The following is a 72089-nucleotide window of genomic DNA, read 5'->3' on the forward strand; positions in this document are numbered from 1 at the left end:
ACCAGTTAGACTAATCAAAAGAATCTACTACATGAAGCCTTTCAGACGAAGTATACAAAAGTCCCTGAGCCTAATGTTTTACATAGGAGAAAAAAATGGATCTGTCCTCCAGTTAAACTTCATGTTCTCTGCAGATATGTTTTTGTCTTCAGTGTAAATATAATATTGTAGACATAAATGAAACCTTGTTTCAGGAAAATTGTAAAGTGCACATTGAAGGAAATAGTATACAAATACTTTGTATTCTTCTTGTCATCATTTACTCAGAATGAGTTTTCGAACCCTATATTCTTATCTAATATAATAGTTTCAGTTAACCTACCAGTTGCCAGAACAGTATTATAAATACCTTTTTAACAAATGCAACGTTTATACATTTGCTTATTTGATGTATTTCACTGTTTTTAGTTTCTTCAAAACTGTTGATTAACTGTGAAAGCGGACCGGTTAGGGTTGCCACCTTTCGTTGTGGTAAAAACCAGACCAAGATCATACCCCTAGCACCTCCCATAACCCACTCACCCCCCTTTCTACCCACTTTATAATGTCATTGTCACATCAGATAAGGAGGAACACCTTCTTTAACCTGTTTCAGATACCTAGTAAATCCGTAGATTTAATAAACTCTGGTAATTTGTTTCTTTTTTTAAACAGAATACCGGAGTTTCTCCAGTGTTTCCTGGACTACCAGACAGTCCGTTTGATTTCCCGATAGTCCGGGGGAAAAAAAAAACAGATAAGTGATAACGGTAGGAGCACTACGTATTTATTGGTTGAAACGGGTGGGGCAGTGGGTAGAGTTTTTGTCAAGTTTCTGCCTCTTCCAAATATGGCTGTGATTCAGTTTCATTCCTGTGCGTTTGTTTTACTACTGCATAGTGCACTTCAGAAACTGAACTGAAAAAAAAAAAACTTCACTGTTAGGCTTGTGTGTGTTCAGATGCAAATAAATGAATAGCCAGAAGATTCCAGCAGTATCAAACATTTGTATGCAGTTGTTCATTGTGAAAATAAAAGCTAGGTATATAGCAAGCATCGATTTGTAACCAGTTTAACTCACTAATTAAGCATATTTATAATTTAAAAAAAGTAAATTGTAAGAATTATTACTGCAGGATTGCTTTATCTGTATTGAAAAGCCAGGACAGACTACAGTCTGTGATGAAATGATTAGAACAGTTAAATGTCCCATATGGTACGAGATTGCATTTGTGAGGTGCATCCATTAAAGGGAAGCCCAGCCGTAAAAGAGAACAACTTGCATGCTTTGTTCTTTTTTTTTTGCTGCCTGAACTAAACAGTTCTGTTTGCTTTGCAGTACTAAGTAATTTTAAGTATTGTTTTTTTTTCTCAGCAGTTTATTTAAATAGTAACATTTAGACTAGTTAGTACAGTTTTTCCTGTTTCTTTTAAAGGTAAATGATGTCCCCAAGAAAGTCTCCAGCAAGCAGTTTTGTGGCTGTTGAATCTCCCTATATGTACACCTTTCTATTGCCTTTTTTGTTTGGGAATGAGCTCTATTTTAAAAAATAGTTAGATATAATAGAAAGCTAAGCATCTTATGCCATGCATTGAACACAGAGGTAGTGTGATGCTGTCTCTGTCAACTGTAGTTTCTCATTCTGGTGCTACTTCTAAAGGTTCAGAAAAATATTCTAAACATCGAGACATATGGGTCTCTAAAATGAACATGAGCTTGCAAATGTTCAAACTATGAGGACACTGAATATTGTGCACAGCATGCTAGAGATAACCCTAGTCCTATTTGTCTAGGTGGCACCTTTCCTTTTTTTCTGATGTTGAAGTCAAAGGTTCATTCACCCTATTTCCATGGTGAAGCCCCTCTGAAGTACCTTGCTTTCCCCACTAATATTTTGGAAATGATATAGTGGTAGAAATATGGTTTGTGGGCAATCTTTGATGGCTGAATAGCTTAAATTCCAGAAGTTCCAAGATGAATAAATCTCTTATGTTAGAAAGAGAATCATTACTCATGATATTAGTCCACAGATGCCCGAGTCAGAGGTTGAATTTGCAGTTTTGACTACAAACACCGATGATAATTCATCTGCTTCTTCCAGTCACTTTTTCCTGCTGTTAATGGTAAGGACATGCAGTAGTCAAACATCATTTGGGCAGATAGTAAGAACCTACTTGTTCTAAAAGGGAGAAAACATCTGATTCCTGGATATCAGATATGCAGTCCACCAGATCTCAGAGGCCCCCGTGTTTATAAATTGCACAAAGGTAGTGCATGAATATTTTGATGTACAGAAGATAGCACTGAACCCAAACTGTTTACCTTTCCATAGATTTTGATAAGAGAAAGTGGGAACCTCCACCTCCACCACCAGATTCTGAGGGTAAGGAGGACTATTTTGAATTAGCTTACTCAGATCTGCTGTTTTTCTCTGTGGATTATGTCCCCATCCACCCACCCCTCCCCAAGGATGTCTCTTTGGAGACATCATTAAATTAATAAAAGAATGTCTTAAGTGGATGGCCAGAAAATTTTTATCTTCTACCATGGATCATCAGTCACCTGAAACTGTATTTGCATAAGCCTGTGGTAGTAGCACCATTCAGTTCATAAGGATGTACTAGTGATGCCAGAAACTTCTCTCTTCCCATCCCTCTATGCAGAATGAGCTACTCAGGTGAGGTCCAGCTTAGGCAGGTCTTTTACAGAGTGCAAGGTAGACTAGACTATGACCTTTGACGTTTATGACCTGGATTTAGGCGCACGCATAGGCATCTGAAACAACAGGGACAAGAAAAGACGCATCAGTTTATGCTCACGATTTCAGGTTATAGCATGTTGTCTTCATTCTTGTTATGGAGAGTACCACAGTTACTTAATACATCAGCAAACAAGGGGGCACTCATTTTTCTGCTGTGTGCAGGCTAGCAATGATGGCCATGCCTACTACATCTTTTTTAGCTCAGAATACTGTGAAGAAAAAAAAAATGCCAGCACAGATCTGCACCCAGTCCTCAAGAGTTGTTTCAGTTCAGATTTCTTCCACAAACTCACATTGCTCCGGGACATACAGGAGACCCTCCTGTTTGCCTCTGCATAAAACCACCATATTCCAAACTTCTGCTCTAGACATCCCAGCAAGACAGCCATAGCTGTGGGAGTATTTTCTTTTCCCGTGGAGGAAATGTTTTCTCTGTCTTTCTTCCTTCCTTTACATGTTAATACCATAAATGCTTAGTTTTTGCATGACAGAGCCAGTCCTGATCCAGGTGCCTTGCATGACAGAGCCAGTCCTGATCCAGGTGCCCCCATGTGACCAAGATAGTATTGTTTTCCTGCTTAAGGAACTGGGCAGAGGTGTTTTGATCTTCTCTTCTCTTCTTACACAAGTCTTTCAACAGCAATGATTTCTAGTAAACACATACCTAGAACATCTAAACCTTGCAGTGTGAAGACAGAACCTTGATATGTCACATTGAGAATTCTTTTCACATTTGTCAGTAAACGTTATAGGGAGGGAGTGAGAGAGAGGCTACGTGTGTGTGTGTGTGTGTGTGTGTGTGTGTGTGTGTGTGTGTGTGTGTGTGTGTGTGTGTGTGTGTGTGTGTGCGCACTCTGTCTTTGTCATTTTCCTCATAACAATGCAATCTATTATTCTTTGACCATTTCTGTCCGTCTTTGATCCCCAGCTACATACTCACTCCCTCTGTCATGTTTCATTTCAGTAGGTAGTGAAAGTAATGTTAATAATACCCAATTAGTGCTAAATTAACAGTGGCTTTAGTGACTGGATTTGCTGGACCATGCTGCCCTTATTACTAATTAGAAATAGTTCGAAGTAATAGTAATAACCTGCAAGCATAGCTTAGCTCTGCCCTGTTTTATGAAAACTTGAGACTTTAAATGCTGGCCTCCAGATAGAAGGTAGTGAATATTCTGTAATTTTCAAGATATCAGATTGCTGTCATTTTCCTTGTGAAAGTTCTTTAATAAAGTTTAGGTATAAGTTGTCACTGGATTGTATGTTGTAAAAAGATTATCCTCCTATTTTCTCAGGTTTATCTATAAAAAATCCAGTTTTTAGCATTTAAGTGGTCTATAACACGTTTTGATACATGTTGTAATTTTTATCTTTCACATTTGTTTGTAAAAAATGAAACCTTGTGAACCACTAGTTAGGACACAGAAATAACCCAGAGTACAAGTCCTATCAGAAGCCATTCCCTTGCTGTGTATTTTCAGGTGAAGTCACTTTATGTATTTTAGCCTTTATGCATAGAGAACAAGTGAGAGTTTAAATTTATATGTGATGAGCCCAAGTTGTCCTGTTGTTGATAAATGTCTTACTTAAGAAAACAACTTGTTACAGTGTAGTTGACATTGTCTTCTCATATTTTAAGGTTTTATAGTAAATAGACTTGTTTAACAGAAATGTGTTTATATATATATATATATATATATATATATATATATATATATATATATATATACAAACACTATAATTGGGTGAAGATATTATTAGAAGCATAGGTTATGTATTCTTTTAACATGCCAGAAGTGTTTCTGTTTTTGAACTCTGAACTTAAATAAAGCTGTTTTTGAAGATTGGTGTGTTTCGTAATTTGCTTTTAATAGTATATCAGTTATTATGAAGTTGCATAGCAAGGCTGTCTGGGTAAAGAATGTGAAATCCATGCTGTCTTCCATGAACCTTCTCTCCCTCCTTCCTTAATAATTATGTATGATGCATTGTTTTTGGCAGGGCTATTTTCAGATGTTCTTCATTTGATTACTGCTGCAGAAACCTTTGCTATATGGGTTATATCCAGCACAAGCTACAACAGCTGGCTAGCTTCCAGAGCTTTCAGGTCACCTTCCATATGCCCAAATAAGTATTCAGCTTGAGCTGAGATGACTTGGTCAGGTCTGGGCATCAAGCCTTCAGACCTGTACTGATACTGAAGAAGAGAGCCCCTCTGTGGGCTTTCAGGAATTGATGGTTGGCTAACATAGTTGCATTGCTGGGCAAATAATTTCCCTTCAGGTAAAAAAAAATGCAGTTTACTTTTTATGACAGAAAGCATTGATGTGATGTTGTTGTATCTCGCCTTCATTCTGTACTGGTTGGGTTCAGAACCGATACTCTGTTTCAACTCGGCTGTTTGCAAAAGCTCGATGTCTTCAACTAGCTCGTGGCTTACACCCTATCCCATGATGCCCTAGGAATTCCCCAGATCCCGTTTGCTGCTAAAGAGATCGGGTGCTTCACAATGGCTCTGGCTAAGTGATTTTCTTCAATCGTTATTTTTTCGGGTTCCTATTATATAATCGAAGACTCACTCCGAATGCATCTTGATCGAACTTGAAAGCACGAAACAGCAAGTTAGCGAAATGGCATATACGCGATTTCTTTCCCTGGGAAAGAAATTGCTTGGCCGCCTCCATTACTTTGCCATTTTTGTCATTGTAGTGCGATCCTGGAGTTGGTATATTTAAGTACGGGGTGTGGGGGGCAAAACCCCCTACTTTATGTAATGTTTTGAAGTTTTTATTTTTATTTATTTATTTATTTTCACTGCTCTGAGTGTTTGGTATTGTAAGCTTTCGCGCACATGGGGTCGAAGTCAGTGTTTGCTTTTTTTTAAGTGTTCGCTGATTTAGTATAGACTCATTTTTTCTTACTAAATTTAATAGTCTTGTCCTCTTTTGGGATTAAAATAGTAGCTTAGTTTAGTTTATTTACTTAACTCTCTTAAAGTTTTTTGACTGTGTTCATTACCTTGCTGTGTTACTATGGCCTTCATTAATCTCAAGGCCTATTTTTCCTTCCTGGCTTTCTCGGTGTGTGTTTTAAATAATTGTTCTTTAGGCTCGTTGTTTTGAGCTGTTATATTTTGAGTGTTGATAGTTAGTTAACCTTAGATTTTTAAACTTACAGTATTTTTTCTAGCACGATTTATGCAAAGTGCTCTTTTCTGTATGCATTAGTTAATTACTGTTAAGCAAATTGCTATTGACTAACTTTATTTGGAGATTTGACCTATCACCTAAGCTTTTAAGTTAGACTGTGTGTATTTATATTCCTTCCTGTAAATCTTGTTTAAAAAAAAAAACTGTTTGTTTTCTGGTGTTTCCTTCACCCACCAAGCTAGCTCGTTTTAGTTAGGGAGCTCCTTAGCCAGTCTGAGTTGGAGGGCTTTTCCCTCAGAGTGTTTTCATATTTACATAGTAGGTGTGATGTTAAGTTGTTTTTGATATTAACATGTCTAAACAGATAAAAGATACTAAACCATCGGGGTTTAAAAAGTGTTCAAAGTGCACTCAGAAAATGTTGATAACTGATATACTGTCTGTGTGTGTGTACTGCCTTGGAGCAGTACACTTACAAGAGTTTTGTTCCATTTGCCATTCATTTAGTTCTGGGGTTCTTCTTGAAAGGAAGAATAAGTTGATAATTAAGGGGTTATTGAAGACTTCCTTTTCAGAGGCCTTAGGAGAAGGTCAGAGACCTCCAAAACAGACCCCTTTCCCCTTCTTTTAAATCTGAGAAATTGAGTAAAAGATCCTCATCTACTTCATTGGATCACTCTGAACCATCTAAAAAATTGCCAAAAATTTCCTCATTGAACCCAAAATCTGTTGGGCCCAAGAAACCATCCACCTTGGCTCCTTCTATATCAGAATCATTGCTTCAAGCTCGGAGACAGTACCCTGAACTGGAGCCGGTTTCTCCGACATTAAGATCACCAATCTTGCAAGCTTCAAGATCTCCTGCTCCCTCCTCTCGATCCTCCAGGAGCCTTTCTGATGATGATGTAGCTCGTGTAGTGGGGAGACTTTTGAGGACACTGGCGCCAACCCAGAGGGTGTTGGAACCGACTAGACCTGCCCTTTCACCATTGATTCCTCCTCTGACCTGACTCGGGGCCTTGGAGCTGGAATGCATGGAGCTGATCATGGTGGAACCGCCGGAGCCGAGACCTGTTCCAGGATTTTCTGCCCCGACTACCACTCTGACTTCCTCAATGCCGTCTGAGCTTGAGGAGTCTAGGAGCCGACTGGGGAGTACAGTCGGATCGGACATTTGTTGGATCCAAACTTGCCTCTCAGGGTGAGCTCAGATCCTACATTGGCCTTGGAGCCGGGGATTGCTTCTGGTTCTTCGGAGCCAGGAGCTTCCTCAGATCATGGTCCGGGGGCCTTCAAGGTGATGAGGAGAGCAGTGTGACCACAGGCAGCTCCACTCTCAGATCCAGTCATTCCTTCCCCAAAAGTACTGGTGTCCATCTCAGCACAACTGCATCCACACAGACACAGAGACCCATGGCCTCAGGACGCCCCATTGGGTGAACCCCTGTCTTCCGAGACCTCTGTAGAATACCCTTTTGAAGGGGGCCCTCGCAAGAGATTATGCAAGAGGAAGCATCTGGACTCCCCAGAAGAGTCCATCACATCTGACACAGACCTCGATGAGTCAGAAGGGTCCCCATGTTCGCCCTCTGAGGATGTGTCCTTTGCAGACATCCTAGAAATACTTAAGCAGAGAGGTGGCTGGAAGCCCATCATCCCTTCTGAAAAGGAGTCTGTCTACCTGAAGGCCTTTGGGTCTTGCCCTTCCACCACTTTGGTGTTTCCACCTTTCGATGAACTTATGGACCTAGTTTGTCGAAAGGTATGGGAGACTTCAGTCTCAGTGGAGCCTTTCCCTTGCAGGCCAAATAAATTCGTTACATCCCCCGAGGATAAAACTTTCCTTATAAAAGGTATCCCAGTAGAGGCTATGGTGGTGGTGGTGGCCACCAAGAAGGAACTGTCGGAGATGTCTCTTCTGTTCATCCTTCGAACAGAGAGTTTTGTACGATGGATAGATACAGAAAGCACACTTTCTCTTCAGCGACCTTTGCATTCAGATCCCTGAATTATCTCACACATTTTACCAGGTTACAGTGAGATCTCCTGAAGGAGCTAGGAGATGCTGTCCAAGGTTCAGTAGCTGTGGGGGTATCAGATAAAGTTTCCTCCCAGTTCTCCACCTTAAATTCAGTGGTAAACTCCTCCATGTGACTCATTTTCTTTGCAGCTGATGGAGCGAGTAGGGCAGCGGGTTTAGGAATTTCCCCAAGGAGGCATTCCTGGATGTGCTTGTGTAACTTTGTGAAGCATTTTAAGTCTTCTTTTGTTAACACCACCTTTGATGGCTCATCCTTATTCGGGCCTAAAGTCAAAGACACGCTAACCAGATGTGAACAGGAAGGAAAAACTCTCTCTGCGTAGGAGTCTGTTTTTCCCTACCTTCTAGACCTTGTCCAAAAGGTTAAAAGGGAGGAAAAATGTGGTTTAAAAAATCCCAGAGTGTTTTTCAAGACACACAAGGTGATTCTTCCCCCAGGGGCAGAGGGGGAAGCAATAATGGAAGATGCCAGACACACAGCAGTGGGGGTCCGCAAAACCAGGCGACAGGGAAGCCTTCCTTGGCAAGACCTTTTAGCTCTCCTGAAAGGAGACCCACCTATCCATCTCTGGAGGTAGTCAGGGGTCGCTTATCTTTGTACCCAGAAGCCTGGCCAAAAATCACAAAAGATAAATGGGTACAAAGCATCGTAACCAGAGGTTACTCCATACCCTTTTCCTTTCCCGCTCCACACATCAGAAGTATTCCAGACAATTCCACCCAGTCACAGGAAACAGGCAACACTAGAAATACAGAGGTTGCTAGAAAAAGAGTCATCCAAATATTCCCCGCAGATCAGATAGAATCCGGAACTTACTCAAGGTTCTTTTTAGTTCCAAAGAAAACAGGGGACTGGCGATCCATCTTGGATCTCAGCAAGTTGAATAAAGCAGTAAAAAAGTCAAAGCTCTGGATGATAACACTGCAGTCAAGTCTCCTTTTTCTAGGAAAAGACGATTGGATGTGCTCTATAGACCTCCAGGATACGTACTACCACGTAAAAATGGACAAGCGATCCATGAGTCATTTGCACTTTGAACTGGGAGCCAGTTACTACCAGTTTCGAGCTCTGCCCTTTGGTCTCACTACAGCCCCCAGAGTGTTCAAATGTATGGCAGTAGTTACGGCTCACCTGAGACATTTAGGATTCTGAGCGTTTCTGTACCTAGATGACTGGCTCTTAACTACCACAACCATGCATCTACTAGTAAAAGCAAGAGACACCACACTAAAACTCTGGTTCCATTTAGGGAATCACAATAAACTATGAAAAATATGCCGTATTGCCATCTCAGCATATCATTTTTATAGGAGCAGATAGACACCACAAAAGTGATGGTAAAGCTTCCCCCAGAAAGAGTTCACATCCTTTGACATCAGGTCTTAATCCTTCTGTTCAAGAAGAAGGTTCAAAACAAGAACAGCTCTAAAAGTGCTAGGTAGCATGGCAGCAGCAGTAAATGTAATCTCATTACCGTGACTACATATGAGAATTTTTCATTGGCTGCTATTCACTCAGTGTTCCATGCAGAAACTACCCATGTCCCACTAATCTTGCAGGAAAGACCTTTGTTGGTGGCTTCACTCCACTCAAGTGACTTTATGTCAACCCTTTGTTCTTCCACAGCCTTACTTTAGGTCAACCCTTTGTTCTTCCACAGCCTCACAGCCGCAGTGACAACGGACGCTTCCCAGATAGGGTGGGGGTGGGCATTATCAGGGAAGGATGGTCCAAGGCACTTGGCAGGATCACAAGGCCCACTTGCATATCAGTGTCCTAGAGATGAGAGCGGTGCTTCTAACATTGCAGGCATTCCAAGATTCTCTTATAGGTTCATAGGTTCATAGATTAGTGCTAAGCTAACTGCCCTTGCGAGCCATTTTAAGCCTAGCCAATTATCCCTTGTGAGACTCAAACCCTGCACCTTGTGTCATGTGGTATATAAACAATCAAGGGGGAACCAGATCTTCCCTCTTTTCTATGAGGCCCTGAGAGTATGACAGTGGGTGACCTCCTCCCAACGCTTTTTGGTAGCAATGCACATTCTGGGGAGATCCAACATGATAACAGACAAACTCAGCAGGGCAATTCTGATGCCCCACGAGTGGTCCCTAAAACAAGACATAGCGGAAATGATTTTCAGAAAATGGGGCCAGCCTTGCTGCGACCTTTTCGCCACATCCATGAATGCCAAATGCAGCAGCTAGCTTGCCCTAATCCCCCCTTCGGGGGAATCTCCAAGGGATGCACTTGTACACGATTGGCCCTCGTGTCTTCTCTACACCTTTCCTCCCATCCCATTTGATACCCAAAGTTCTTCAGAAAGCCAGCTTATTGGGAAGGACCGTAATACTCATCATCCCTTACTGCCCTTGTCAAATCTGGTTTCTCTTCCTGTGGCCTTATCTTCAGGAGGATCCTTGAATTCTGGATACAGTTTTGGATCTTCTCACCCATCCATCGGGAATGCTCCATCCATCATTTCAAACCCTCAAGGTGACAGCCTGGCTGCTCTGATTCCAAACATATCCAGGCTACCTGACCTTTCACCTTCAGTGCAACATATCCTGATTTCTTCTCATAAAGCTTCTACGAGAAAATTATATGTCAGCAAATGGAAAAAAATTCCCTCCTGGGCCTTGGAAAATCATATTGACCCTTTCTATCCACCTATATCTTCTATACTGGAGTTCTTAGCAAAGCTATTTCATGGCGGGGCACCTGCAGGTACTATTCGAGTTCAATTAGCAGCAATCGCTAATTTGCATTTAGGAGATTTGGGGCCGAACATTATGTCCCACAGACTTTGCAAAGCCTTCTTGAGAAGTACCATTCTGTTAAGACTGCCCATTAAACCACCTCTGCCCCCATGAAACCTGAATTTTGTATTATCCCATATGATTCTTCCCCCCTTTGAATCTGCATCATCCTGTGAATTAAAGTTCTTAACCTGGAAGACAATTTTCTTAGTAGCTATCACTTCAGCTAGGAGAGTTTCAGGGTTACAAGCATTGTCTATCAAACCCCCATATATGCTGTTCCACAAGGACAGAGTCACTTCGTACAAATCAGTCTTTTTTACCAAACGTATGATCAGAATCAAACTTAAACCAATCCATAGACTTGTCATTTTTCCCAAAGTATGGCAATAAGGCAGAATATATGTTACACCAACTAGATGTACATAGGCAATTATGTTTCTACTTGCACAGAACAAAGGACTTTAGAAATACTGATCAATTATTTGTGTCCTTCTCAGACTGCAAAAAAGGTGCCCCAGTTACTAAGACCACTCTCTCCAGATGATTGTCAGATTGCATTGCATTCACCTACAAATCCCAAAACAAACAACTTCCCGACAAAGTAAGAGGTCATTCTACCAGAGCTATTTCTACCTCTTCTGCCTTTCAGGCTAAACTGCCAATTAATACCATTTGTGCTGCAGCAACATGGGCAGACCTCATACCTTTATTACTCATTACAGGTTGATTTGGCCTCCAGAGACAGGGCCTCTTTTGGGTCCACTGTTCTGAAGAATATTTTTCCCTTGAGCCACCCAAGAAAGATGGTGTTAGGGATGCTGTCTCAGCCAGTACAGAATGAAGGCGACATAGGACAACATCACATAAAGAAGTTATGTACTCACCATAACACTCCATGTGTGTTGTCCATCTCACCTTCATTCGTACATCCCACCCTCCTTCCCCCAGCCTGTGACTCCTGGAGGACCAAGAGGATTTATTTGGCGTCTAATATTCTATGACCCCCTTCTTGGCTTGTAAAGTAGAAAATGTTTATGTCATATATTAGTATACCAGCAAACAAGTTCTGGGTAATTCTCTAGGGCATCATGGGATAGGGTGTAAACCACGAGCTAGTTGAAGGTCTCGCGCTTTTGTAAATGGCTGAGTCAAAACCAAGGATCAGTTCCAAAGCCAGCCAGTACAGAATGAACGTGAGATGGACAACACACATGGAACATTATGGTGAGTACATAACTTTTTTTTTGTGTAAAACTAGCTACATTTTAGCTAGGATAATGTATTTAATGTATGTTATATACTCTTAAATGGGAGTGTTACTTTTTTGCTTTTGTGCTAAAAATTTGTCAACTTTAAACTATTTTTTTCTGTGGTGAAAGTAGAGTTATTTTCCTTTTGGGGTTTGGGGTAAATGTTTAAAGTGCTTTTCACTGTGCAGTAGGGGAAATGTAACTTAACCTGTTTTAACAACAAATACTGCAAGGTTGCCCTTGGAATCGGGTACCTGTATTGGCTTAACCATGGAACAACCTGCAGTTTCCTTGGTTCTACCTCCTTCCAGGTACAAAAAAATAAAAAATAAATAAAAGATTGTTAATCAGGTTTTGCCACCAATGTGGCTGATTAAAATACCTCAGTTGCAGATGGCTGGCTCTGCTGTGACCAAAGCTGATTCCCTTGGTCCTGCAGGTGTCGTCCCAGCATTCACCATGGGCCAAGGTTTGCATATCCCTGGGCCTATTGGAGTACCCTTGTCAGACAAGGAAGAGCCACTCTTCTTAATGTCCTTCAATTTCACTGTTGCAGTATTCTTCATAGTAAGGATCCCTGCCAAGGGCAGCCTGAGATCTGGCCAGTATACCAAAGGCTTTAAGTTACTCCGTACATCATATGTATGCTCCCCATGTATAGCGTAGGGCATAAGGGTGATGTTCAGATGTACCATTCTCAGAACTTCTTTGCAGCCAGTCCAAATGCCATCTTTGGATTGTCAGTCTGAATGCTCGAGTCATTGCTGGTTCACCAAGCTATTTCAGATAAGTGCATCATTGTGGTTTTTGCTCTTATCTTTTTTCTTTTTGATTGCTTGCTTGTGGAGTTTCATGTCATCCAGAAAGGGTAAATTCCAGTGCGGAAATCAGATTCCCCATAAAGACCATCACGAGCAGTGCTTGTTTTGTTTATGTGATTCCCATGACTATGTGTCCTTTTCCATTTGTCAGGCTTTCATCGTAAAGACACTCCATAGTCAGCTTTCTTTTTTGACCCTGTATTTAGAGAATCAACATCTTAAGCTTTTAGTGAAAGACACTATGTGAAAACTTCCCACTCTGAGGGTCAGCCATCCGTGAAGAAGGCCAAGAAGTGTAGGTCTAATTCTTTTGCTGTACTATCTAGGCCATGCAACAATCACTGTAAAAGAAATGAAATTGTGTAATGTACATGATTGGACATCATACCTATCAAAAATATGTACATAGTGTGTATAAGTAACAGCTAAATTGCCATCAAAGTTGAAGTAAAAGTATGGGTACAAAAGGCCTTTAAGTGAAGAAGGAAACAGCATCTGAGTCTCCCAAGGTAGTACATTAATGAATTAACTATTTACTGTAGAGAAACATATACTTCATGAGTTTCTTTCTAAATACAAGATGTAGTTATTTTGTATCTCAAAATTTAAGTGTGGATGTTTGTTCATAGGTTGTTACTGGAATAATGACCACTAGGGCCCTTACAAGCATAGCTGTGCACCCCAAACCATTTGGGTCACAAGTATCATAGGCATCTATGGGGAGGTTAGTAGGGAGGTAACTAAGGATTTGTAAAGGGATGTTAGGATAATACTTTTGTTATTGACACCATCTGTCCATAAGGAATATGGGTGTTAGACTGGGGATAAATTATGAATGTTAAGTTGTCAATCTCGCCTTCATTCTTGCTTGATGGGTTCGGAGCCGATCCTCGGCTCCAACTCGGCACTTGCTAAGCTCGAGAGTCACTTTTACCAGTTCGAGGCAGCCCCATATCCCATGATGCAAGGCGGTAAGTACCCAGATCTCGTTTGCCGCTTCGCTGATGAGGTCCTCCTTTTACCAGCTCCTGGTAAGTGAATTGTTACTTTACTATTTTAGCCCCTTTTTACAAAAAACCTTAAAATTATTAGTTTTAACTTAGTTTTAATCCCTTTCTGACAGAAAATTTCCCTGTCTCCTCATAACTTTTAGTCAGACTTTCACCCTTCCCTTCCCCCCCCTGTTAGGGTGTGTGTGTGTGTCTGTTATTGATACCTTTTGGTATATTTAACTTAATTACTTGGACTGGTGTGTGTGTGTTTGTGTTATCACCATGTCTAAGAAAAGGGTCTCAGGCTTTAAGAAGTGTGACTCGTGCTGTCAGAAGATGTCTCTGACAGACGGTCACACTTCTTGCCTTTACTGCCTGGGGCCTCTTCACCTGCAGGACTCCTGTGCTATTTGTCACTCTTTCAGCCAGAGAGTCCTGCAGGAAAGAAGGAATAAGTTAATTTTGAGGGGCCTTCTTAAGCCAGAGGGCTCTCCGGCTAAGTCGGCTCCATCTAAGACTTCAAAGTCTTCCAAGGCCCAGGCTTCTGTGTCCAAGTCTGTGGCCTCGCCCGACTCTTTCAGAGTCGAGATCGGCCCGGCTGGAGCCGACTCTGGTTTATTAAACCTCCGGCACCGATGGCTATCGGTGCCGATTCTGGTTCGACCACTTCGGTATCGGCTCTGATCGGTTCCGACCACCATGTGGCTCAGGCATCGGTGTCGGCTCCGATCGGCTCCGACACCGTTACTTTTGTGGCTGTATCGGCTCCGCTGGAGCCGATGCATCGGCTACCTGTCGGCCCGATAAGTTGTCGGTTCCGCAGTTTCAGTGGTTTCATCGGCTCCGATGGTTCTTCGAGGAAGAGGTCTAGGTCCCTTCCTTGGAGCCGATACTTTCGGCTCCTCTCCTCTCGGAACAGAGCCATCGGAGCCGATCTTCAAGGTCATCCAGGCTTTCTGACCATGATTTAGAGAGAGTGGTCAGTAGATTACTTAAGTCACAGGCATTGGCCCAAATGCTACATAGTCCGTCTCAGCAGACGACTATTAGTCCACACCTCATTGTAGTTCCTCCTTCGACTCTACCCCAGAGTTTGGAGTTGGAGTCTTCAGGAATGGTTACTGCTACGGCTGAGAGACAGATACCCCCTTCTGTTCCTTCAGCCTCTACTCTTATCTCCTCTTCGAGACCTTCCTTAGAGGGATTCGGTGGCCGGGCTTCCCTGGTCTCCTCCGAGGGGGTGAGTGGCATCAGACCCTTGTCCGACCCCGCTCTTCCCCTTGGAGCCTCGGCCTTGGTGAGCTCGGCTCCGACATCTGCCTCGGAGCCTTCCCTTTCGGTGGGCCCTGGAGTTCCTAGTTCTTCGGAGCGGGTTCTCGGACCTCCCTGGGAGGAGCCGAGGTGATGAAGAGTGTGCTGGCCACTGGTCTCAGCCAGCAGTCTGTTCCCTTAGCTCCTCCCTCTATAGTGCCTGTTGACATCTCTGCCACTTCTCTTGCTACAGGACCCAGAGATCCTCCGCCTCAGGTTTCCCCACTGGGAATATCCCCTCTTCCGAGGATTCTCCTGATTTGTCGGGAGATCCCCATGGAAGAGGACCTGTAAGAGGAAACACGAGACTCCCGAGTCTATCACTTCAGATACTGACTTAGATGAGTCAGAGGGATCCCCAAGATCCCTCTGAGGATGTCTCCTTCTCAGACATCCCAGAACTCCTTAGACAGAGGGAAACTGGCCCACCAATAATCCCTCTGAGGATGAGTCAGTATACCTGGAGGCGTTTGGATCTCGGCCCTCCACCTCCTGGGTGTCTCCGCCTTCGATCCCCTTATGCAAGTTATTGCCCGAAGGCGGGCTGCTCCTGACTCTGTAGAGCCAGTCCCTAGGAGGCCTTCAAAATTTATTACTGCCCGTGGACAAGCAATTCCTCACAAAAGGTGTCCCGCTGATGCCATGGTGGTGGCGGCTGCCACCAAGAAGGAACTTGCAGATCCTTCCGCACCTGTCCATCCTCCTAATAAGGACTCTAGGACCATGGATAGGTATGGTAAGCGGATGTTCTCTTCAGCGACCTTTGCTATGCTCGCTGAACTATTATGTCACTTCACCAGACTCCAAAGGGATATCCTTAAGGAGCTAGGTGAAGTTGTGCAGGATCCTACAGCTGCAGGGGCTCAGGAAAAAAATTGCTTCGCAGCTAGGAACCCTTAACTCCATTGCAAACTCCTCCATGCGGCTTATATCATATGCTGCTGATGGAGAGTAGGGCTGCAGGTACAGGTGTGGCTCTTAGACGCCAAGCCTGGATGCGACTATGTAATTTTGCAGATCCCTTTAAGGCGTCCTTCACAAACTCTCCCTTTGATGGGTCAGCTTTGTTTGGCCCTCAAGTGAAGGAAACGTTGACCAGGTGTGAGCAGGACGGCAAAACTCTTTCTGCAGGAGTCCGTTTTCCACCCCTTCTAGACCTTACCCCAAAGGACAGAAGGGTGGCAAAATGTGGTTCCAAATCCCAAGGAGTCACGCGATTCACGTGGTCAGTTTACCCCTAGAGGCAGAGGGGTAACAACAAGACGCCGCTCTAGAGGCAGAGGGGTCCACAAAACCAGGGAAACAGAGAGTCTCTCTCTGACAAGCCCTTTCAGCATCCCTGAGATGTTGCCCGGCTGTCCCTCCTTGGAGGCAGTCGGGGGAAGACTATCGCTGTACCCAGAAGCCTGGCGTTCCCTCACTCAAGACAGATGGGTACAGTCGATCATATCCGAGGGTTACATGATTCCTTTCGAGGAAAGTCCTTTTTATCCCTCAAATTCCCTTCCAGATGTACCCACCCGGTCTAAGGGAAATTGCAGAGTTAGAAGTCTTAAAACTACTGCAAAAAAGAGCCATTCAGCCAGTTACAACAGACCATTCAGAGCCGGAATCTACTCAAGGTTCTTTTGGTCCCCAAAAGATGGGAGACTGGAGACCAATATTGGATCTCAGCAGACTCAACAAGTCTGTGAGGAAGACAAGATTCCGAATGGTCACTCTTCAGTCAGTTCTGCCCTTCTTACAGAAGGACAACTGGATGTGCTCAATAGATCTTCAGGATGCGTACTATCACATAAAGATTCACAGACGCTCCAGGAGATTTCTCCGCCGGCTGGGGTCCAGTCATTTCCAGTTCAGAGCCCTGCCCTTTGGTCTCACTACAGCCCCCAGAGTGTTCACCAAGTGCATGGCAGTGGTCACGGCTCACCTGAGACGTCAAGGATTCCAGGTGTTTCCGTATCTCGACGACTGGCTTCTTTCAGCCACCACCAGGCATCAGCTTGTTCAAGCCAGGGATTACACAATAAATCTTTGTACTCATTTGGGCATCTCAATCAACTTCGAAAAGTCATCCTTATCGCCTTGCCAGTCTATTACTTTCATAGGCGCAAACTTAAACACTGTTCGGATGTCAGCTACCCTTACAGATCAAAGAGTTTCAGACATTCAAAGTCATGTCAGGATCATTCTAGCCAACAAGAAAGTGCAGGCCAGAATGGTTCTAAAGGTATTAGGCCTCATGGCTGCGGCCATTACTCTTCTTCCCCTGGCTCGCTTCTACATTCAGTGGATGTTGTTCACTCAGTGGTCTTACCAGCAACTTCCAATGCGCCACCAAATTCTGGTGACACAGATTTGCAAAATCATCTTGCTTGGTGGATCACATCTCCCCAGATTCACCAAGGCAGACACTTTGTACCCCATCCCGGTAGCCACTGTCACCACGGATGCCTCCCTGATCGGGTGGGGGTCATTATCAGGGCAGGATGGTTCATGGGATGTGGCAACCTTCGAGTACCACCTGCACATAAATGTCCTGGAGATGAGAGCAGTGCTTTTAACGTTGCAAGCCCTCAACGACTTTCTTCCCGTAGGGACAATTGCAGTCCACACAGACAACATGTCTGTAGTTTGGTATATCAACAAACAGGGCGGAACCAAGTCCTACCCCTTGTGTCGAGAAGCCAGACTTTGGCAATGGGCGATCTCCTCTCATCGGTTTCTGGTAGCAACGCACATCCCTGGGAAAACCAACATTTTAGCGGACAGATTGAGCAGAGCTATTCTCATGCCTCACGAGTGGTCTCTCAAGCAATCTATAGTGGAAGAGATTTTTCTGGAATGGGGTCGCCCATGTTGCGATCTTTTTGCTACTCCCCAAAACAGCAAATGCCCAGACTTCTTCTCTCTTCCTCTACCAGGCCATCCCCCCCCAGAGACGCTCTGACCCAGGATTGGCCCCAGGGACTTCTTTATGCTTTTCCTCCTTTTCCTCTGATCCCTCAAGTTATCCAAAAAGCAACCGTTTTGAGAGCCAAAATGATTCTCATTGCTCCTTGTTGGCCTCGACAAATTTGGCTCCCGTTCCTCCATCGTCACCTTTTGGTGCAGCCGTGGCATCTGGACCCAGTGCCAGATCTTCTGATTCACCAATCCGGTCAGCTGCACCGCTCTATACCTTCTCTCAACCTCACAGCATGGTTGCTCCACTTCCTTCCTTAGCCAGGCTTCCTTTGATCTCTAACCCCGTTAGAGACATTCTAGTAGCTTCCTTGAAATCCTCTACCAGGAGGATTTATACAAGCAAATGGAAACGATTCTTTTATTGGGCTAAAGCCAAAGATATTGATCCCTTCACTGCTCCAGTTCAGGCAGTTTTGGATTTCTTAGCGAAGATTTTTCATGCAGGATCCTCTTCTTCCACAGTTAGAGTTCAATTGGCTGCTATCTCAAACTTTCATGTCGGGTTCGCAGACCAAAATATTATGTCCCACAGGCTTTGTAGAGCCTTCTTAAAAGGAATTTTCCTCCTGAAACCTCCAGTCAGGAGTCCTCCCCCTCAATGGGATCTAAATTTAGTGCTGACATCCTTGATTCTTCCCCCCTTCGAGCCAGCTGTTTCTTGCTCCCTGAAATTTCTTTCATGGAAAACCTTATTCCTAGTAGCTATTACATCTGCCAGGAGGGTGTCTGAACTTCATGCTCTATCGGTTCGACCCCTATTTGGTCTTTCACAAAGACAGAGTATCATTGAGAACTAATCCGAGCCTTTTGCCTAAGGTCGCCTCAAAGACTAATTTGAATCAAGCCATTGATCTCCCTGTATTTTTCCAAATTATTCAAACAGATCGAACAAAACTACACTATCTTGATGTCCATCGTCAACTTAGATATTATTTGGACAGAACTAAACAATTTAGGAACCGATCAACTCTTTGTTTCCTATGCTGATAACAAGAAAGGCCATCCTGTCTCTAAAGTTACCTTATCGAGATGGCTTTCTTCTGTCATCTCTGAAGTTTATCACCTCAGGGGAAAACAGCTGTGCTCAAAACCTAAAGCACATTCAACTAGAAGCTTAGCTACTTCTACAGCCTTTCAAGCTAGACTTCCTTTAGACACTATTTGTGCAGCGGCCACTTGGGCTACTCCTCATACCTTTGTTTCCCATTACAAATTGGATTTGGCCTCCAGGGACAGAGCCAGTTTTGGCTCTACAGTCCTCAAGAGTCTGTTCCATTGAGCCACCCAGGATACAGGTGCTAGGGACGCGGTCCCATCAAGCAAGAATAAAGGCGAGATTGACAACTTAACATTAAGAAGTTATGTACCTACCATAACGTTCCATGTTAGTTGTCTTCTCTCGCCTTCTTTCTTGCGACCCTCCCTCCTTCCCCCAGGCCTGGACAGACCTTTCTCTTTAGGTATTATTATGCTGAAAGACCATACAGAGTTGGTCTTCCTTCCATCTTGCAGGTTTTTCTTCTGCTTTCTTCCTTGGGGAAGTGTTTATGCTTGGTGCTATTGCCCTTTTTGTCATCAAACGAGATCTGGGTACTTACCGCCTTGCATCATGGGATATGGGGCTGCCTCGAGCTGGTAAAAGTGACTCTCGAGCTTAGCAAGTGCCGAGTCGGAGCCGAGGATCGGCTCCGAACCCATCAAGAAAGAAGGCGAGAGAAGACAACTAACATGGAACGTTATGGTAGGTACATAACTTCTTATTTTCAAGGTTTTGCTTGAATAGGGTCAGGATGAACTCTGTTTTACATGGATAGGGAACCTGTTCCATAGTGCAGATATCCTTTGGGACACGCATCTGTCTCTCCAACATGTTCTGTTTATGTCACAATCAAAGTTCAGATCCCTAGATCTAGTGTTTCTGGTGCTGTTTGTTTTGTGCATGTGCAACAGATCAATCAGAGCTGGATCAGAGGAAGCCATGCAAGTCAAACAAAGATTCTATCTCAGCAGCCTTTAGGAAACTGAATACAGAAACCGAGTCTTTTGGTGATCACTGTAGAGCAGAGTATTCATGTCATGAATTCTCCTGGTGAGAAACCTTTGTGGGCATTCCAACTTTTGCAAGTGTCTTGATAGATGCATGGCAAAGGGGACATGTATTCAGTGATGGGTCTGAAAAGGATCAAGTAGAGTGGTACTACAACTTCCTTGGAACTGGATGCCATACCTTTACTGTAAGCTGGGTGATATAGAATGGTTTTATTATCTTAGCTACATGTTGGTCAGAGGTCAGATTGCTGTCTACATATGTTCCTAGATCCCTTACTACTGGGTCAACTCTTGGGGGCATTTTATCAATGGAGTAATTAACTTGGGTTGACAGTTTTCCAAAGGGCATTATGATGCATTTTTTTTGGCATTGGGTTTTAGGCCATGGCTTTGGCACCAGTCATTTGAATATGTTAAACCCTCTTGCAAGATTCTGGTGTCTGTGGAGAATCTGTAATAGCTCCCAATTTACAGTCCTCTTTCAACTTGGTGAGCTAATGACTTTGAATGTTAACCTTGACTTCTGAGCTGTAGATGCCAAATAGGAGTGGAGGAGAATTAATGCAGTGTTTTACCCTCATCCATTGCCTTGGTGACCCTCTCAAAGAAGTCTACCAGGTTAAGTAGGCATTACATTCCCTTAATAAAGCGAAGTTGGGATAATTCCATTGTCTCTATGTTGCCAATGACCTTGTTTATCATTTCTATGATAATACATTCCATGGCTTTGCATATTAGGCTTTTTATAATTGATGGGTCTGTAGTTCCCTGAGTTATTTGATGGTCCTTCCTTGTGGAGGAGAATGAGTGCTGTGGTCCTGCAGTCTCTCGGAACGTAACCTGTTGCAGGGCTGTAGTTGGAGTGCCTCAAGTGGTCCTGATAGGTCGTGTTTTAGATTATTCAGGAGGCAACTAGAGATGTTGTCTGGACCCATGGAAGCAGTGTTCTTGGCTTTAGTGAGTGTTGCCAGCACTTGATCCCTGATTATAGTTGGGGGTAGGATGTTGGAGGGGATTTCATGTGATGAAGCTGGGAAGGATGATTTTTGAGCTGAATTTATCAGCCAGTAGATTTATGTCACCGTGATCGGTGAAGGTGGTACTGTTCATCACCAATTCAGCACACTGCTGTGTTGCGTTAAAGGTTCCAGACACAGTTGATGAAAGTCTTGTGATTGTCCTTAGCCTGCAAGACTCTTCTGACATCATAGCTGGCCTAGTTGAACTTATTTAGACCTCTTGGTTTCTTGTTTAGTTGTATAAGAGAACACTTGTCTTTAAGTTAGTTACTCTTCCTGATTTGGAGTATAAGTTTTCTTCTTTTATTATATACCCTGTGTAGGTAAGTATTCTGCCAGTTGGGTTTGTTTTAGGTTTGCTTCTGATAGGTATGACAACCTCTATGCAACCATTCACATGTTTGCATATGGACTCCGAGTAATTCTGCATATGTAACTGTGGTGTCGGTGTCAGGGAGACTTGAATTTTGACAAACTGTCATTTAATAAGATGTAGTTTGCTTTGGGATAGTTCCTAACTTTTACTAGCTTAGCTTGGTTTCCCAGGTTGATTTTTACTTTGAAGGAGACTGCTTTGGGATCTGGCCTTGCAGGTGAGGACATGACATGGAGGTGTGCACCAGATCCAGTATGTTTGATCCTCTGGTCAGAGTGTGCACTGTCTGTTTCAGGGTTGACTGTATTAATAAATTCCAGAAAGTGTTGTGCCTGTGAGTTTGAGGCAGTGTAAGTTTCCCCCTCTATAGTACCCCATGAATAGGGTATTTGGTTGAATGGTGAGCACCTCTAATATGCCTAGGTAAGCTGAGACTATAGGGGCATAGATGGTGACCTGCAGCTAGCCATGATATGGTGAGGGATCTTATCCATGGTGATTTGAACATGAATAAACCTCATGGCATCATTCTGTGTAACTAATCTGCAGGTATGTTTTTTTGCTAACATAGATAAAGACACCTACACTTTTGGCCCCAGTCTGTATTGTTGGTCTAAATATGTAGAAGGCCATGTAGCCTTGCACTGCCAGAGTACTTTCTATGGCTTTAATCCAAGTCTCGGTCACAGTACAGATGTCTACATTCTCCAAAGTGAAGAGAGTTTGAAGGGTGTGGATTTTGTTGTTTAGCCTCCTAGCATTGAGCAGTAACACGTTAAGTTTGCTTGGAGACTTTTTCAGTATGTTGGCACTTTTGTCTTTTTGGTATTGCCTAATAAAGGCTCTAAGGGGGTGGATTTTAGCCAATATTTGAAAGCCTGGGGGGTGCAAGTGCAGCCCATCCTTGACCAAGCAATGTGGTCTGCTGACCATGTCTTCTCCTCCTGACAGATATTGGATCCCCTAGTGTGATGCCAGAAGCTTAGCTAATTTTTAAAATCAGTCATTTTATGTTCATACTGTGGCGTCATCCTTTGGTGAAGGTATAATGCTGCTGAATGCAAGGCTCATACCTATCTGTGATGCACATTCTGAGAGATTCATTACATTTCTTTTTATGTAGTCCAGTGAGATATGTCTAAGGCCATTTACACCCACATGGAATATAACAGAATCATATTGGTACCTGGGCTACAGAGACTTGAGTGCATGCATTATATTGTGGCTTCTGCCTCCAGATAGGCAACAAACCCTTATCTTTTCTCATTGACTAAAGTGGTGTGTGGGGCATCTGTGTGTCACACAATGGGAGTCCCCAATTACATGAGTTTTAGGTAAAGTATATGCTTGCCTTATGGGCTTTTCCCTTGACAGATCATTGGGTGTCAGCTTATGTGAGATGTTTGGTGTTGGTTTTGGTAGGTGTTTGTGGCTGCCAAGGAGCAATGTTGCTGTTATGCGGCTTTGGAGATCTTTCAGATTTGGAAAGGTTTTTTTAAACACCACAACATAAGACAGTCTGTGTGTGTGGTGGGTTGCATGTCTCAGGAGTGTAAGTGTGTGCAGTCATAACATCCTCATTTGTATGCGAGTTTTTTGCCTCCAAGGAAGTTGTCTATTTACATCTCTCGCAACCATGTTATTTTCTTTATTGATTAACTGGTTGTCTCAGAACACGAGACAATTGTTACATTGCCTTAGGATGTCAAAATCTTCCAAGCTGGCCACAGAGACATTTTGAAATTACATATCTTTGTTGTCTGGTCCTCTAATAGTGTGGCCTGTTCAGGATTAAGGACTGGGATTTAACAAGGGTCTCCTGGGTAATTTTTGGGGTTAAGGGCAAGATGTTCTGTTGTGATAAGATGTGGTAGTGCTATTCTTTGTGCAGGCTAGCTGCGCTAAGCTTAATTCTGTATAGTGCCACCCCATTTAACATGTTTCAGAACTAATCCTAACTTTACAGGTGTTTGCTGCAATACATGGCACTGCTAACTACCACTGCTCGGTGGGCAGCCCAGTGGAAACTTGCCTGATTTTGTAACAGATAAAAAAGAGTAAAAACTGACTGCTATGCCCTCTAGCCAATAAAAAAACACATTTTGAGCTCCATAGAGTGCTTCCCAACTCAGAGACACCAGGTAAACACCTTCTGCCACAAAATGGATGATCCTAGAATTTCTTAATGCAAAAGCAGCTGTCAAGTGCAGATTAAATAGGACACAATGACCAAACATCTAAGTCCCTGGATAATTCATTCTTCTGCATGGAAATTTGGAGGCAAACAAAGCTAAAAAGTTCAACAAACACAGAAATTACCATATTTAAATGCATTAATAAATGTTCAAGAAAAGTAGTGATCACTGCATAAAGCAAGTACAAATGCCATAAATCAAGAAAATATTCTTATCTTAGCTTGGATGGTTCTGGATGTAGCTGAAACACTTCAAAATCACTGCAGACTTTTCTTTAAGTGAACACAGTGCTTTGCAAACTCACTTTATTTATACCAGAGAAAAAAGTTTGAAAACTGACTCCTATGCCCTCTAACCAATAAACAACCACACTTTGAGCTCCCTGGAGTGCTTCTCAGAGTATACAGTTAATCTGGGGAATGGCATTGGTAGATCCAGGATTGTCTTAGGTGTTGCGTGAGCTGTAGTTTAAAAGATTGTGGTTCTTTAATTTGCATGAAAGGGGAGGTATTCTGTTCCAGGTATTAAAGATATGGAAACAGTTATTTTTATTTCTCCAAATCTTTTGGGTTTCTAATACTATGATGGGAATGGACCCCATTCCTAAGTCAAAATACAGTTGAAGTTCATGAAATTAGTATTGTTTCAATCTTTAATGTCAGCCAAAAGTGCTCTTCGTAGCACCCGCAATGTGTCCAGTAATGACTCCTGCAATTCCTACAGGGTTACATGAATTAGTAACCTATCTAAATACAATTGTAGATTCTTTTTTGTAAGACCCGTTGCTCCTACTACTATTGAAACTGTCTGGGTATAATGCTGCCACATTGCTCTTGTTTGTGCTTGCAGATCCTGATATTTTATGACTTTGTGTCTCAGTACACACAACACTATAGTCACTGGGTGTAGCGATTTCAATGATCAATACTATTTTTGCCTTCTTTACTTGTACCCCTATGTCTGGTTTTCTACTGTCTATCTTTTGAACTGTTGGTAATGGGTGATCCTATGTGATACAAACGTCATCATTTTCTATGATGCTTTGTGGCTCATGTTTTCAGTGTTTTTAAGCCACTTCCAATACCATAATGTTTGCACAATCCCCAGTGCAACAGTCTTGCCACATTATTATGCCTTTCAGTATACAGCCCTTCTGCCATTAGCATGTCACAACCAGCAACATGGTGTGCGACTGTTTCCAATTCGGTTTTACAAAGCCTTCATTTGTCTGTTTCTCCCACATGTTCGATGGACTTTGTAAACCAGCGTGTACGTAGCCCTGAGTCTTGGGCTGCCAATATAAACCTCTTGGTTTAAATGTGCCTCACCTTAACCATTCCTGCGTCCATTCCTGATCAGCATGAGGTTCTTCTAGAAGTTTGCTATACTTGCAACTATATTTATGCTTTGTCCACATTTCTTTTCTTCTCATCTGGTCCTTCTTTCTTTTGTTTTTTGGCACATTCATTTGCTGCCTGATTTTTATCTACTTCTGGTTTGATTTCCATTCCTGCTTGACACCGATGTGCTTCTGCTAAATTGAGCAGAGAAGTCATCTTAGATCTATTCTCCTCATGTTTCAAAACGTTCGCTACATTTGGGTCTTGTGAGGTCAGCAGGTATATGCGGAGTCCCACAATTGCAGATCTGTACATGTAATCAATTTCAAGGAGGCCCGTTCCTCCTTCAGAACGGCGACTATATAATCTTGGTATACACTGATTTTTATAAATCATTTGGTGAGCATGAAGCATTCTTCTTCTTTTCTTATCTAATCTAAACAGCACATTTTGGGGCCAGTCAATCACTCCAAAACTGTAAGTTAGGACAGGAAGAGCAAATTGGTTTATAGATTGGATTTTATTCCTAGATGACAACGCTGTTTTCAGAATTAATTTAAGTCTTCTAAAGTATTCCTTATTAAGTTTTATTCGCATTTGTTCATGTTTTATTGCTGATCCTTCATTAATTCCCAAATATTTATACACTCCCTCTTGCTCAAGTTCTTTTATATCACATTCTTGTCCCAAACTGATGTTTTCCTGCTTTAAAGGTTGCTTTTGCACACTTATCAAGACCAAATGACATTCTTATATCATCTGAAAAAGTTTTTGATAATCTGCAGCTGTGCTTTCAGTTTCACCTGATGAGCTATACAGATTTAAAAATGGAGTAGAGTGTATCCTCTGATGTAGTTTGAGATTTAGATCTGATGTCATTTTCATTCATTCCTCAATGAATTGATTTGGATCTGACCCTCAGATCCAACTCTGTCATCTTCTATGTATTCTAGGATCAGAGTCTTGAGCTCCTCCCTTACCAGTAGTACCCCTGACCACTGCAATATCCCAGATCTTGTTTGCTGTTCTTCAGCTTTGGTTGGGATTGTGATCTCTCTATCTCTAAGGGTTTCATGAGTGTAGTGATCAATATATTTAACTAATTTTCTTCATTATTAGTCCCTTACTCTCTTGTACCAATGTTTTTGTTTTGGTATAATTTCTGTCATAGTTGGTAGCTTTACCTAATATCTTTACCTCACTTAGCGGTATTCCCTAATTACCATAGTTTTTTTTTCTTTCTGCCCTTAAATTCCCTAATTACCATAGTTATTTTTTTCTTCCTGCCATTAACTTTCAAAAAAAAAAAAAAAAAAAAAAGAAAAGCTAGTTAGCTACTTTATTTTTTCTATATAACTTTAAAGTTATTGTTACTTCATTCTATTAGTCATCACCATGTGTCTTTTTTCTTCCAGTATGACCAAATAGCCTGTTGGATTTAAGAAGTGCACTTCCTGTGGGTATAAGATTCCCAACTCTGATGCCCCCAGGGAGTACATTTATTGCTTAGGCCGGTCACATTTGGATTCTCCCTGTTCCATCTGTGCAACCTTTACCTCAAGGGCCATCAGTGACAGATGAAGTAAACTTGTCTTAAAAGGGTTGTTACCAGCAACTGCTCCTTCTTCAGTCCTCTACATCAGGGGCTCAAACCCCCTTGCAAAAATGTAAGGAGCCCAGGGAGCACCATAAATGATCTCCTGTTCAGTCTCTAAAGACTGCTCTTCTATCGGAGCTGCACAAGAAAGTTCCTAAGACCTACAATACTCATTGTGTCTCTATCCCCTCAACCCCATAGTCTGAGGCTTTGTCTTGAACTGAAGTCACCCAGATTGAGATCTCCCTTTCTGCAGGAGACACCCAAAATATCTTCTAGGCCACCCTTCTCATCCTCTTCCATTAGGTCATCCCAAAGTCTTTCTAAGGTGGAGATGGATAGGATGATGACAAAGTTCATCTGATCCAGATGGGGGTCCCGCCATCTCCGTCTCCCATCTGATCCGTGAATCTTAAACCATCCTTCCAGCCTGTTGTTGCTCCTTCTCTGATCTGTCCATCCATTTCAGAGCCCTCAGATCTGAGATCCCCAAGATTGGAGTCATCAGCTCCAAAGATTCCTATGTCTTCCACTCCGGCAGTGTTCCTGCTGGGATCGGCTCCTACCCCCTCAGAGCATGATAGTTCTTGGAACCATAGCAGAGCCATAGCATTGGATCCAAGGAGTTCATTTTGACTCTGAAGCTTTCAGTGCCGTTGCTTCCCCTCCATGCTTTGGCACTGGACAGCTCTGCTCTGACTCCTCCTCCAGAGCAATGAGCAGAGGAACAGGGAGGGCCTGGGATTGTCTGCTGTAAGAGCTTCTGCTCCAAGTGGATTGTCCTCAGCTTCATGGTTCTTCTGCCTTCAAAGTGGTGTAGAGGCCTTCCTCTTACCCAAGGAGTAGTCTCAACACTTCCACCATCAGATCCATCCTTTGTTCCCCTTTGAGTCTTGTGTCTGGGTCTGCTCATCCTACCTCTCAGGAACAGCAAGCCCGTATGAGCTTCCAGTCAGTTCCTAACCAGGAGCTCCCTGCCTCTTCTAATACCTTGCCAGAATGCCAGAATACCTCACTGAGGAGGTCCTTTGGAAGAGATCATGCAAAAGTAGGTACTTAGATTCCCTGCAGGAATCTCTCACAAAAGACATTGATTTTCATGAAGGGGAAGGGTCCCCCAGATCTCCACCTGAGGACATCTCATTTGGAGGCATCCTAGAGATCATTTGCCAGAAAGGTGGTTGGTCTTCCCAAACTCCTTACCAGGAGGAATCAGTGTTCTTGGAAGCCTTTGTGTCTGGATCATCTACGTCTTGGATTATCCCCCAGTGGATGAGCTTATAGACCTTGTCTCCTGCAGGACATGGAAGGAACTGGACTCCATGAAACCAATCCCAAACCTCCAGACAAAATTTTGAGCAGCCCTACTGACAGACAGTACTGGACTAAAGGGATTCCTGTAAATGCCATGGTTGTTGTAGCAGCCACCAAAAAGGAGCTGGCTGAACAAAGCTCCACTGTTCATCCCCCCTAATAGAGATCTGTGGAGTTGGATAGGTTTGGGAAGCAAGTGTATGCATCAACAACATTTGCCCTGTGATTGCTTAACTACCTGGCACATTTTCCCAGATTACAGAGGGACATGGTAAAGGAACTCTCTATATCTGCCCCAGGGTCCATGTTAGCTGAGGAACAGAAGTTCTTTTCCTCATGACAAGCCACCCTAGAATCTATTACAAACATGTCCATGAGGTTAATCTCACATGTACCTTGAGGTTGTCTGGTTCAGGTATAGCCATAAGGAGACATGCCTGAATTGGGGTTGTGCAATTTTGGGGAGTCCTTCAAGGCATCATTCATCAGTGCTGCTTTTGATGGATCTTTATCTGGGCCAGCTGTTAGAGACCCTCTCCTACAGTGAACATGACCGAAGTACCTTGTCTGCCATCAGAATCCGCTTTTTGACCCTGCAGATAACTTTCTCTAGGAGTCAGTGCAGTGGGAAAAAGATGTGGTTCCAGAAATCTCTTCCATTCCAGGAATCACATGGGGATATTTCCACCAGAGGCAGATGGAGAGGTAACTATAATGGTAGATATTGCCCACGCGACAGATAGGATCCACAGAACCAAGGATCTCGTGATTCCTTCTCAGACAGATCCTTCTAGCAGTCCTGAATGGTTGCCTGACTGTCCCTTTCTGATGGCAGTCTTGGGCACTTATCCTTGCACCAAAAAGTCTGGATAGCCATCACAAAAGAGTCTTGGGTGCAAAGGATCATATCAAGAGGATATTTCATTCCCTTTTTTAAAAATTCCTGTAATAAACAGGAAAAGTCTTCCCAATGTTCCACCCAATCAGAGAGAGCTGTCAGCTCAATAGATCCAAAAGATGCTAAATAAGAGTCCTCCAAGAAGTCCTCCCAGACCAAGCAGGGCCCGGAATTTACTCAAGGTTCTTTATAGTGCCAAAAAATACAAGGGACCTGAGATCTATCTTGCATCTCAGTTATCTAAATAAGTTTGTAAAGAATTCCAAATTCCAGGTGGTCACAGTTCAGTCCATTCTACCTTTCCTACAGAAGGATGAATGGATGTGCTCAGTTGAGCTTCAAGATGTGTACTATCACATCAAAATGACCAGGTGCTCTTGAAGGTATCCATGCTTCCGGCTGGGAGCCAGTCATTATCCGTTCAGGATGCTGTTCTTAGGTCTCACCACAGCCCCCAGGGTGTTCACTAAATGAATGGCAGTAGTAGCAGCTCACCTGAGACTGCTAGGATTCAGAGCATTTCCTTACATAGACGACTGGCTCCTCACCGCATTGACCAGGCATCTGCTTGTCAAAGCAAGGGACTATTTACTTCAGCTGTCTCACTCATTGGGAATCACTGTCAATATGGACAAATCACAACTTCATCCAGTCCAAAGCTTGGAGTTTATAGGGGCTAGTTTAGACACAGTCAGCTCTAGCTCTTTTGCATCAAAACAGAGTTCTTACATTGAAGACTCATGTCAAACAGATTCTTTCTCTTCTTTCTCCCCCAGCAAAATTGGTCCTCAAAGCTCTAGGGTCAATGGCTGCTGCAATTACTTTAATTCCCACTGCTTGTTTCCACATATGAATTCTTCAATGGACCCTAGCAAGTGCAATGGTCCTTATATCATCATCCCCTTAAAACATCCGATAAAACTGTCCCAGGCTTGGAAAAATTCTCTTCTTTAGTAAATTCACTCCAAGTAGATCAGTCAAAGGTGTCCATTTATATTTCCTCCCCTGAATGCCATGTTTACTATGGATACCTCTCAGTTGGGGTGGGGGTAGCATTACTTGAGACGGAACTGTTCAATGCATATAATCTCCACAAGAGACCAATTTGTATATCATTGTCCTAGAGATAGAGCAGTGCTTCTAGTCTTGCAGGTCTTTCACAGCTTTCTCCGTCTAGGGACTATTGCAATACAAATGGATAACATGTCAGTTGTCTGGTACATCAACAAATGGGGGAACCAAATCGTAAACCCTTTGTCAAGAAGCAATGAGAGTATGACAGTGGGGCGATCTCATCCAGCTGCTTTCTTGTAGCAATGCACATACCAAGGAAATCGAATATTCTAGTGGCCAAACTCAGCAGGACCATCCTCATGCCTCACGAGTAGTCTCTCAACCAATCAGTGGCAAACGTGATCATCCACAAATGGGGTAAACTTTGCTGCGACCTATTTGCATCTCCCCTCACCACCAAACACAGCAGGTTATTTGGCCTTATCCCACCTCAGTGACAGTCACAGAGAGATGCTGTAGTCTATGTTTGGCCCTCTGGTCTCTTTTATGCTTATCCTCCCCTGCCTCTCATCCCCAATTTCTTCAGAAAGCACTTTGGTTAAAAAGCACAGTAATCCTCATTGCTCCCATTTGGCTTTGACAGATGTGGTTCCCCTTCCATTGGTCTCACCTAGTACGTCCTGGATGGACGCTGGATCCCAGTCCAGACCCCCCATCTCACCAGTCAGGGCAGATTCACCCAAACATTGCAGGTCTCAAGTTGACTGCATGGTTTCTCCAATTCCAGTAATTTCTAGACATTCCAGGCTTTGTTCCCCAGTTCAAAAAATCCTAGTCTGCTCTCATAAACCTTCGACTAATAATATTTACAAAAGTAAATGGAAAAGTTTTCTTTTTGGGCTCATTAGAGAGAGAGAAAGAGAGAGAGATGAGAGAGTTAGATCATTTTACTGCCACACTTCCAGCTAGTCTAGATTTCCTTGGCTTGATTTTTCAAAGCAGGTCAAGTTTTTCCACTGTTAAAGTTCAGTTAGCAGCCAGCTCCAAGTATCGCATTGAAGATAATGCTTCTCCTTTAGCATGATCTAAATTATGGTAGGCTTTTCTTAAGGATATATATTTTACTTAGACCTCCAATAAAGGACCCTACCTCACCTTGGAACGTTACTATGGTTTTGCAAATGTTAGCGACCCCTAACTGGGAAAAGCCGAAAGACACAACAAGTGCATTCTCCTTTTGAACCATCAGCTAAAGTAGATCTCAAATTTCTTTCTTGGGAAATCGTCTTTCTGGTGGCTATAACTTCAGCAAGATGAGTATCTGAATTGCAAGCAGTGTCTTCCAAACCACTGTATTTAATTTTTCACAAAGACAAAGGTACTTTATGCACAGGCCCTTCATTTTTTAACAAAAGTTGCCTCTGAAGCCAACATCAATCAAGTGATTCATTTGTCAATTTTCTTCCCCAAATTGGAAAATAAAGGAGAATACACCCTTCATCTTCTAGACATATATAGACAACTCCTTTTTTACCTTCACAGGACCAAGCAGTTTAGAAAAACTAATCAATTATTTATCTTCTTCACTAATAATTTTATAGTAAGTAAATCAGTTTCAAAAACTACACTGGCTAAATGGATAACAGATTGTATCTCCTGTGTTTATTCCTTGAGAATCATAACTTTACCAAGACAATCAAGGGAGTATTCAACCAAGTCAGTGTCTACATTAGCTGCTTTGTGATCTAGAGCATCCATGCAGCTGCCACATTATCTAATACCCATACTTTTATTGCTCATTACAAATTGGACATCATCTCCAGAAACAGAGCTGTTTTTGGTTCCGCATTTCTCTGGAACATCCTTCCATGAAGAACACCCAAGGTTACCATAGCTGAAGACTGTCCCATTTGTTGAAAAACGAATGAAAAATGACAACATCAGATAAAGAAGTTAATCTGAAGTAGTTAACTTCATTTGTGCATCAACCTATGGGTCTTCGGATACATATCGGATCCGAGCCGGCAGTTTCCAACAGCTGAGATCCGAGCTCCAAGCTCCTCCCCCAACCATAATCCCCTGCCATCCCTACCTGACCTCAGATCTAGTTTGCCGCGGTTGAAGCCAGCAGCTTGATCTTTGAGCTCCAGGCATTGGGATTTTCTAATCAAGACTTTGTGAGGAAATTATGTCTTTTTTCTTTACTTTCCTGTCAAAAAAAAAGTGTTGTGTGTGTGTTTAGCTTCCCCTTGTACTTTTCTTCACTACAAATTTTAATTTTAGCTTATCCCCCCCCCCCCCTCGTGAAAGCGTCTGTGTGTGCTTGGGGCCTAGTGTGTGTGTCTTTCTTAGTATAATGTCTTAGGCCCCAAAGACATTCTTTGCTAAATGTACCGAGTGTGGCCATAAGCTATCCCCAGCGGATGGCCACACTCGGTGCGTTTTGTGCCTTGGGGTTGAACACCTCTCCTCTGGTTGCACTATTTGTGCGGGGTTCAACCCCAGGGCACTTAAGGACAAAAGGTCGAAGTTGATTCTGGCGGGACTTCTGTCCCCGGGCTTGCCTCCGACCTCCGGTTCCCCCGTGGTGCCTGCCACAGCTGCGGCAGTACCCACGACTGCTTCCCTTCCCCTGGCCGGGACTCAACCTCCCACCTCGGGCCAGGAGGATAGGGAAGCCAGAAAAGAGAAGCGTAGGGAGAAGCACCACAAGCGGCGGGCCGAGACCTCTACATCGGCCCCGCCAGCTAAGCGGGCTTCTCCTTCCAAGACCTCTGAGCCTTCTCCTTCCCGGCTCCGGTCACCTTGCTTCTCACCGGGACCGGAGGAGGAGGCCCGGTCTGCCTCAAGGTCATTGAGGCGGCACTCCCGTCCCACCTCGGTGGCCTCATCCAGGTCCACCAAAAGCTTAACAGATGCAGATTTGGACCGGATGATGAGAAGATTCCTCCAGGCCCAACTGCAGATGGGAGTGCTCTTGCCTCCCCCACTCTGTGGGGGAGCTCGACCCCCTTTTTTGCCCCGATAGCTCCTTCTCCAATCCGTTTCCCGGGTTTGGAGTCCTCAGAGCCAAGTGGCATTGGAGCCGGGGGGGTGTCGGCACCGATAGTATTGGGTACTTCGGCGCCGACAGCGCCCTCGAGTCTGTCGGGTCTCTTTTCGGTGGATCCGAGCTCTCGGAGCCGAGAGCTGAGCTTCAGATCCGAGGGTGTCAGTGTGCCTTTGGCTCCATCCAGGTCGGAGCATACTGGCCCGTCGGATCCGATAGCATCGGCGCCGGCCCCGATCCACTCGTCGGATCTGAGGGAGGGTTTGCTCTCGGATCCCAGAGAGAGCAGCTCTCCTTCGGCTTTCGACGTGGGGGAGTGGGCTCTGTCAAGGGATTCCAGGCCCCCGGCCACAGCTACGGCTCCACCCAGCACTCCCTCTCAGTTGGCTCTGACTTGTATCACCCTGGCCCCAGGGACAGCCTGCTCTAACGTCCCAGGTAGTTCCCTTGTTGGGACATGATGAGCCTGGTGAGGCCTCCTCGGACAGCCCCCCCGAGGAGGTCCCTCACAAGCGCAAGTGCAAAAGGAGGCACTTGGACTCCCCTGAGTCCTTGACTGAGGGCACAGATTTGGAGGAAGGGGAAGGCTCCCCAAGATCACCCCCCGAAGACGTCTCCTTTGGAGACATCATGGAGATGCTCAGAATAAGGGGAGGGTGGTCCGCCCCAAAGCCTACCTCGGATGAGTCTGTGTTCCTGGAGGCATTTGAAACAGGCCCGTCTACCTCTTGGGTGTCCCCTCCAGCCGACCCCCTGGTAGACCTAATCATTACCAGGGCGTGGAAGGAGCCGGACACTGTGGAGCCCGTCCCAAAGAGACCTGATAGGATACTTAGTCCCCCCTCCGACAGAGTGCACTGGAGTAAGGGATCCCCGGTAGATGCCATGTTGGTGGCAGCAACTACCAAGAGGGAACTAGCCCAAGAAAGTCCCTCGGTCCATCCTCCTAGCAAGGAGTCTCGGGCGATGGACTGCCTTGGGAAGCGAGTCTTCAGTTCAGCTACCTTCTCGGTAAGGTCACTGAACTACATGGCACATCTCATAGAGTTCCAGCGAGACCTTATTAAAGAGTACGCTGGGTCGGCCCCGGAGTCCATGTCAGTGGAGGACAAGCAGGTGTACTCTGCCCGAATGGCCATTCTTAGGTCTGTTTCTAATACCTCTATGCGGCTACTATCCCATGCTATGGATGGAGCCGCTAGAGCTAGCGGAGCGAGTGTTGTCATGAGGCGACAGGCGTGGCTCCGCCACTGTGATTTCGCAGAACCCTTTATGGCGTCATTCACTAATGCCCCATTCGATGGTTCTGCCCTCTTTGGCAAAACCGTACAGGAAACGTTAGTCCAGAGCGAGAAGGATGGGAAGACATTATCTGCCGTCGGAGTCTGCTTCTCTGCTCCCCAGAGGTCTTTCTCCAAGAATCAAAAGGGACAGAAGAAGATGTGGTTCCGGAAGTCGCAACAGTCCCGTGACGTTCCGGACACCCAGTCCTTCCGAGGCAGAGGAGGACAGGGTGGATGCCGCCCTAGGGGCAGAGGGGGTCCGAGGAGTTTTGGGTCCAGAGAATCTTTCTCTGATCGGCCCACGCAGCAACCCTGAGGGGTTAGCTGACTGTTCCACTCTGGAGGCAGTCGGGGGGCATTTTTCGAGGCACCTGACAGCTTAGGAGTCCATCACGACAGATCGCTGGGTGCTTCGTATCATATCCTGAGGTTACCAAATCCCGTTTCTTCATCCCCCTCACAATCCCAGATTCCTCCCCGATTCCCCCCCCCCCCCCGATCAGAGGGAGGCCACGGCTGCGGAAATCCAGCAGCTGCTAGAAAAAAAAGCCATTCAGCACGTCCCCCCAGACCAGTTTGGATCAGGCTTTTACTCCAGGTTCTTCTTGGTGCCAAAAAAGACGGGGACTTAAGGCCAATCCTCGATCTATCCCTCTTGAACCTGTCAGTACCCAAAGAAAAGTTCCGGATGGTCACACTTCAATCCATTCTCCCCCTCTTGCAGGAGAACGACTGGATGTGCTCTATAGATCTCAAGGATGTGTACTACCACATCTTGATGGACAGATGCTCCAGGAGGTTCCTTCGCTTCCAGCTAGGAGCCAGTCATTACCAATTCGGGGTCCTCCCCTTTGGTCTCACCACAGCCCCCGGGGTGTTTACCAAGGTTTTGTCAGTGATAGCGACCCATCTGAGACTCCAGGGAATTCAGGTCTTCCCCTACCTGGACAACTGGCTCCTGACCGCCCCCACAAGGCATCTACTCTGCGCGGTCAGGGACTCTTTCCTCCGTCTAGCTGCCCGGCTGGGGATCATAGTCAACGTAGAGAAATCTTCCCTGCTGCTGACCCACATCATAGACTTCATCAGGGCCAGGTTGGATACATGCCGGCTCCTAGCCTTCTTGACTTTGCACCAGCTTTGAACCCTGAGACTCCATGTGCGGGCCATTTTTCAATCCCCATCTCCTTCAGCAGCTTTGGTCCTGAGGGCCCTAGGGTCGATGGCAGCTGCCATCAACCTGCTGCCCATGGTGCATTTGAACATGAGGGTCCTGCAGTGGACCCTCCAAGTCCAATGGTCCTTCCTGCATTACCCTCTAAACCATCCCATTCGCCTCAGCAGGGTTTGCAGGAAGGGCCCACCTGTGGTGGCTCCAGGCCCCGGACCTCCTCAAAGGTCGGCCATTTGCTATGTCCCATCCCCTAACCACGGTGACCACAGACGCCTCTCGCCTTAGGTGGGGGGGCATTGTCTAGGCAGGACAGTCCAAGGCACGTGGGACCACATGGAGACCTCGCTGCATATCAGTGTCCTAGAGATGAGGGCGGTTCTGTTGGAATTGCAAGCACTCCAGAGCCTTCTTCCCGTGGGGACTATTGCGGTCCAGACGGACAACATGTCGGCAGTCTGGTATATCAACAAACAAGGGGGAACCAGGTGCTATCCACTTTGCAGAGAGGCCATGAGAGTGTGGGAATGGGCCATCTCCACCAACCGCTTTCTCATAGCGACGCATATTCCGGGACGGTCCAACATCCTAGCGGACAGACTGAGTCGCATGATTCTCTTGCCATATGAATGGTCTCTGAATCCCGAAGTAGCGAAACAAATATTCTCCAAATGGGGTCAACCTTGTTGCGATCTTTTCACTTCTCCCTCAAACACGAAGTGCAATGACTGCTTCACTCTAATTCCCCCACCCGGGGAATCCCCCCGAGACGCTGTGGCACATACTTGGCCGCCCGGTCTCTTTTATGCTTATCCTCCTCTTCCTCTAATGCTGAAGTTCTTACAAAAAGCCAGTCGGCTGGGGAGCAGAATAATCCTCATTGCCCCATTCTGGCCTCGTCAGGCTTGGTTCCCTTATCTATGGTCTCATCTAGTGAATCCTCCCTGGATTCTGGATCCCATCCCGGATCTGATCAGGCACCCGTTAGACCTTCTGATCCCGAATCTGGACAATCTGAAGCTCATGGCTTGGTTGCTCCAGTTCCACTCCTAGCTAGGACTCCCGGTATCTCTTCTCCAGTCAAAGCTATCTTAGTGGTGGCCCACAACCTGTCTACTAAAAGACTTTATGATAGCAAATGGAAACGTTTTTCTGTTTGGGCGAAGCAACAAAACTTAGACCCCTTTACGGCTCCGTTGCCCACGGTATTAGACTTTTTGTCAGGACTTTTTGCCCAAGGAGCCAGCTCTTCCACGGTCAGAGTTCAGCTGGCAGCAATTTCACATTATCACGTGGGGAGTGACCTAGGCCCTTTGATCTCAACCAGATCGTGGCCCTTTTGAAGGGTACCTTCCTACTCAGACCCCCAGTGAAGGACGTAGTCCCTCCTTGGGATTTAGCGCTTGTGCGCCAGGCTTTGACAGCTCCTCCCTTTGAGCCTGCAGCTTCAGTGGGTCTTAACTCATTAACCCCGAGTACCTTCTCACAGTGCATCTGTGCTTACCTCCGAGTGCGCTGTGAGAAGCCAGTAATAAAATGTAGTTACAGCCGAGTCCCTTCCACAAGCGCAAATAACTTTATAGCCGTATTGCAGCTCCACTGTTAAAAAATAAGTTGAAAAAGTACCTGAACTTTGTCAGTTACCTTCTCAACTTATTTTTCATCATGGAATTGGTAGGTGCTCATGTTGGAAGTTTTTGAGAAAAATGGCTTGCCTTGCACGATCACGGCAAGCCGATTCTGTATGTGTTTTCTGTATACTTTTTTAGAAATGGCATTGTCAAGACATTGTATTATTCTACAGCATATAACCTAATAGTATGCAGTTATTATCTTACTTGTAATCAAACTGTTTTGACAGAAGAAAAATACTGCCTTGCTCAAGATTGAAAATGCAGAGCTGATAACCTATTTCACCTCTCCCTTGCATGCTCAGACTTTCTATCACTTTCTCCCTGGTCCTCCTTTAACCCTTATGTAGAAAACATACATACACACTTGCAATAAATCCCTTTTCTCTAAAGTAAGTTAGTCGGTATACAGAGTCTAGTAGAAGGCTGACGTACAGGGTCATATACAAACACATATACGGACAACTCAAATTTAATTTCATAACAGCATAAACCTTACTTATTATACTTGATAGTTGCCCTAAAAGTCACTGAAGACATACATGTCTGCTGATGAAATGACTAAATAAATGTACATATCAAGGAACGATCCTGAACTTCTTACGCATTTGTTATACAGAATTCAGGATGTCACTGAAGTAATCTCTCACATTATTGTTGTATCTTTTCCAGCCATCGCTATTTTTCACCCAGTTCTGTCCTAGGAAAGGCGTGAGTACAGATATGGAAAGTTTTCACAACACACCGCAAAACCGTTAAGTTAGGTTGCAGCAGCAATGACAACGGTCCATTCATTGCCGGAAGTGTTAATTCACTCAGCTCCGCACTACCGTAAACTTCCACTGATCTGATCATACCTCTAGGAAGAACAGTTAGTCCAGTATGACTTGTTTAAGGTAATGAATTTAATTGAAAAGTAGATTGAAGGAACGTGTTCCCAAGAATATGCAGACCAGTACAAGGGTTTTTATAAAAAAACAAAATTAAATACAAACTATAAGGCTGGTAAGTATGAGAGAAAAAAGGAGACTAAGATCGAAATGATTAGCAAAGAGTAATTGTGAAGCATGCTGTCAGAATGTAGTCTGACCATTAATGAAAAAAAAAACTATGAAATAGTTTAACTTTGTTAACCCTGATGCTCAGCTAATAAGCTATGGTGGGGAGAAAAAAATCTCTGCTTCAGAAATTCCTGTAAGAGCATAGAGAAGTTCAAATGTTTAATGCAGTTCTCAATAATAATGATAATATGCATTTTACACAGTATACATTTAGAGAATTACAATTTTTAAACAAATATTTTCTGCAAGGCTGTCAGGAAATACCCAAATATCTTTCAAATGGGATGCCAACACTCGTTTTCCACTGAGCAAAATCAGTAAACTCTGATTTCATTTAGTATGCACCTTGAGACTATCTTATTAAGATTCCAGACAACTCATACTCAAAGATATAAAAATAATATTAAAACTAAGTCAGTAAATATAAGATAGGCAACATATTCAGCATGCATGTGACATGGCATCCTTCACAGATAACAAGAAGTTAGGGCAGATCCTCCATTTCTGTACTGTAAATTGTTTCCATATTTCTGGTCAGAAAATTTTGTAGAAATAATAATATACACTTAGTAGCTTGAAATATATGCTTCCAGTATTTTTGGGAGGAATTGCAGGAAGAGGTTACTAGGCTAATGACCCTAGGGCTCTTACAAGCTCAGCCAAGTTTTACCCTTATTTCCACGATCAGCACCTATCTCCTCTGTCCAAGAGGGACAGTGGTGCAACTCCAGGGGTGAATTTATGGTTTGTGCAAACATCCACTTTTTACTGAAGGGGTTGCTTAGATGAATGCTTCATTTAGGTGATTGCATATACAAGGAAATGTTGTTAAAGGGTCACGTAGGGCAATATTTCATGTTGGTGCTTGTGCATAGTTCAACATTTTACTGAAGGGATTGCTTGGGTAAATGTTTCACTTTGGTGCATGTACAAACTGTGAACTGTTGCTGAAGGGGTCACTTGGGTGAATTCTTCATTTGGTAATTGTGAATACTTCAGCATTGTACTGAAGGGTTTGCTTGTGTGTATGTTTCATTTTGGTGCATGTACATACCATTAAATGTTACTAAAGGGTCATTTGGGTTAATATCTCATTCTGGTGCTTGTGCATACATCAACATTTTATTGAAGGGGTGACGTGGGTGAATGCTTCATTTTGATTATTGCACATACTAGGAAATGTTAGTGAAGGGTCATTTTGGGGAAATGTTTCATGTTGGTGCATGTGTACACCTGGACATACTAATGAAGATGTTGCCTGGTGAAATAATTCATTTTGTATCAGGGAACTGCTTGTGCATACATGGTCAGACTGCTGAAGTGACCGCTTGGCAATATAGTTTACAGTGTCATTTTGATCCTTGTGCATACACAACACAAACAACTGAAGGGGTTACTGGGGAAAACAATTCACTGGTGTGTCAGGGAAGTTTTTTTTTTCTTTTTTCAATTACAACCAAGTTCTTGGAAACACAATATTATTATTAAATACCTGTGTAATATTTATTCCTCAAAGAAGGTCACTGTTTTCCAATGTTGTAACAGCCACGTTGGTTAACTATACAACTATCTTACTTTGGGAAAAAGAGTTGTATTTATTTTTAGATTAAGTATGTATTCTTTGAATGGTACATCATATATTATTAACTGGTTTCAATAAACTGTTATTAGTACCATAACCAGATAAGTACTTGCAATTTTGTTACTAAGTTAGATTAGCTGATGATAATGCTTCATGGAAAGGACATGGTTCTGATGGTGGTTCAAGAAGTGCTAATATAGAAGACGTTTGTTACATGGGAAGCTGAGGGCAGGCAAAAATTAATTCCTGAGTTCTGTAGATTAGTGGACATGACCCATGCTCTTGATGTCCACAGCTCTAGGTTAGTGGACATGACCCATGCCCTTGATATACACAGCTTTGCAAGTCACTGCAAATTAAGTTTTCTGAGGAGGATTGCCTGAAGTGCCTGTCTGTATGTGCTTTCTTGCTTGGTTGTTTATTGAAATCTGCTAAATGGGTAGGTGAGCTGGTACAATTGTTACCAAATTACCAGCAAAATGACTGTTTATTAGTTCCAGTGGAAAAACTGATGGCTCTGCATTGCCAGACATCATGAACAGAATGCATTCTAATAGCACTAGAACCAGCATTCATTTACAACCACACACTTGGTAAGACACACACTGTCTATATTCACCTGGACTTCTGAGAAATAGATTCCAAACAGTACAGGGCCCAACAGAGATCCCTATGTTATGCCACTGGTAACTGGTCTAGTTGAGAAGGTCCATGATGATTCTTTCCATGGCTTCCAGCTAAGGATGGTTACAGTTATGGATCTATAGTTCCCAGGGTTGGAAGATGGCCCTCTTTTGTGTAGGGGGATTACTGTTGCTGTTCTCTACTCTGCTGTACTCTTGTACTCTTATCTATTTCCAATAGAGGGATAGGAACTCGGATGTGTGAGTGAAAGGAAGGCCTTAGTGAGATATATGTTCTTACTGATTTTACGCTGATTGTGGCATTGATCAACCAGATATTTTGAACAATGTTTCTACCTTTGTCAGTTGTGTAGAATTTAGGTGAGAGGAAGGGTTCAGTAATATACAACAGTTATACAACTTTTACTGAATTACTCTGGTCTTTTCCTGACAGACAATGACTCACTCTTACATTACACCTGCACCAGGAATGTAATGAATGTTTGCTCTAAAGGTCATGTGCAGCAATCATCAACTTTGTATGAGCATGCAGAACCTTGCAGTAGTGAAATGCAAGTCGTTATCACATTATTAATTTACAATATGTGCAGGTACAGTGTAACAGTGAGGCATTATCACTTGTCAGGTAAACCCATTAGCAGCTGCCACTGTTATTTACATTACTAAAAGTCATTATCACATTGCAGGCACAGGTGTGGGACACTCCAGATGCCTACTAGTGCCAGATTTTTTTATAATTTTGTTGTATAGTCTGCTAGATAAATTGTCAACATGCAGAGTAAAATCTCATTTTAAGACGGCAAGTGAACTATCTGTATGTTCTACACATGTACAGATATCGCAGTTTGTTTATGACTTAGGTTGTGAAATGTATTCTATTTTTTCATCTTTTAGTAAATAACTTTGCTAGACAATGTATGTATGTATGCAAGCACAGGTGTGGGACACTCATTTTGAAGACACTATTCAAGAGTACTTGACAGGATGGGAAATCGAGAACTATGTCTGTGTCACTGGTGTACAGCACAACAAACTATCACAGTATTTTTACAATGGTTCAGACTTAGGTTATAGAAATTATGATTATTATCTTATTAAATGCCTTTGCAAGATAGCCTAGTATAAACCTATGAACCTATGCTAAGTAGTACCTCATTTTGAAGACACTATTAGTACTTACAAGATGGGAAAAGAACTATGTATATGTTTGACACATGTACACATATCAGAGTTTGATTACAATGGTTCAGACTTAGGTTATAGAAATTATGATTATTATCATATTTTGGTAAATAACTTTGCAAGAGAGCATCTGAATGTGCTAAGTAATACCTCATTTTAAAGACAGTGTTCATAGTTCCAACATGGTAAAAGAATTGTGCCTATATGTTTGACACATGTGCAGATATCAAAGTTTGTTTGGGACTTAGGTTATGGAAATTATGATTTTTTTCATATTTTGGTAAATAACTTTGCAAGGGAGCATCTGAATATGCCAAGTAATATCTCATTTTGAAGACAGTATTGCTAGTTCTAACATGGTAAAAGACTTTTGCCTGTATGTTTGACACGTGCAGATATCAAAGTTTGTTTCGGACTTAGGTTATGGAAATTATGATTTTTTTCATATTTTGGTAAATAACTTTACAAGGGAGCATCTGAATGTGCTAATTAATACCTCATTTTGAAAAGATTATTTATAGTTCTAACATGGTAAAAGAATGGTGCCTGTATGTTGTACTCATAGGCAGATATCAAAGTTTGTTTCGGACTTAGGTTATGGAAATTATGATTTTTTTCATATTTTGGTAAATAACTTTGCAAGGGTGCATTTCATTGTGTGAAGTAATACCTCATTTTGAAGACAGTGTTACTCCTTACAACATGGTAAAAGAACTGTGTCTGTGCACTGTACACATGTACAGATATCACAGTTTGTTTAGTCTTGTACGCCTATGAAAATTATACATTTACAATACTTCTCATTATTATGCCCATATCTTTGCGAAAGAGCATGGTAATCAAACAAATGATGCATCATTCTGAAGCTGACATTCAGATGCACAACTTCTACACTGATATGTAGGCTCTGTCTGTTACAGGTGATGAGATATTATGCTTTATTTATCAATTATGAGAAATAATATATTAATCATATTTCTGTGAATATCTCATGAAAGGAGTGTCACATAGTAATGGTTAAGGTATCATTTTAAAGCTGGCATTCATACTAACAAATTAAATTCAAATTGTATGGGTCTGCATGGTACATAGACAAAGATATTGTGCTTTGCTTTTCCAAAAAGGTAAAAAATATGCACAATATCAGCATTCCTTGCCAAATATTAAATAATGACTTTGATATGCACTATCAACATTTACACTGTTGGAAAGGTCAGTGTCTGCTGAACAACTTTCATGTTTACATTTTTAGTGTAGCTCTTATAGTTAAAAGAGTTATGAACATTTGTTTTCTGTATAGTATTACAAATGGATTTTCTGAAAATGAGCTCAGGCTGCACTGTTGTTCCTATGGTGGAATTAAGCAGGCAGCTTTTTCTGAGCTGCTCCGGAGTGAATGAGTTAAACTATTATCCTGGAAAACAGCCTTTCTCATCGCTATCACTTCTGCCAGAAGGGTTTCTGAACTACAAGCCCTTTCCGCCAAGCCACCGTATTTGACTTTTCACAAAGACAGAGTATCCCTTAGGACCAATCCCTCCTTTCTTCCTAAGACTGCTTCCGAATCAAATATCAATCAAACTATTAACTTACTTGTCTTCTTTCCCAATTACCAAAACAAAGGCGAATATAAATTGCACTCGTTGGATGTTCATAGACAACTACGTTTCTACTTACCCAGAACAGCTGGTCATAGGCAATCAGACCAGCTGTTTATTTCCTTTGCTAAAACTAATTTTGGAAAATCAGTTTCTAAAGTCACACTGTCCAGATGGATTTCACAGTGTATTCTACTAGCATATGAAAGTTCTGGCCGGCCCGCACCCCAAGGAGTCCACGCCCATTCTACTAGGTCAATTTCCACCTCTGCTGCCTTTCGTTCTAGAGTCTCATTGGATGAAATTTGTTCGTCAGCCACTTGGGCTTCATCTCATACCTTTATAAATCATTATAAGTTGGACCTGGTCTCTAGAGGTAGAGCATCCTTTGGCTCTGCAGTGCTCCGGAACATCCTTCCATGAGGACCTCCCAAGATTTAGGTAGCTGGGGACTCTGTCCCATAGGTTGATGCACAAATGAAGTTAACTACTTCAGATTAAGAAGTTATGTACTCACCATAATGTTCCATCTGAGTAGGTAAACTTCATTTGGCAGCAACCGTCCCTCCCTCCTTCCCCCTGACCGTCGGATGTTTATATTACTCTTATTGTCATCTGATTGTATCGAGGTCAGACCATAGACTGGCTATTTGGTGCAGGTCTTGCATTAGGCAAACTCGATCTGAGGTCAGGTAGGGATGGCAGGGGATTATGGGTAGGGGGAAGAGCTTGGAGCTCAGATCTCAGCTGTTGGAAACTGCCGGCTCAGATCCGATATGGATCCAAAGACCCATAGGTTGCTACCAAATGAAGTTTACCTACTCAGATGGAACTTTATGGTGAGTACATAACTTCTTATTTACTCACCATAATGTTCCATCTGTGTTCATTTTCATTCTTCTTCAGCTTTCTTCCCTCCTTCACCCTGTCCATGTAGTTCCTGTTTGAGCTCCTAATCTTTCAGCTATCACTTTTTTGTCATAGCATTGTTGTTATTGTATTTCTGGTAATAACACATATAATAGCAGCAAACTCGATCTGAGGTATTGCAGTGGTCAGGGGCATTATGGGTAAGGGAGAAGCTCGAGAGTCTGATCCTAGAATCTGTTGAAGATAGCTGAGTCAGAGCCAAACCCATTCATTGAGGAAGAATGAAAATGGACAACACAGGTGGAATGTTATGGTGAGTATGTAACTTCTTTTTATGGATAATTAAGCAGTAATCCACTCCTGTGTGTGGGTAACATGCTTTGATCACAAGGGCAAAGCTTGATTTCCAATGGTCATGCTGGATGGGACATTCAGTCAGCATCCTCATTTTTGAATAACAATGAGACATTGTATAATAGAGGTTTATCTATAGATATTTGATTTCTGCTTGGGTGGTAGGGCTGCATCAGCCATTTGAGGACTGAGTATTTGGGTTATATATTAAGTTATGTATTATTAAAATGTTAGGATTGGTGCAACATGTTGGGTAGTTTGACCCAATTCAGCATTTTGATAGAGTGGCAGTGGTGAATGCATTAAGAAGAGTTAATGGTAAATTTTGCAATTTTATTATAGCACTGTTTGAGTTTTGTTTTCTGGAACACTGGTAGGTTTGTGAAGAACTGTGATGTATATAATGAGGGACGTAGTAAATAGATTCTTGTAACTGTTTCCCTTGGCTTTATCTATGAGCTATGGTTTTCTCTGTATAGCAGGCCTAGCTTTTGGTATATCTTTTTAATTACCGTTTGAATGTCAAAGCCAGATTTCACAATATTGAGTATAGTGACACCCAAAAGCTTAGTATGAGAACCACCCTATGTCTTGGTGATGTTAGAGGAAGTAATGTCAGCATGGTCTTTGATTTGAGATTAATACTTGGGAGCAAAGAGAAGAAGCTTAGGTTTAAGATTCAATAGAAACTGAGAATTGTCAAGTTTCAATGGAGATGTGAAGGTTTCATGGGTCATTTCTTGTACATTATTCAATATAAGGGCAGAACAATTCAAGGTTGATAATTTATAAATACATTAAATAGCGGTGATTCAAATATGGATCCTTGTGGAACACCAACAGTGACAGTCAGGAAGGAGAATTACTCTGTGTGACATTTGACAGCTTAGTATTTGTCAGATACGTAGCTTGTAAACCAGGAGAGAGAAGAGAGTGAAAGGCCAAGAGAAGAACATTGTTGCAATAAGTGTTGTGATAAATCAAGACATAGAGAAGAGATCAGGTTGCTAGTTTCTGTTTTTATTAATAGTATTGGTAAATTGTAGCTCTTGTGCTGTGTTTGGGTCAAAAGCCATGTTGTGCTGAGGAAATCTTACTAATAATAAGTTCAATAGTCTTCATATATACTTAAGACCTTTGGATACAGGAGGTAATAGTGCAATGGGTCTGAAGTTTGCAAAGTCATTGGAAGAGCCTCCTCTGTGAATTAATACTATGTAGGCCTTTTTCCAGATAGTGGAGGCATAACATTCTCTGATGGATCTGTTTATTAAAGGGTTAAGGAGTGGGTGATAGCTTCTACAGCTATTGTGAGATATTCAGGTGTCAGACTGTCTGCAGCTAGGGAGGTGTGTTTTTAGCTTGAGGAGTAGTTTTTTTTATGACTGTGTTAGATAGATGTTTGAGTGAGTAGTGTTCTTGGTGGGAAATGGATTCTAACAAAAGTGTGAGGTCACAGATGGTATTATTTTTTTTAGTACAGAGGCTATGGATTGTATGAAGCTATTTTTGTTGGAGTGTCATTAGAGGCTGAATTGTGGCCTGGGGTGTAGTAGGTTTGATCTTGATGCCCAAATGAGTATAGGATTGTTTTGATGAGTTTCTTGCAAAGTGGAGTAGTGATTCTTTTTTCTAGTCTTGTATTTTGCTTAGTTTTATTCCTAAGGTGCCTGAAATGTTTGTTTTCTTGTATTTTTACAGATTGCAATACTTTTCAGACTTTATCCGTGTGTTTAATTATGTCTATAGTTTTACAAGTCAGCCAAGGGAGTAGGATTTAATTTGACTCTTTTCTCACTGGAGCCTATTCATTTAGTATGGAGAGGAATGTTTTGCTGGCATGTAGCATGGCTTCCCCAAGTATTAATGTTTTTAGGTCTGACCAGTTGTAAAAATCGAGATATAAACTGAATTGATGTTCAACAAACACACTGCCTTACTGGGATATGGATAGTAGTGCCGTACCACCTTCCTTCTTGCAGGCTGTCGAAGCTCAGAGCTCCTTTCCTGCATATCTCTGACTGTGAAGGATTGATCAGCTGCCAGAAGCAGGGAAGTCCTTTACAAACACTGACAGCAGCCCTTCAGTTTTTCTTAGTTTACTAGAAGAAAAGGTTCTTTGAGAAGACTCTCATCTCTGGTCTTTGCATTTTAGAGCTCAAATAAGAAATCTTTTTGGTGGTTTTATAGCTCCCTCTTCTTTTTCTGTCAGTGGTTTTACTGTGTAGAGTGCTGGTTTATGTTTTAAGACAAAAAAGTATATTTTTAAGATTGGATTTTTCTTTTACAGTATATGTTTATACTGTATATGTGAAGCTAATTACTAATTTCTGTGGAATTTAAAGCCGTTTCTGAGTGTTTTATGGTCTTTGAGGAATATTTGAGAGCATTCATGCGCTGGGGTCATTTTAGTGCAGTTCTGACATTGCCTTATGCTGCCATAATTGTGAGTAAATTGTGACTGTTCTTTCCACTGATTTCAGGTTTTATTTTTAATATTTTGACAGGAAAACTGCTGTTTTACTGTTTTTCTTCATATCTGCATGCACGTAAGTGAACTGTGTAATTTGGTGACATTTTTAACATTTATTTTCATTTAAAATATGATCTCGGTGCTATTTTGTTTATGAAGCATTTTTTGTTGGGGAATTTTTATTAGGTTTATTCGTAATTCCTGATCTAAGACTATTCTATGCTATGTCTGTTATTCTGGGCTAATTCTAGCCTTTACTGCTTAATTTTGGAATTCTTTGGGATATGTATAGGCACCATATTGTTTACGGAACATTTCTGACAGGACTTTTAATTAGGTTTATTCTTAATTCCTTGTCTGACTAGTTTATGCTTTTTTTGTTTTGGGTGTGTCTCTAGCCTTTATTCGTTATTGTCAGGGTCCATTGGGACATGCATTTGTGCTTTGTGCTGGCTTACTGAAATTGCTGTCATTCTGCTTAGTGCAGTAGGCAGAAAAGCTTCCCAATAAAAATAGACTTCTGTTTGCTATTTTGAGGGAGAATAGTGGGTTTTGTCCATCTGTTTACTGGGCTAACCATGCAGCCAGTACTTGGGAATGGTCTGGCTAGAAATTTGACCCCTAATTTTTATGGATTCTTATTTGATGCTCCCCCACTAACACCACCACCACCACCATTTACCTCTTATGCACCTAAAACGCATACTAAAAAATTACAAACTATGACTACCCCTATGGCTTGTGACTCCAAGTTGCCACAGTCATGGGCAGGATATCAGACTACTCACCTTCTTTTGCGATCTCTGCTTGACTTACAAAGCCGTGTCTGACCCAGCTCTGTTAGAAATGCTACATCTAAAGAAATCCCAGTCCCTCAGCACCACAAGCTCCAGAGACCTCAACCTCATTACCACAATCAATAGAACATGCTGGCGGGACAGGTTCATAACCCAGAGACTGCCCATGCTATGGAATAGATTTCCCATACATGTCAAGCAGAGCACCTCACTTGCCCTCTTCAAGAGAAATCTTGATGAGTGGATAGGAAATAGAAAATTCACCCCAGGGATCACTCTAGTGGCTTTACTTGACAGGGGCACTGGGAACTAAGGTCGGGTGGCATGATGCCAGGGTAATCCTATGGACTAGGCTTGTAAAGGCTCCAGGGCCATTAGCGTAGTACACACCTATGAACATCCAAGTCCACTGTTGTGGAGTATGGTAGAACAGCTGTCCATGACATGAGGGTCAGCCGCATCCTCCAGGGCTGTACCATTGCCTGATTTAGGCATGGGAGAACCAGACTCATAAGGTGCAGATTCAGTTGCTAGTGATGATACATCTCTCCTTGGGGATTCCCACATTAGCACAAATTATGCAAAGATTATGTAAAAAAAAAAAAAGCAGTAAGGCAGACTTATAACTTACTTTGTTCTTGAGCAGAAGTCTCTGACTTTTCACCATATTGTTTCAGTAGAGATTTGCGTGGTGCATACTCAGCTTTCTGTCTTCCCTGGATCCAATTTTTGTAGGTGATCTAGTGTCAGTGTCTGTTTTGGTTGGTCCCAGATTCCTCCATGGATCCCAGCTTTGGAGAAGCTTTGTTAAGAAGGCTTGTAATTCTCTTCTGCTCTTGCAGGCTCTGCCAGGTAAAATGTTTTTTGGGGGAAAAAATGTTGTGGTGTGCATGGCCATGCCTGGCCTCTAAGCCCCATTGCCTGGGGACACTTTTTCTGCATTTTCAGTGACCTCTCCTAGTAAAAAGTACTTTGGCTTTTTCAAATCATGTCCTTTGAGATATGCTAAACAATTGCCAGGGAAGCAAGATGGCTCAGCTCAACACAATTCTTGTTAAAGTATTTTTCTACCACAGCATTAGGTGTAAGTTTGTGTTGAGGAGTTTTTAGAGTTTAGAATTTCTGCTGTTTTATTATCACCCGAGTAAAAGTCTATGTCAAAGTTTTTATTTTCATTTGTGTCAAAATCTGATTTAGTAACTTGAAGGAGGCCATTACTATTCCTAGAAATACAACATTGTCAGTGATAATATAAGAGGTATACTTGCTGACACAGTCAGAATCTTTCTGATTAGTTTATACCTGTGATAATTAATATGCTCCTGGAGTCTAATTGTGTTTTTTGTACAACTAATCAGATCTTTAATTTTTGGAAGGGCAGAAGTGAGTGGAGGCAGAGCTGTTGAAAATATTTCATTTTTCATAGGTTTACTCCTATTATCAGGATTATTTTTGACAGTTTACCAAATAGAAGTCCCAGCTGAACTAAACCAAAGTACCTGAGGTTAATGGCAGATTGAGTTCTCCACCAAGCTTAAGAATAGGGTTTCCTTTCCCATAGTAGATAATTCTCCTTCTCACCTGTGACTATGCTGATATGTAGCACCTGTCTTTCCAAAGTCCCACTCCAGGTGCCTTATCTGTATTGTTATCTATCAGCAATTCAGCCTGGCCATTACTGATTTCCAGCAAAGTGGTTGGCAGGTGTTACAGGTAGCAGTGGTAACATTATTCACCTCCATTCAAGGGGGCACCCTTTCAATTGCTGGACCTGACTTTACTCCTGCCTTTTCTCTGGCAAATGCTAGTTGACAGAGTAATTTAACTAGTCCTTTCTTCAGAAAGAGTGAGAAATTGCCTTCTCTATTTTTCCCTCATCCTATTTCAATGCTATCCTGGAGGCTGGTATTGGACCCTTCTTTTTTCTATGTTTTTTTCTTGTGTGATCTGCATTATTGGTTTGTGCTGTCAACTGCACTTCTAGTGTTTACTAAATGCCTTGCCCTGGTATTGGCCCACTGTTGGACTCTGACCATTTGCTTGTTTTTTCTGTATATGGATGACTTGTGAGGTCCTGCAGAGTCAGCTGCCAGGTGCTTGGAATTGCAGGAGAAGGTCTCGAATCACCCTCTCCTAGCTAGGGTTCTAGTTGACCCTCAGGAAGTCATTTCTGGTACCTTTGTATCTTTTCTTGAGGGAAATTCTTTGTTGTGACAAAATTATCAGATCCAGCACATTCATTCTCTGGAATCCTAGTTGCTGATGCTGTTTTTTCTTCAGATGAGTGTTTCAGTGGTAGAGAAGACACTTAAGTATCATTATAAGACTTCATTTGTTCCCTCCATTGCAATCTATACTGATGGATTTGTCTTATTTCATTTGGGGAGCTGTTTCAATGGGGAGGCAAGTGCTAGACACTTGGAGACCCAAGGATGCAAGAAAGCGTGTCTATATTTGATGTTATTGGCAGTGGTTCGCACCTTGAAAATCCTTCACTACTTTTGGACTCCTAGTCCTCCTTTGGTGGTTACAGACTTTACCACAGACATGTGGCACCTCGACATTGCTCAGAGTATAAGGTTTTATCGTTTGTAATAGCTGGCATGGTTAGCCTGGGGAGTTGGCTTCTTCATATTCTTGGATTCAACAGGCATCTTTCATACTGTCAGGGTAGAACATTGTGGCAGATGGATAGACCCATACAAGTGGGGACTTAAGGCTGTGGTGTTCCAGGATCTAGTTCAGATGTGAGAAACATCTGAAATAGGTCTGTTTGCTTTTTTTCAAAACACACAGCTGTTAAAATTATTTTCTAGATATCCTCACACACATACTTTGAGAATGTACATATTCTTATTCCCTTGATAAGAATGTTCTTGTATGCATTCCATCCTTTCCATAGATATTTAAAGCAACTCTGAAAGTTCAGTAAGAAATGCCAAATATCCATTGTGGTGACTCCCTGTTGGCCTAGGCAATATAAGTTCTCCCTGTTAATGGTATTGGTTAAGGGCAATTACAATCGATTTCCTCACAATCTAGATCTGCTCACAGAGTCAGAAGGGTGACTGGTGCAACCTGATTTGGAGAAACTTCAACTGACAGACTGGATGATTCAATCTTGACTCAATTTAGGCAATTGTTTTGTTGTTAAAGGAGGCCAGAGAATCTGCTACAAGAAAATCTTGTGTTTTGAAAATGGATGTCATTTTCTAGGTGGTGCCTGAAGGGAAACATGGGGGTGTATTGCAGTTAATATCCCTCTGGTCTTGATATTTTAATGTGAGCTTCTTCAAGATGGCTTAGCAGATGTGTTCATTTGTATGCATTTAGTTACCATCTCTGTATGTCTGCCTATAGACCCCCCCTCCTCTTCTTTTGGTAAACTGTTTATGAAGGAAATACAAAATATGGGAGTCTCAAACAATCAGATTTCTCCTTTGTGGGATCTCTTTATGTTTGAAAAAAAAATGACATGAACCAGCAGTGCACACTGATGTCATGTTCTTACAAGGAAAACTGTTTTATGTATGGTCCTGACATATGCAAGGTTAGTTTCAGAGATGCTGCTCTCATGGTGAGACATCTTAACTGATTTCTGTAGGCATAAGGCTGTGATATACACTAATCCATCTTTATTACCATGAGTGGTTTTAGAATTCACTCTCACCCAGTCTGTTTTTCTTCCTGGGTTTTGCCAGAACTCTGGAATTAAGAAATGATGATACTTTGTGCCTTGGATATACAACGGCAGCTCAGATCCTACTTTAATAGGACAGCACTTTAAGAAACCTGAAAGGCTTTTTTATTTTTTCTCTGGAGCATAGAAAGGCCAACTTGTCTCTAAGCAAACCTTTGCATGTGGGTTGTCCTGTAATATGGCTTTTGTTATAACCACTATGTCGAGGCAAATATAGGCAATGCAAAGGCACATTATACTGGGGCCTTTCCCTCTTTAGTGATGTTTTGGAAAGGAGTGGACTGTAGAGGTATTCTAGAGATAGCCTTATGGTCCTTTTTCCATACCTTTATGAAATTCTACTAGTTGGATACATTTCCCAGATCCATAGTAGGCATTGAGAGCTCCATTTTCTGGGGAACTTCTGGACCCTTAACCCTCCTCCTCCTAGCTGGAACAAGCCTTGGAAATCTGCCCATATGTCAATAAGGTAGTGTGTTTGTTGAATATAGTACAGTTGCATAAGTTTCACTTACCTGTAACAGTAGATGTTCATAGAAAATACTGTCTTACTGACAGTACCCTCCCACCATCTCCCTTTGGTTAGGTGTACTTTGTGTATTGTCATGGTTGCTGCTGTTTTTGTTGAGCAGCTTTTGTTGCAGTGTATGTGTATGTTTTTAGTTTGAAACAGTGGGTGTTCACAAATCTTGCATTTGCATCTAGTGTTAGTGTTAGCCCTTAAAGAACTGAACTGTTGCCATCTGTAGCTATGAAGGTCGTTCCTGGTTCTAGCTGCTTGTTGGTCCATGACAGCCACAGATAAGCAGGAAAGCAAGTTCTCAGCTTTGGCAACTGCCAGAGGGAGGGTACTATGGAACTACTACCCATTTGCCAGTGAGCTAGTGTATTCTATGAACATCTGCTATTACAGGTAAGTGGAACTTGCACAGCTGTACTTTCTGCTTTAAATTTGTTTAAGTTACTTACAAATTTATACTGTTCTTGCTTTGAGGAGTGAGTAGGGACCTACTGAAATGTGGGCAAATGATCACTTAAGGCATCAGGTAGCAAGCTTATGTTGGAGATGTTATAGGGGTGGGATGTTAGTATCCAATCTAATGTTAAAACTCTGTTTGTGGCTTTGTTGTATCTACTTGGAGTATCTATAAGTTGTTTAAATCCAGAAAGATTAATACTGGCTGTTGGGTTGACAGAATTAATTTGGAGCCAATCAGGAATTATATTTCCCAGATTAAAGTTGCTTGGGCTGTATTACCGGATACCCAAGACAGAACGTCCTTAAGTATTGGGGTATCCTTTCCATGCGGGAATGTACAGTGCAATGATGCCACTAATTGGATACATTTCCCAGATCCATAGTAGGCATCGAGAGCTCCATTTTCTGGGGAACTTCTGGACCCTTAACCCTCCTCCTCCCAGCTGGAGCAAGCCTTGGAAATCTGCCCATATGTCAATAAGGTAGTGTGTTTGTTGAATATAGTACAGTTGCATAAGTTTCATTAACCTGTAACAGTAGATGTTCATAGAAAATACTGCCTTACTGACAGTAGGGAGTTAAATTTTGGAAAAGAAATGAGTAATTATGCTTACTTGTATTGGGGTTAGCTCTGATGATGAGATGTTTAGATGACAGGAGTATAGAATGGCTACTCCACCTGCTTTTTTCACTAGATGATCTTCTCTAACTATACTATGTCCAGGTGGAAATGAACCATTGTCTTTGATGGTGAAATTTAACCAGGTCTTATGTCTGGGATATGATAGGATATGAAAACATGTAAGTCAGCTACTTTGTTTGATAGGCTTCTTGAGTTGATTTTTATGATCTATAGACCTTTGTTTTGTGGTGGTGTTTTCGATGTTAGGGTGTAGGTAGTGGAGGGGGTGAAGGATTTGGTTAGGGTGTGTTTTAAAACTGGACCAGGGCTTGGATGTATGTCTCTGCAATGTTTTAATGATGCGAGGAAGTATAATCTAGGAAATTGTTTATTTGAAGTTTTATTTTTATTCCTGGTATTGGATGCAGGTTTTTATGTGTTAATGTGGTGTACTTAAAAAGATGGAGAGAAGAGGTGTTGTAGCGGTTGTGTAGTATGATGATGATTTGTTTGACGACATTTGTAAGGCTGTTAGTTGAGGTGGGGCTACATGTGTGGTTAATATTAAGAGGTTTATGAAAGTATGTTAGTTGAGTGAGAGAGAGGAGAAAGATTGCTAACACTGTATATGCATATTGATGGGTAGGCTGTTAAGAGTAGTGAGCTAGCTGATATAGGAAAAGGTAGTATAAGACCAAGAAAGACTTGAATAAATAAAGTATTTCAAGTGGCAGAATTCAAAGTTTAGCCATTGTAGGAAGAGTTCTGTGGTGCTGTTGTAGTAATATTAAGAAACAGCAAGGTGTGTGTAAGATTAGTACATGTGAATGAAGATGGAGTATTAGTGTCTGCAGGGGAGAAGAAATGGTATAATTGTGTGAGTGGGAGATATTACTATGGATTGTGAGAAGTTGTTGAGGTGTGGTTGGAGACATTAGTATGGGAAGTTGTGTATCATTGGTAGTAGGTAGCTATAAATGTAGTTGTAGTGGAGTTTAGTGGGAATTGGCAGAAGGATTGGGGAGCAGATTGAGGCTGAGCAAAGAGAGGAAAAATGGAGCGGGTTTTCCCTGGCAGTATGTTTTAAAAAGCAGACAGTATAAAGAAAAACAATCAGTGAAACAGCAAAACTCAGAAGGTAATAATATATAAGGTAAAGTGTTGAAAGTGCAGAAATAAAATGTATGTACAGCTGCAGCACTACTACAGGGGGAGGTAGCAATGAAATGACAGTTTGAGATCAAGGAAAAAATGTCTGAGAGCAAATAAAAATGAAGCTATGTATGAGGGGTTGGATGAAATAGACAAAGTACAGATATTAGAGTTGCAGTTGGAAGTAAAAGCTCTGGTGTGTAAAGGAAGGGTAGACCTACTTGTAAAGAGCAAGAGAGGAAATATTAAAGCAGGAAGCTGGGGTATGCTGTCCTTTAATAGGATATGTATCTGCTTATAGACAGGGAAATTAACAACCCTGTAATTATTCAGTCTTATGTTTAATTGATGTGTATTTGTTTAGTGCTTGTAGATGTGCAACTACACAAGTAATAAGTTTATAAGTAATAAAAGAATGAGGTACTTTATAAAGTGTGTTATTAGACACTGATTTCAGATCTGACTCAGCAGCTATTGCTTTAGTGGACCCAGCTGTTGCTAAACATATGGTTAATACTAATCCTTCTCTTTCTGGTGAAGAATTTTGATAAATGTGGTGAAAATGTCTATTCTTCTGCAGCACTTTTTGTAGACTTCTCAATTGTTAAGCCTGTATGTTGAAGTTTATTTTACCTCATATGTGATTTTGAGGAATACTTTGTCATCTCTTTCTTCTTTTGAGGGTAAATATGCCTTGTGCAACTTGGTTTACTGCCCACTGTTTAAAATGTACTCATGATTCTGCTGATGCCACTTGTAGGGCTGCTGCCACTGGAACTGTTATGTGGAAGTTTTCCTGGCTGCATTCTTCAACCTCCCAGAGGATATCATAATGAGATTTTGCACTCTCCCTTAGATAGAGAAGTAGTTTTGGGACTCTCTACTGCAGAGTTCATTAAAAAGTGTGACGAGAAAGGAAAGCTGATTCAAGGTATCTCAGAGATTTTTCAGCCCTCTTTTTGTAAGTTTGCCAAGAGATTCAGTGCTCTTTCCACAACTTTCCTTAAAAAACAAAATAAGCAGTCCCAGCAAGGTGGCTGGAAAGCATATGTTTAAAAAAGCAATGCAGGGAGGTTCCAAAAAGTAAACAGGTATGCCCCCAGAACAAAGGACAGTCTAATAAATTTGAATGACTATAAAAAGGATTTCCAATCCCCCTCCTACCCTGGTAGCCCCCTTAATCCTTCCGGAAAGTCCAAACCTTCATTCTCTCTTTGACAACAGATTGTCTCAAACAGGTAGATTCTGAAAATAATCCATCAAGGTCACACATGACAGTGAAAGTCTCTCCATCCCTTTTGAGATGTTACTCTTCACCTGCCAGAACAGACCAGGCTTTTCTGTCCTGTCATCCAGCATATGTTGCTCAAGGGAGGTGATAGTGACTGTCCACCATATCATTTAGGGGAAAGGGCTTTAGTCCAGGATGTTCCTGGTGCCAAAGGAAGAATATTCTTTGAGACCAGTTCTGGATCTTCCCTTTCTCAATCAGTTTATGATAGTTCCCAAGTTCAAAATGCTGTCTTTTCACAACTTGTTACCTCTTATTCTCCATTTGAGTTTTTCAGTGACTTTAGATTTAAAAGATGTAAAACACCACATTCTGACAGGCCCAGATTTCAGACTTTTCTTAAGGCTTGTTGTGCCTGGATAACATTATCAGTTCTTTGAATTACCATTTGGTCTGTCGTCTGCTCCAAGGGTGGTCACAAAGTGTCTGTCTCCTGTTTTAGCCTGCTGCAGGCTGCAAGTTATTCAATTTTTTTCCAAATTTAGCTGACTTACTTATCTTTGCAGAGTATTTTTCAAAGTGCCTGGAATCTCTCTCCTAGGTAAGGGATCTCCATCATTGGCTAGGATTCCAAGAGAGTGTACAGAAGTCTTGCCTGACTCCTTCTCACAGGATTGTTTTGTTGTGGTGTCTCCTGAACACCTCAGTCCAAAGAGTGTTCTTCCACAAGAAACAAATAGGTCTGTATTAAGATCATTTCCTGAGTTTTTTCACTAAGACTTCCATGTCAGCAATGGAATTCTTGAAGTTTATGGGTTTCTTAACATATATGATACTCATTATGCTTCCTGCAAAACTTCACATGAGAAAAATTCAGTGGTACCTGAATTCAGTTTGGTCCCATTATCAGCATCCCTTGATATTTCAAATTCCAGTTTCGCAATTTGTGAAAAGGGAGATTTTGTGGTGGAGACACCATATTTCTCAAAATCCAGGTCTGCCATTCTCCCTTCCTACTCCAGCAGACACAGTCTGAAGAGATATCTCAGACTTTGCTTGCAGAGAATTGTCTATGGGGATAAAAGTGCAGGTTCTTGGGAACAAAATGGACAGACCAAAATACATAAACATGAAAGAAATATTAGCTCTTATAAATGCTAATAATAAATACAAAACTTCAGACTCACCACGAAAATAAAATAAAAGTAGACTTTAATGAACAAACAGTAAGCGCTTTCGCGTATTCAGAAATACGCTTCTTCAGACCATGACTTCAAGTTAATACTGTGTGCTTATATAGTCAGACATCCACTTCATTGTTTGTAATTAAGTAATTAATTAAACAATTAAACAATCAATGAACTGGCCATTTAAAGAAGTAGCTTACTAGTGCTCAGTTCTTAAAGCAAGATATACTATTATGCAATAAGCAAATACAGTCATTCATAACTATTTTAAAAAACCTTTAGATCCATGTGACATACTGAAAATCCATTTAAACATTTAGGTGGACATTTATATATATATATCAAACATAAATATATTCATATTTAAAATATATGCAAAGATACATATAATATAATTCCTAATGCATAATTAATATTAGATTGTATACAAAAAATATATATAAATAAATAAATAAATAAATGCTGTCAATTCTCGCAATCATTTGTGATTTCTGGGACCTCTTTGAGTGTTTATAGGCAGCACTACAGCAATTTGATGCATAAACAAGCAAGAGGAATGAGGTTGTATCATCTGTCCAGACTAACCATGGTAATCTGTTATAGTGCTTTTCAGAACAGTCTCACTCTACAGGCATCTTACATGCCATCAAAGCAAAGTTGTGTGGCAGACAAACTGAGCAAGACCAGTACAGACCATCATGAATGGGAATTGAATCAGGAGATCTTCTAAGAATTAATCCAGTTGTGAGAAACACACCAAATAGATCTGTTTGCTTCCATTCTAATAAGTAGGTGGCAAAATTCTACTCCATACAAAGTAAGCCGGTAAGACAGATGCTTTTTTCCCTATAACCAGAAATGTTCCTGTATGATTTTCCGCTAAGTCATTCTGAAGATTCAGAAGGACTCTCCAGAGATCATTGTGATGACTCCCCTGTGACCCAGGCAACAGTGGATGTCCTTCTATTGTACTGTTGCAGTTTTCATAACATGTGGGAATTCCCTGCTAAGGGCGACCCGAAGTCTGGCCAGTATACCAAAGCCTTTTACTACTTTCAAGTATGTGGAATGTCGCATGTATGCTCCCTATGTACGTAGGGCATACATTTGATGTCTGCACATACTATCCTCAGAACTTCTCTGCTGCTAGTCCGGACACAATCTTCGATCGTATGAACACCTGAGTTGTTTTCTACTGTATCAAGCCATTTCAGATAAGTGCACTGTTGGTATTTTTTCTCCTCCTTTTTTGCTACTGTGTTTGTGAGTTTTTTCCATGTCATCCAAGAAAGGCAAATGCCAATATGGGAGACAGATTCCACATAAGGATAGTCATCACCAGTGCTTATTTTGTTTAGACCCTACCAATGACCATAAAACTTGCTCCATTTTCCAGGCCTATGTGCCTAAGACTTTGTGTAGCTGGCTGTCCTTGCTATGTATTTATCTAGAAAACCAATGTCTAAAATGCTTAGCAAAAGATGCTGTAGAGGGTAGGTCTGGGTCTTCTGCCAAGTTAATTGGGAAGAGAAAGGCAAAACACACTAGGTTTGGTTCTTTAGCTCTGCCTCTTACATCGGACATCTCTTTCAGGGCTGATTAAGGCCCAGAGATCCATCCGGTCCTTGGTTCATTTTCTTCAGTTGTAGCTGGTTCAGAGGTGGCCATGGATTCAAAGACAAGCATGTCCTCTGAGGTTCAGCGGAGATCCACTTCAGATGTTCAGGGGGAACCAAAACTCATGATTTCAGGAGGCCCAAGGGGTCCCTCAAATACTAGTTAGAGAGGAAGTCCTGACTACAATTGTGGAGTGTAGGCCTACGTCAGGCCTTTTCACTTTTCATAAGGTGGATGTCCATATTAAAAAGAAGCAAAAGACCAAGCATTCCACTCCCCCAGAGATCCACAAAGTGAATGGCAGAGTTTTACCCAAGGCCTGTTTAGGGCCCTTATGACCCTTAAGCCTCCTTCTGGTGTCTCTGTCCACAGTCCGCCTTGGACATCTTCACCACAAAAGAGAATTAGGGAACAGGATTATTCTGAAGAAAAAATTACTTCAGATGATGAATCATTAGCCTACTCTACCCAGATTCCTTTTCCTTCTCCTCTGGAGTATGCTTCTCCAGAAGAGGAGTCTAATGGTACTGATTCTCACATATAAAAGATTAATTTTGGGGAAACTATTTCCAAAATGAGGGAGTTCTTTAAATGGGATAGTTCCCAGGTTAGTGATGTGCAGAAGAGGTATATGACCTATTGCAAATGGAGTCCCCCCTCTCCTGCTGTTCCTCCAGTTTTGCTTGCTTTATTAGATGCTTTCATTTCAGCATCTCAAACTCCAGATTTTCAGCTCCCAGCCCCTTAGAAGCCAGACTGCTTTTACAAAGTGCCAGAGGAAAGCAAATTTCTTTTAGCTGTCCATCTGCTGATCCTGCTGTGGTCTCTGTGGCTTCAGATAAACCTTCCAGATTACTGCCATCTACTTCACTTCTCCCTTCTGATAAGGAAAAAAAGGTTATGAAAGGCCTGTGAAGAAGGTCTATACTTCTGCTACCCTAACTTTCCGTGCTATTAATTATCATACTCATGACCAGATATGCTTTGGCACTTCTTTCAGAGGCCACTCATGTTATTTCTGATCTTCCTGATTCAGAAGGAAAAACTAATGCCTTGTCTTTATTGGGAGCTTCTTCTCAGGTAGGAAGGCATTCAATTAAGTGTAGTTATGATGCACCAGAAGCATCTTCTAGGGCAAAAGCATCAGACTAAGGTATTTCTGGTTAAGACTTCAACCATTACCAGATGATATTAAAGCTAAGTTACTGGATGCTCCTCTAGATTATTAAGCTTTGTTTGGTTCTGCTGCTGCTGATTTGTTTAAGTCTTTCCAGGAGAAAGTTAAGAAGCTACAGGATTTGAAATACATTTTTGTTTCACCTTTACCTAAGTTTCACAGAAGGTATCCCTCCAAGACTGCTTTTTTGCGAAAACAGGTTTGCACTCCTCTGTCTAAGACTAAAAAGGTGGTAGAAGACCTCCTCCACCAAAGACTTGTAAGACTTCTCAGTCGGCTCCTGCCCAAAAGCAACCTTTTGCTGACAAGCCAGGTAGTCTCTGACTACCACTGTCGCCGCAGCCTTATTCCTCTTTCCCTTTGTCTTTCTCTTTGTCTTCCAGTTTGGGGAAACATTACTTAGGACATGTGGTTTCTTTACATTATTCAAAATGGTTATTTCATGGTCTGGAAATCTCTTCCTCCCTTCACTGGCATTCCTCAGCCTCCTTGGGAACAGCTGCATTTATTTCCAGAGGCGCTTCAGGACTTGTTGAATCAGGGAACAATTTAGGAGGTTCCACCCACCCACAGAGGAAGAGGGTTTTATTCCAGAATGTTTCTAGTGCCCAGAAAGGATGGTCACTGGAGACCAATTCTGGGCATTTCACACCTCAACACCTTCTTAAAGTTTCCTTTCTGCCTGTTGTCCCTTCAGATTTTATTTCCTCTCATTCTTCCTTAGGTTTTTATGGCATCACTGGATATCAAGGGTGTTTACCTTCACATTCCTATTTATCCACTTTACAGGACATGTTTATGATTATATGTTTCTTCCTTGCATTTTCTCTTCTCTTCTCTACTTTGCCCTTTGGCCTTTCTACTACCCCAAGGGTATTCACCAAATGCCTTGCACCTGTAATTGCTTTCTGCAGGCTTCAAGGCATCCAAGTTTTCCCTTACTTAGACAAGACAACCTTCTGATTTAGGCATCTTCCCCAGACATCTTGCTGCAGAACCTACACTTTACCATTTCCCTTCTGCAAAGCCTGGGGTTCATCATAAATTTCACAAAAATCATCCCTCACTCCTTCTCAGGATCATGTTTTCCTGGGGTGCAGGATACAGACAGACCTTATGCTAGCCTGTCTCCTTCCTTCAAAGGCTCTGTCCCTCATTTCTTTCTTCCACTCTGTTCTCCCTCTACCCTCTGTCACAGCCAGGGAGTTTCTCAGACTTCTGGGATTCACGGCATCCACAATTTCAGTGTTACCTTTGGCCAAACTTCACAGGAGTAGGTTTCAGTAGTTCCTGAAAACAGTTTGTATGTAGCATGCACATCCCCTAGAGGCTTTGGTTCCTCTTCTTCCTTGTCTGAAGAAGGAACTCCAATAGTGGAGTCAGCAGGTGACCCTGAACCCAGGTCTCCCTCTGCATCCTCTTCTTCCCTCTCAAGAGCTGTTCACAGATGCTTGGGAAGCAGCTTTCAGCTGCATGAAGATACAGGGGGTCTGGTCACCTTACCAAATAAAGGAGCACATGCATCAACATCAAAGACATGAGAATGCTTCTGCCGGCTCTTCAGGCTTTTCATCCTCTTTTCCTTCCAGGTCCTCTCTAGCTGTTTACAGACAATATTACAGTCATCTGCTATTAAACAAGCAGGAGGGATGATATCTCATCTTCTTTGCAGGCTGGCTGTCATGACTTGGGAACTTGTAGTTCGGTATCGTGTCACACTTCAGGTGGTGTACATCTCCCCCAGTTAGAATTTTGTGGCAGACACTCTGAACAGGTCCTTGACTCAATCCCATAAATGGATGTTTCACAGGGATGTGTTCCTGGACATTGTCCACCAGTGGAGGGTACTCCTCAAGTAGATCTATTTAACTCCCCTCTGAGCAGACAACTTCCTCTATTTTGTGCCAGATTCCAGTTACTCTGGTTTGGAAGGTGGACACCCTATATTTTCCATGGAAGGGGATGTTTCTTTATGTATGCCCCCCTTCCTCTCATTCTGAAGATCCTGTTCAAGATTCATCAGGGCAAACCCAAAATATTCCTGGTGACTCCCTTTTGGCCATGACAGCAGTGTTTCCCTCTTTTTCTGCATTTAGCCAAGAATAATCATCACAAGTTAACTTACAGGATGGACCTTCTCACACAAAACAAAGGATCTCTTATCCATCCCCACCTGTCAATTCTGCAACTGAGTCTGTGAGTGATAGAATTTTGATTCCTTTCAGACACCTTTTTTTTCTGAGGACATGCTTTGGGTTCTGCAGGAGGCCAAAAACTCTAATACTAGGAACTTCTACTTATCTAAATGGAAGAGGTTTTCTGTTTGGTGTCTTTCACATAACTTGAATCCATTGACTGTGGATGTTCCATTGGTTCTCTCATTTATGTGAATTGCTCAATGCTGGGTTGGCCTATTCCTCTGTCAAGGCCCACTTATCAGCTATTTCTGCTGTCTGCCTTTAACTCCTCTTAGCTTCTAGGTTTGAGGATAAACAATTCCTTAAAGGAGTTTGACATATTAGACTTTCCAGGAAGCCTGTTCTTCCTCCTTGGGATCTTAATTTTGTTTGGAGAAATTGACTTTGGCTGCTTTTGAGCCTGATGCGGTATTGTTCTTGGAAGACTGTTTTGCTATTAGCTTTGACTAGCTAGACGGTTGTCTGAGCTTCAAGTCCTTATACCTTCTCCTCCTATTTTAGTTTTCCATAAGGACAGAATGTCCTTACAATCTTAATTCTTCATTTATGCCCAAGGTTGTGAATGAGTTGTCACTTAATCAATCCCTTCCCCACAATCTCCTAGTGAGAAGGTACACACCTTGGATATGCACAGACATATCAGATTTTATTTGGATAAAGCCACGGCTATCAGGAAATCCTATCAGCCTTTTGTTACTTTTTATCCTAGGTCATTGGGATTGCCTGTTTCCAAACAAACTATTCCCTCTTGGATTTCTAAGGCTATTTCTTTGTGTTATGTTTCTCATGGTAAGAGCCTTTTTTTCTCTGTTCAGGCTTATTCTACTAAGGTTCTGGCTTAGTCTGGTGCTTTCTTCAAGGGTTTGGACATTAATTCCATTCATGAAGCAGCTACCAGAATGTTTGTACATTCCTTTACCAAACACTACAAGTTAGATTGACCTGAACTATTATGCCAACTGGTCTCTACAAGAACAAAGGGGACATCCACAACTGTGGGGAGTACAGAGACATCAGTCTCCTATCTCATTGCATGAAAGTTCTGGAGAGGGTGATCGATAAATGGATACACAGTCTAGCAGAGTGTAAGATGGGAGATTAAGCAGTTCGGATTCATATCAGGATGCAGCACAATTGATCCGATGTTTGCAGTGAGACAGATACTACAGAAGAAGCTAGTGATGAGGAGAGAGTCCATCTGGGCATTGCTAGACTTGGAGAAAGCATATGACAGGGTCCCAGGAAAGCTGATCTGGGTTCAGCTCTGAGCCCACTCCTGTTCATACTGGTGATGGACTACATTAGCAAACTGGTTGGAGGGGACAGATCAACAAAGTTGTATGCAGATGATGTGGCATAACAGGCTGAATCTGAGCTAGAACTTCAGCAAAGGATAGGAGAATGGAATGCAAAACTGAAGGCACATGGGATGAAACCAAGCACAGATAAGATTGTGGTAATGGCAGCAAACTGTGGAAATCAGAAGAAGCTGAGAATAGAGACAGAAGGGAAAACAGTGGAAGAGGTAAGCAGCTTCAGGTATCTGCGGAGGGGTGGTTGAGGAGAAGGGAAGTCTGAGTGAAGAGTTCAAAGCTAGAATCAGAGAGGCTGCAGCCAGCTGGCATAGAGTGTCAGGTGTAGTCTATGATGGAAGAATGCCAAAGAAGCTGAAAAGTAAGGTGTACAAGACAGTGGTGTGACCAGTATTACTGTATGGTAAAAAAACATGGACAGTAAAGGCAGAAGAGTTGAAGAAGATAGAGGTGATGGAAATGAAGTGCCTGAGAGTGGTGGTAGGATGCACACTTTGGGACAGATGAAGAAAGAGGACATAAGAGCAGAGGCCAAAGTACCTCCAATTGCAGAAAAGATTAAATAGAACAGATTATGGTGCTTTGGCCATGTGCAGAAAAGCAGAAGACAGTCTGGTGAGGAAGATCTGGAACAGACAGGAAGAAAGTAAGAGGAAGCAAGGAATTCCAGCAAAGAGGTGGATGGGACTGAGTGAAAGAAAATGTGCGACAGTCAGGCATGAGTGTTGAAGAAGGCAGGAGTGTTGCACTAATTTGAAAGAGTTGGCGACAGTTAACATGCTATCCCAGCCCCATGTAGAAAAAAAAATAGGAAAAGGGGGGCTGATGATGACAAGTTAGATGGAATCTCCAGAGCTAGAGCTAGTTTTGCTAGGGCCATTCTTCATGGCTTTTTAGAGAGCTGTACTGCCCCTTCCTCCTCCCAAGTTTCATCAAGAGCTTTGGTACTGTCCCTTATGTTATGAATACTGCAACAGTAAAAAAGAAGGACTTAATGTAGTTGTGTAAAATCTTATCATACTGATAGCTGTCCTTCTCTTCACTGTTTCAATATTCTGTACCTACCTCCTAACCCCCTGGGTTTTGCTTTTTCATATGGATGTATGATTTACCTCCTTGATTCCCTAGACTGGCGTTCCTTCTGGGACATACAGTTCTGATGATAGTATCTGTGGGCATTGCATTTATACCCTGCATAAGCAGGGAGCATGCATGTGACATCCCATGTACTGGCAAGTAGCAAAAGGCTTTGGTATACTAGCTGGATGTCGGGTCATCCTTAGCAGGGAATTCGCACATGTTATGAATGCTGCAACAGTGAAGAGAAGGACATCTATCTTTATGGTAAGATTTTACACAAATATACTTTTTCTCTTCTTTTGGAAATGGCCAGGGACAGTTACCCCCAGCTTCCTTACAGACTGAATTTACACACACAAGACCAGTGGTGTTTGGTACATCTCAACACCAAACAAGTACAACTGACTAACTGGATGAAAAAATTGTAATACCTTTCAGGCACCTTTTCTGTGAAGACGTGCAGTACGTATTAATGGAGGCAAATAAGCCTGCTACTAGAAGTCATATATTAGAAAATGGAAAAGACTTTCTGGTTGGTGCCAGCAAAAGAAACAGCACCCAACCAGGACTAGTGTTTTCTTGCTTCTACAGATTTTCTGTGAGTTACTATCGTAATAGTCAAAGTTCACTTGTTGGCCATTTCAGCATGCTGCCCATTGATCCTCATCTGTCAGTGCAACCTCATGTGAAAATGTTTTTGAAAGGAGTATTGCTTAAGAAGCCTCATAGGAAATGGATGACTCCTCCTTGAGATGCTACTTGTGAAAACTAACTCTTGTTCCATTTGAACCAGCTTATCGAGGGTCTTAACATGGAAAAAAATCTTACTCTTTTGCAGAGGTCAGAGCAATTAGTAAAAGCAGAAACATTGGTGAGGTCAACACAACCAAAGCCAGTTTAAAAACACTTTTAATAAAAGGCAAACAAGAAAACAGAACAGATAAGTGCTTTCAGGCTATCAGCCCTTTATCAGATTTACTGCTCAGTTAGTATCTGAGTTGCAAACTTTAATAGTGGGTCAGCCTTGTTTCATTTTCCACAAAGATGTGTGTGTGTGTGTGTGTGTGTGTGTGTGTGTGTGTGTGTGTGTGTGTGTGTGTGTGTGTGTGTGTGTGTTTATCTATCTATCTATCTATATATATATATATATATATATATATATATGTGTGTGTGTGTGTGTGTATCTATCTATCTATCTATCTATATATATATATATATATATATATATATATATATGTGTGTGTGTGTGTGTGTGTGTGTAGATATATATATATATATATATATATATATATATATATATGTATTAATAATTAAACCTTCATTTTTCCCTAAAAGTAGTATCAATGTGTACCTTGAGCCAAGCTATCCAGCTCCCTGTCTTCTTTCCAGAATTTAAAAATGAGAAAGAAAGGATTCTCCATACCTTAGATCTCTACATACATCTCTGGTACTATCCTGACAGAACAAAATCTTTCAGAACTTCTGATCAGTTAATTTCCTGTAAAAGTAATAAAAAATAACCTGTGTCAAAAAGTATTTCAAAATGGTTGGCTCATGCCATTACTTTGTGTTATACCCACCACAAGAAAACCATTCCAGGCAGGGTCAAGGCTCAGACTACCTCGGCCTTGGCTTTGTGTTTGGCATTTTGGAAAGGGCTGGATGCTAGAAGTATATTAGAAGTGGCAATTTGGTCATCTGTGCACACTTTTACAAGGCACTACAAACTAGATTTCTTCTCAAGTTCTAGGACAGGCTTTACTAGGACCATTCGCCAGCTACTCATGGACCCTCATCCTTGCTTCCCCAAGTCAGTTTACAAAGTGTTAATCTACCCATATAAAGAATAAAGTAGAGCTGTGCAAGTAAACTTATCATAACAATGGATGTTTTAATGGTCACTGCTGCACTTGCTGCTCCCTCCCTCCATCCCCCTAATTTTTGTATGTCTTTCATATAAGGGTGTGGTCCTTTGTTATTTTTCTGGCATTGTCCTTCTCAGGGCTTTAGCCTCCCACTCTCTGTTAGCATGAAAGGTCGAAGGGCATGGTACCCACTTCTGAGTTTTTAGTCAGCTCAAGGCAAGCTGACTGTGTTCATGAAAGGTGCCCTGAAGCTTTAGAAGCATCGACAACTGTTGTATCTTTAGCAGGATATAACCCATACAGCTAAGGCTACTACAGCAGTGATCACTGAACATCTACTGTTATGGTAACTTTACTTATGCAACGGTACTTTGTGTTGGAGGCATTATATATCTGGAGCTGGTGCATTTGGAGAGGGGAAGAAGGCAGGGATGTCCCTGTTATCTACTGCTTTTATTAGAAGTGGAGCCCTTGACAATAACTTTACGCCAAGGAAGCAATTCAAAGGACTAAACACTGGAGATGGGGAGCATAAGGCCAGTGTCTTCACATATAATCTACTGCTTTGTGTAATAGACCTGGATCTTCACTAAAACATTAAGGAACGTTTTTGATAATTTTCATCAAATAGGGTATAAAATAAACAAGACAAATAGTGCTTCTGTCATTCATTTACACCCTTCAACCCAGGATCTTGTTCTGTTCCCTATAAAATGTTATGACCATTCATTACGTCTGGTAGTAGAGATTTATAGAACCAAAAGAGCTAGAAACCTGAATTTCTTCCAGTCCAGCCGTAAAAACTATTCAGTACATTGTAAATTGGAAACTTATTGACCTTCACAGTAGCCCAACACATATTAGGAAAAAGAACGACAATATTTCCAGGTGACTGTACACCAGCTAACTGTGCTTAGGCCAAGTGGTAGAATAATTTACCAGTGGGGCAAAAACTCTGGTGGATCTTAATTGATGAACAGCAAGGGTAATTGTGAAATTAGTGTAACATTTTGTATTCCTGATACATGGAGGACAAAAGATCTGTATAGGAAACGGGAAGGTTTGGCATAATGAGTAAGGCCTTACCTAATACACATAAGGTACAAGATGTGATTCTAACCTCAGGTTACTGATTAGGCTTAAAATGGCCCTTCAAAGCAGTTAGCCTAGTGTTTACCTATGAATCTGTGAAGATGTATTTTGGCCACCCACTTGATGATACAGTTGGTATGGCAGTGAGAGGATTAAAACATGCCTTGGAAAGCACATAATGCAGTCTGTCTTAGCAAATTCAGTTATAACTGGAAAAGGAGAAAGGAAATGAAGGGAGTAAATAGACATCAATAGATGAATACACAAATAACACACACATGGTTGAATTTGCATTTACCTGTTCCTCGTGTAAGAGGAATTTACAAGATAAAAGAGTCAATATTTGAAGCCAGTTAGAGAAAGTGAGAAATAAAGGCCTTTGAAGAAGTTACCAACCTTACAGGACTCAAGGGTTAAAAACATATTAAGAATTAAGTTGGATGGTAAAGACTTCTTCAGATACCTTTAGTTATACTTAATTTAGAGAAATAGAGTTGGACAGATGGGAATCCAGTGCCAAAGGCCCAGTCCTGAAAGGGGAACTCTATACCTGGAATTATAGGTATGAATGGCAAAATGCCAGTTTTGGAGCAGTGTTTAAGACAATTTGGAGATGTTAAACCCAGTTCCTGTTGGAATATGTGGAACAGAAAAATAGGATGAAATTGGTGAGAAGAAAGATGTAATATAGAACTTTGATGATAAATGGTGGATATAGAGGTTGATAATCATGCAAATGTTTTTCTGTGCCCTACATAAGTTAGCACTGTTATTCCCACTTGGCATTATAAGGGTGGAGAAATTGGTTCCTGTGAACACAGAGAGAAAAAGTTACATTTTTGTAAGTGTATGTCATGCAAATGGAAATCCCCCTCATCAGTTCATGAATGGAAATGCAAGCTTTAAAAGAGAAATAAATAAATAGCTGATTATACAAAAATGAAATGAAATGCAGTAAGTTATAAATTTAGATGGGCAAAATGTTTGAGATGTAAACTGTCAGAATGTGTAGATTGAGATAGAAAGGGGTTCATAACTAGTAAAGCTTTCTGAAGGATATGCTTGTATATAGTTGTAAAGAAAGGATTATGAGTAGCAATGGCATACATTTTATGTTGTATATATGAAAATGACTTTATTGTCTGGTTTATTTATAAGCAATAGCAAATATATATACAGATATATACTGGTAGAATTCCATCTTTCTTTTTCTTAAAGGAAATGTGTTTGTTTGAAAGTTAGGAATTAAGGAGAGAGGTTCATCATTCTCACTGCAACAGTAGCCTATGGGTTGTATCCTGCCAAGGATACAGCAACTGGCCAGCTTCCCAAAACTCTAACCTTTTCCCATGCAGTTTACTATAAAAATGTTGAAAGAGACAGCATATTGTTTCATTGACTCGTATAGTTGAATTTGTGAACATCATTTTTACCATATGTCAAACATGGTAAAAATGACATTTGAACCAGTTCCACTGTTCCTTTAATATCACCATTCAGGTCAGTGTTGATTGTACAGGAACCAATCACTTCCTTACTTTTGATTTAACGAGCTTGTAAGGTTTCAGTTCGCTGTTATTACTAGTCGCCCATGTGATTACGAGATTCCAAAATCCATGTAAGTGTCATTCAACATTTTGGTAGTAAACCTCCCACACTCTGGCTGGCTGTAGACTAAGTCTTCTTGGAGAGAACTATAAAAGCATCCAGAATCACTAACATTTTCAGCACTTTTTTGCTGTCTTGTACAGATGTACCTTTGCGCCTTCACTGGAACAGTCTGGCTAGGCTTCCTATCAGACAGGTAAGACACCTTTTGAGAAACTTTCCACTCTTATTGTTCTGTAATAATAATATTTTCAGTTTTTCTACTTGATTTCTGTCACAATTGCAGTATATCTCTCTAAGAATATTGGCTTGTCAGGCACATCAGCAGACGTTCCTAGAGTGCCATTGTTATCAGGAATTTGCTTTCTAGGAATATAATGTCATTTTGTGACTTGGGGCTTACTCTGTACTTATTTTTAGGTGTATTGGCATTTTGTGACAGTTGAAAATTATATTTTAAAAGGAAAATGGGCTGTTGTGTAAATGCTTATGTGTTTTTCATGATAACACAATTTATTGCATATTTATTGGGTAGTTCACTTTCAGGAAAATATCTCTGTTTGACAGGGCATTTTGTGTGTATGTGCACTTCTGGGAACTTTGTGTAGAGGATTTAAAAATTACTGATTCACAGGTAAGTATTAGGTTAGCAGTCCTTGTTGGGCCTTTTAACCCTCACCAGTTTCCCATTTTTATGCTCAAAATAACTCATCCCATTTGGTTATTGACTGGAGTCAACCATCCACTGGTCAATAATTATATATTACCCCTAAAGAGAATAACGTGGATCATGCCAAAGTAATTTGAGGGGACCCATTCATGGGATAAATAATTTAGGAGCTGCATCTGTCCATTAATAGTATGGGGGGCAGTCCATGGGTAAATCTACTGTATTTCAGCCATATATCTAAACTGACAGTGATAAACTTTGTTTTATGTCAATGGGGAGTCTATTCCATAGCAATGGTATCCACTGTAAAATGACCTTCCCATCAAAACCATTTTGCTGTTGTTGCGGAAGTGTTTTAGATTCCTAGACAGAGTATTTCTAATGCCATTTGACTTGCTAATATGCAATAAATCCTTCAGTAATGGGTCGGAGGATGCCTTGTATGCAGACACAAGTCACTTCTTAGCAGTCTGTAGGATACCAAGTTTAGTGACTGGGTTTTGAGTCAGTCCATATAGGACATGTTGTTTAGGCCTTATGTCCTTTTAGTAAGGTAAATCTGTGCACATTCCAGTTGTTGCATGTGTCTGGAGAGATACTTGGCAAAGGGGGAATTATATTCATTGGCTGGGCTAATGAGGGTGGAGTAAAGGGGGGCAATAACATCTCTAGATCTAGACACAAACCCTTTGTTTATAAGGTGTGTACCATGGAAGAACTTTTTTACAGTAATAGGCACATGTTGGTCCAAAGTTAGGTCACTGCCACATAAGTTCCCAAATCCTGAACAACTGGGCCATCTCTTAGGGGCATATTGTCAATGTGGCAGTTTCCTGGGTAGATGAATTCCCAGCGGATATGATAATGCATTTTTTGGCATTTGGTTTTAGACCATGATTTTGACACAAGTTATTTATTTGAGACAAATGTTCCTGCAGGATGGCTAAGTCATTTGGGAACTCAATAACTGCTCCTAGCTTGCAGTTATTCTGAAACATAGTCAGCCAGAGACCTTTAATATTGATTTTACTTCAAAAAAGCACATGCCAAGCAAGAGAAGTCCCAGTACAGAATCTTCATAGGTTCATAGGTAGGTACTAGGCTATCGGCCCTAGGGCGTATACAAGCCTAGCCAAAAAGGTACTCTGGCTTTCACCACCCAAGAAAATTATTCTCCTGTGCCCCCCAGTGGGAGACACCACTGGTGACTGGTCTGTTTGTGGAGGTAGGTTCCCCTTTTTTGATTATCTGAGTCTTATCTGTGAGCCAGGTGGCAATTCAGCAGGTGACATAGGGGTTTATTCCCAATTTATTTAGCTTTTCTACTATGCCTGAGTGGGGAGTTATGTCAAAAGCTTTGGCCAGGTCAAGAAACATGGTGTATACTGTTTTGCCTTCATCCATTGCTTTGGTGACCTTTTCACAAAAATCCACCAGGTTGAGTGAGCATGACTTGCCCTTGATGAATCCAAACCAAAGACGGGTGTAGTGTTTAAAGGTTCCCTATGTCCTGATTGATTAATTCCATGATAAGTTTTTCCATGGTTTTGCATATGAGGAAGCACAAAACCTCGGATGAGCAAAAATTACACAAATAGAATCTTGAAATGCAAGAAACCAACAAACTTTTATTATTGTATAAAAAGCTTGGTGCTTTTGTCCCCTAACACAGGAACTTCTTCAGAGAAATTCTAAAAAATACAAAATCATTTTAAGTAACTTTTGACGCAAACATCAATTGAACATTGCATATGACATCACACCCTGTCAGTCTTTAAAGTAACAATGTTCCTTATTGCCACAACACTCTACAAAGTAATCTTAAAAATGCAACTCTAAGTACTGGCAATTTTAGGTAATAATAATAAATATTCACCCCATTAATCACAATTCATAATTCCTCAATTTTAAATACTGTTTAATGGTATTATATCATTTGAACCAGGAAAGTTAGAAGCATGTAACATAATTCCCACCAAAGTTCTCTTTGCTCCATAATTTCAGACCAAGACCCACCCCTTACATTTTCAGGCACTCGTTTCAGGGCAAAAAATAAAAATTCATGAGAATTGTTGATGGAAATATGTTTGTCTTAATATCCTACATGTGTACATATATCCTATCTGTAAATCTGTGCTGGGTCTTCCCAATATAAAATGTTGGCAGAGGGCCACATAAATGACACTCCTTGATAAATAATTAATATGCCATTCAGGTTGTATCAGTTGTTTTCTAATAAAACTACACTATTTAAGACATAAGGGCACTGTTTACAATAGCCACATTTAAAAGTACCTGTTTTTTATTAGGGAGACCATTTTAACCCCACTTCATCACGTAATACATGTTATCAAAATAATTTTTGAAACATTTACCTCTTCTAAAAATAATCCCAGGGGAGGTACCAAGAAAGTCCCTCATTTTCTGGTTGGCTAAAAAAAACTCCTAGTTTTTGTAAAATATTTGTCTAATAGCCCAGCAGTTCAACCTATAAAGTGTTGATGAATGACTTGTTAAAATCAATATTCACATCATTCTCCTCCCACGTTATAAAGTGTGATGAACAACTTGTTAAAATCAATGTTCACATCATTCTCCTCTTTATTAACTTTACTTAATACTCCTTTGATCATAATAGGAGCATAAATCACACTTTCCCTTTTATAAACAACTTCATCCTTTATTGGGTCCAAAAACCTATGAGGATACCCTCTCTCTGCAAGCATCTCAATTTGTCACATTCTCCCAAAATGTATCAAAATCCATGACCATTCTTGCTAGACTAAGTAACTGACCCTTAACAGTAGGCTTTCTCTGATATGCCGAGTGACAACTCGAGAAATATAACAAATGTAATAAGTGGGCTTTATATATATATATATATATATATAAGTGGGATGAGAGGGGTAAAATATTGCAAGGTGTATATGAAGGCTGCCAGCCTAGCCAGATAGGATTTTATACATAATTCTGTCATTTGTAAATATGAATGTTGCATTACAGGCTTGTTTTCTTAAATGAAAGAATATGCTGTGAAATGTTGAATTCAAAACAATGTAGCAACAT

The sequence above is a fragment of the Protopterus annectens genome, chromosome 1.part0 (genome assembly GCF_019279795.1).
Source record: "Protopterus annectens isolate FY-2018-M chromosome 1.part0, PAN1.0, whole genome shotgun sequence".
Classification (NCBI taxonomy): Eukaryota; Metazoa; Chordata; order Ceratodontiformes; family Protopteridae; genus Protopterus; species Protopterus annectens.